General features: G+C 39.2%; 4 protein-coding genes and 2 long non-coding RNA genes across 6 annotated transcripts; 3 read left to right on the top strand and 3 right to left on the bottom strand.

The window, feature by feature from the left end:
- Positions 1-32,058: 32,058 nt before the first annotated feature.
- LOC103337799 (uncharacterized) lies at positions 32,059-36,482 on the bottom strand. Its single transcript, XM_089041830.1, has 7 exons — positions 36,048-36,482; positions 35,877-35,927; positions 35,716-35,798; positions 33,647-33,694; positions 33,115-33,159; positions 32,747-32,841; positions 32,059-32,517 (listed from the first exon to the last, which is right to left on the bottom strand). Exons 1-7 carry the CDS (start codon positions 36,400-36,402, stop codon positions 32,238-32,240), a joined length of 957 nt encoding a protein of 318 aa, XP_088897956.1. The 5' UTR covers positions 36,403-36,482; the 3' UTR covers positions 32,059-32,237.
- A 4,214-nt stretch (positions 36,483-40,696) lies between these two features.
- LOC148915283 (uncharacterized) lies at positions 40,697-41,410 on the bottom strand. The gene is made up of 2 exons (XM_089041870.1): positions 41,150-41,410; positions 40,697-41,062 (listed from the first exon to the last, which is right to left on the bottom strand). The coding sequence occupies exons 1-2, from the start codon at positions 41,408-41,410 to the stop codon at positions 40,697-40,699; spliced, it is 627 nt and encodes a 208-aa protein (XP_088897996.1).
- A 3,562-nt stretch (positions 41,411-44,972) lies between these two features.
- LOC148915282 (uncharacterized) lies at positions 44,973-46,619 on the top strand. The gene is made up of 2 exons (XR_016128475.1): positions 44,973-45,170; positions 45,279-46,619. It is a non-coding gene; the product is annotated as an uncharacterized LOC148915282 (long non-coding RNA).
- A 4,787-nt stretch (positions 46,620-51,406) lies between these two features.
- On the bottom strand, positions 51,407-55,662 carry LOC148915281 (uncharacterized). The gene is made up of 4 exons (XR_016128420.1): positions 52,425-55,662; positions 52,182-52,354; positions 51,951-52,094; positions 51,407-51,863 (listed from the first exon to the last, which is right to left on the bottom strand). It is a non-coding gene; the product is annotated as an uncharacterized LOC148915281 (long non-coding RNA).
- A 6,497-nt stretch (positions 55,663-62,159) lies between these two features.
- On the top strand, positions 62,160-64,594 carry LOC148915280 (uncharacterized). Its single transcript, XM_089041869.1, has 4 exons — positions 62,160-63,474; positions 63,550-63,699; positions 63,782-63,970; positions 64,088-64,594. Exons 1-4 carry the CDS (start codon positions 62,914-62,916, stop codon positions 64,592-64,594), a joined length of 1,407 nt encoding a protein of 468 aa, XP_088897995.1. The 5' UTR covers positions 62,160-62,913.
- A 207-nt stretch (positions 64,595-64,801) lies between these two features.
- Positions 64,802-67,004, top strand: LOC148915279 (uncharacterized). Its single transcript, XM_089041868.1, has 6 exons — positions 64,802-65,159; positions 65,336-65,420; positions 65,532-65,627; positions 65,748-66,193; positions 66,317-66,407; positions 66,837-67,004. Exons 1-6 carry the CDS (start codon positions 65,104-65,106, stop codon positions 67,002-67,004), a joined length of 942 nt encoding a protein of 313 aa, XP_088897994.1. The 5' UTR covers positions 64,802-65,103.
- Positions 67,005-71,873: the final 4,869 nt, after the last annotated feature.

The following is a 71,873-nucleotide window of genomic DNA, read 5'->3' as shown; positions in this document are numbered from 1 at the left end:
CGCACCTTAGCAAGATCCCAACCCCATCATTCATCGAATCCATTTAACTAATTAATTAACAGGTTCAAATTCGTTTAGTATAGTGGTGCTGGTGGTCTATTTGTTTGGGGGAATTGACAAAGCTTCAAGATGGAGCGAAAGCTTTGCAGAGACAAAGAGGAGAAGTAGTTGCGCACAGAGAGAGAGAGAGAGAGAGAGAGAGAGAGAGAGTTTTCGTCTAGGGGTTCCCAGTGATGAGAAATATGAGGTTATGAAAGAATTGGTGTTTGCCTGGAATTAGAGTAAGCCGATCAAAAATCGTTCATGAGCTTCATTGCTTTTAGCATAACAGACTCCGAAATAAGTGCTTGATCTGGGCGAGAATGAGGAAAGAGAGATATGGTGCAGGCGTAGGAGAGGAAGTGGTTAATTGTTTTTGGGTCTTGCTCTGTTTGACACATATGGGCATGAAAATCTAAGGTCGATCAGAAAGTGGGTTACAGTGAAGCTTATGACTTGTTGGAGCTAGATTTGGTTGCAGTAGGTTTCATTATAAGATTTGGTTGGGTTGGTTTTGTTTTTAGAGTGAGAAACACAGAGAGAAGAAAAAAAAAAGGGTATGGAGGATAGGGAAGAAGCATAGGAGGACGAAATCTAGACCTGACATTCGTGTCGTTTTTTCAGTGTTTGTGTCGTTTTCATGTCAACCCGCTTTTTTTAACGGATTGACACGACACGACACGATAAAAAACAGGTTGAAAATGTCAAACATGAACACGACCCATTACAATTCACGAATCACACGACATGACACAATAATATGTTAAGAATTAAAAATAATAATAAATAATTAAAAAAATAGAAATTTTAAACAATTAAAAAATCAACCAATGCCAACAAAAAAATAAAAAATAAAAAATCAACACAATCGATGGAGCTCAAAGGTGAGATTGGAGATGCCCTGTGAGTGGCCTTAAAGGTTTGGGCAGCGAAGATGGTGGGAATGGAGCAGGAAGAGTCATCGGAGAAGGTGAGGGAATAGGTGGGATCAATCGGTGAGGGAGGGAGATAGAAGGGGGAGGTGGCTGGGATGGCTCATGATGGTTGGGTGGCTGCTTAAGACTCTCAAGTTGAGAGAAGAAGAAAGCACAAAGTTGTTGGGTTTTGAAGAGAGAGAGAGAGAGAGAATCGGGGGAATTGGCAATTGGGGAGGAAGAGACAAAAGAGAAGAAAAAAGGAAAAAAAAAAAAGAAAAAAGAAAGAGATAAATTTACAAAAATGTCCCTGAGCTTAACGGGTTAATGGGTATTCGCGAATTCACACGGTACGACACGATAGCTTAATGGGTGGCTAACGAGCCAACACGATATCAACACGACATGATAACACAAACCCGAATACTGAATTTTTGGGGTGAATTTGTGTTGTGTTAACGGGTTGTATACAATATTGCCACCTCTAACGAAATCAAACAGTGGGGATGAAATTGGTGATATAAATTAATCGAGAAGTTAAATTGGCTGATTTTGTAGTTGGCGGTTAAGTTCAATTGGATCCTAATTCAGGGAGTGTACGGCAATTTCCTCAAATTAAAAAATAAATAAACCATAAAATATTGTACAATTCCACCAGGACAAGCACCATTTTTTTCTCAATTTCAAAACTGCAATTAGGGTCTAAAGAAGAACCAACCAAGTTGCATCAACCACAAAAAAGTATCCAATTGCGAATCATGTATGCACTGAGAAGCTGTCTGAACCACTCAAGGTCTTTGTGCATCAGTTCTCTATTATTCATATCCCAACCAAGGTTGCTGAAGCATGTAAAGATCATAAGTGGGTTCAAGCTATAAAGGAAGAGATGAAAGCTCTTGAGAAGAATCAGACTTAGACATTGGAAACTTTACCACGAGGAAAAAGATTGTCGAATGTATATGGGTGTTTACCATAAAACACAATGCTCTCGAGTGATACAAGAAGAGATTTGTGGCAAAATGGTACACACAAACTTATAGTGTATATTATGAAGAAACTTTTGCATCAGTTGCGAAATTGAACACGATCAGAGTCTTACTGTCCCTCGTAGCTAATTTGGAATGGCCACTACACCAGTTTGACGTAAAGAATGCTTTCCTACATGGAGAACTCATGCAGAATGTGTATATGGACCTTCCTCCTGTAAATAATACTACTCAGACTGGAATAGTATGCAAATTACGAAAGGCGTTGTATAGACTAAAATAGTCACTACGTGCATGGTTTGGGCAGTTCACTATGGCAATGAAGAACAATGGTTTCAGACAGAGTAACTCAGATCATACTCTGTTCTTGAAACATCAGAAAGGGAAGGTAACAACTTTATTAATCTATGTTGATGACATGACTGGGAATGATAAACATGAAATATCCCTGCTACAAGACTATTTGGCTACTGAATTTGAGATGAAGAATCTAGACAAACTCAAATATTTATTGGGAATTGAGGTGGCCCGATCACAACACAGTATATTTCTCTCTCAAAGGAAATATGTCTTGGACTTGTTGACATACACAAGAATGCTAGATTGCAAACCTATAGACACTTTTATTATTCAGAATCTTAGAGAATATCGTAATCAAATTCCAACTGATAGGACTCGCCCCAAGTTCCTCGAAATCCGGGACAAACCCTGTGGTAATTTCGACATCATACTGATGTCGGGCCCACTTACTAAAAGAGACGAGACTTTCTGCTAAAATTTCAGTAGAGTCTCCCCTGAAAAATGGACATTCCCAAATTTAATCCACCTGTTCAAACACATTTTAATAGCACCAACCAGCAGCATGCACAAGATAATATCATGCAATTTATATAATAGGCATTCGGCCTTACAATCAAACCTAACATGGGCAATATGAGAGCAGTCTAATGAGTTTCAATATACAAACAAAAATAAAGTTCAACAGAAGAGAAACGATTAAAATTTTATCCTATATAAGCTTGAGCTCGGAGTTCACAACTTGATACGACCGTCCGATTTCAAGCGATCTACTGTCTGGGGGCGCAAAACAGAAATGTGTGAATGGACAAAAAAAAAGTTTATTTCACATTTGAAAACAACATAATATAACCCTACCGTTTAGAAAATGATGCTGAAAAACCTCATGCATGCAAAACCAACGTAGCTATAAATATATATATATATATATATATATATATAAGTATGACTACTACCAAACATGTATAGGGAAACAATCCAACCGGGGGATTGTTTGACTAGTCCACATGGAAGAATCCTCAATTTGACCATGTGGCTGGGGAATGAGCCGTCCAACCAAGGACTAGGCTCACTAGCACGTACAACAGAATCCTCAATACTCGTACGCATGTGACAAGTCTTACGCATGCAGACTAACCTCGTTAAAGGTCTACCAAACACCCCGTCAAGGGTGCCTGGATTCCGACATATCCAAGTATCCCAAGAGTTTCCATGTATCCAAATCCATAACTTCCAAATCCTGGGAGGTACATAGGGTAGTGCTCATAACACTCAAATTGACTTAAACCACAACCCAATCCACATTTCATAAACTCTTTCTAACAACCCCATATACCCAACACATATCCAAGAATGAATATTCATTCTCAAAAATAGTTCATATCCATTCCAAAATAGTCACAGATTCGAATATACTTCATTTACTTTCATAAAATATTGCATTCATCATTTAAATAAATAATGAATCAATAATCAAGAAATCATTATGTATATTTTTCTCATCCTTGAAAATAATGATTATAGTTTAAAAAAAAGTCCACTCACAGGTAGTCCCACGCTGCTTGACCCCGAGAGGGTTACCTTTCTGCGTACACTAGGTCGGAGTACCTATTTAAAAATACTGAGGGCGAGATTAACATAAAATGCTTCGAAAGAGAACTTTAAAATAAAATCCTAATTTCCCGAGATTTAAGTGTGTGTACGACGGACGAGGAGTTCCTAAGATCCAACTACGTGTTTTGGATGATGAAATAGCCTCGGAAGACGCTCGGTCAATCTAGTGGTCAAACTAGTACATATGGGTTGAACAAGGTTTATTATACATGTCTTGTAAGTTTGGTCCGATTTTAAAAGAAGAAAATTCAGATTTTTAAAATAGTTTTTTAGTTAAATACCCAATTCTACACCTAGTCCTATTACAAAACCCTACACCATTTAATCTTTATAAATATACCCAAAATAAACCCAAAAATCAGCAATTTTTTATTTTTTATTTTAATTAATAAAATGAAATACCTTTATTACCTTTATTACCCTTTTTAGCATTAAATCAGTTTTGGATCTCGTTTAAAATCTATAGAATGCAGAAAACATAAAAATTCGACAGAACCGCTCCTTGAGGTTTGAAGCCTGAAGCCCCTCTCCTCCTTCAAACCCTCATCTCTCCCATGTTCTCTCCCTTCTTCCCTCTCTCTGCCTTCAAAGTAAACCAAACAGTCTCAGAGCCATGGACCAACACAAGACCAACGAAACTTTAACAGATCAACTGGTGAGGCAGCTCATCCTTTGGAATTTAGTACCCATCTATGCTCTTGTTCTTCAACAGATCTGGCCCGAAGGCTTCTAATGTCAGACCTCAATCTCTCTAGTGATTCGCATATGTTAATCCCACACGCCGCCTTCTTCTCAGCGATGTTTTTTATCTCCTCTTAGTTTCACTAGAAAGCTCTCTCATATGGTTGAGATTCTTCCTGATTGTAGCAAAACTTATTATATGGGAGTCCTTTCCGTGTTTCTCAAAGGTTTCGACCAAATATTTTGCTCTTCGAACAACGGATTTGGCTTGCTCAACCCATGCCGACTTGGTTTTATCCAGCCCTTCTATAGTTGCTCCAACAGAGTAGTGGTCAGATTCCCAGATTTGACAGGTTCTGGTGTTTATCTCTTCTATTAACTCCATTACTTTTGCTGCATCCTCTGAAATAGCATGCAGTAATCTCGATTCTCTTCTAATCCGCTTGATATCTTCCTCCAAGTGGAGAAATGGCTCATAGTTGATGTAGAAGTAGATAGAAAGTATTAGTGGGACGAGTGACGGGAAAAGCACATGATACAATGATATTTGAAACAAATAATGGCAAAGAAGAAATACAGCAAATAGGACATGAAACTGAGTGCTTTGGAGAATGGAATCAATAATCAATGTTGAGGGCTTGGTTGCTCCTTCCCTCTGGTATGCCAAACCGAGCATAAACACAAACATCTAGAAATATTGATGATAATCAGAAGCTGGATTTTCTGTTTTGCTACAATCCTTCATAATCATCAAAGGCTGAGCAACATGTATCTTCATATCTTTCCACTCCATCGTCCGTGTGGATTCAAATAGCTGAGCACCAACCGTTGCTGCATTGTTCTGTACAATGGTGGTTTCCATGTTTAGCTGTCTTGGCAGCCTTGGTTTGTTTGTTTCAATCTTGGCAGCTTTGAATGTTAGGTCCTATAACTATTGTTGAGATGGAGTCATTTTCTGTATTTTTATCATTGTTGGGTATTGATTTTGAGTGGTATGAACTTGTACACTTTTATTGTATTTATTATGCAAATGAAATGATGTAGTTGTTAACTTCTAGTATGTGGTATAAATAGTTGTTATACTATTCATACGCTGCAATTGAGTTGATTTCTATAACATGTATTAATAATGTACTTTGATGACATAGTATTAATAGATTGTAAGTAACAAGGCATGCTCTATATTTTTCTCTATATGTAGTTGTGCACTTGAAGTTTATGATATGCATAATGTATTTTTATTAGGAAGATAGTTCTATGATAGAGTATTAACAATGTGCTTTTTTTTATTTTTTTTTCTTGTAGAGGTACTTCCTTTTGCCTTTACGATTTTTTTTTGTGAAACTATGGACAATTGGAGTTGGTTTCTGCAAAGGATATCGAATGTCTTGCTGGGCTTTTATGAATTTTTTTGAAATTTTTGTATGAAATGGTATTAACGATGTACTTTTATGACATGGTATTAACAATGTACTTCTATGACATGGTATTAATAATATACTTCTATGATATGGTATTAACAATGTACTTCGGGCTTCCTGGGCTTTTTTTTTTTGTGTTGGGCTTGTTTTAAGTTTATCAATAGCAGTCATGTAATTTATAGGAACTTCAACACTTATTTTTTATGTAGTAAATGGATTTTGGGTGTGTTTCTGAAGTACATTTCATGTGGGGTTTTTTTTATAATTTTAGCTCATATTTTGGGTATATTAGTGAAGCTCCCTTTTTAAAACTGAAGTTTGAAATATTTACGATTGTACCACTGGGCTTCTATAGATCATAACTTCTTCGTTATAACTCCGATTTGAGTCCACTATGTGTCTACGAACTCATATCGACGTGATCTACATCATGGTGCTATTCAATTTTCCAAAGTCCAACCGAATTAAAAAGTGACCAAAACAACCTTACCCTCGAGGGAAAAATTGTAATTTCATAATTAAATAAATCCTAATAATTTAAATGGTAATTAAAATAAGGTTGGGGTGTCACAACCTACCCCCTTATAAAAATTTCATCCTCGAAATTTTCGTAGCGGTCATTCGAAGAAATACGGGTATTTGGCCAGTATCTACATCTTGGGTTCCCATGTAGCTTCTTCAATGGTTTGACTTCTCCATAATACCTTCACCACCAAGATGGATGTAGAGCGCAGTACCTGCTCATTTCTATCCAGAATTTGCACTGGTGGCTCTTAATACGTCAAGTCTTCTCTCAACTCCATGGGTTGATGTTCTAGGATATGAGAAGAATCGGGCATGTACTTCCATAACATAGATACCTAAAATACGGCATGAATCCGAGATAGTTCTGGAGGTAAAGCAAGTCTGTAGGCAACGGGTCCGATGCATTCCGTGATCTTATAAGGTCCGATATAACGAGGGCTTCACTTCTCATGTTTTCTAGAACATCATCACACCCTTCCAAGGAGATAGCTTCAAGAACACCCAATGCCCAACTGCAAATTCAAGATCTTTGGACCTGTTGTTGAAATAACTCTTCTGTCGGTCTTACGTAGTCTTTAACTTTTCTTGGATCATCTTTACCTTGTCGTTTGTTTCTTGGATACTTTCTACTTTCTCCAATTTCCTGTCACCCTCCTCATTCCAACATATAGGAGTTCTACACTGCCTCTCATACAGGATTCTTGAATGGGTAGTTAGGTCTCAACAAGGCATGCTAGTAGCCTTGTCAACTCACCATGAAGAAATTAGAATATGATTGCAGTCACCACAACGTGTCATCCTAGCTATTCTTTTCTTATCTATTGGTGACTTGGAGTGCAAGGCCATATTGATATATTACTCGGAGATTAAGTTCTTACATAAATGTTGATATTATCATGTACTGTAGCAACCGTCTTCACTACACTATATATAGACCATTCAATTCCTTTGTTTTTCATTCTCATTTCAGCCAAGTTGTGAAGCATTTGTAACTTTGCACGAAGAAAAAAAATAAAATACAGAGAGAGAGAGAAAGAAAGATGATGAAATACTTGAAAGAGATATAGGGCTTAACTTGTTGTTTTTTAACTTTGAGCAATGCTTTGGAATCAAGGTAGGGATTTCTTGGTGGCTTTTGCAGGGATTGATCTAATTAAATTTCGTGAGCTCTATATTATGTGTGATATTATAATGGATGTTCTTAATATTACAGTTTGATTGACGTTCCTTGTATTTGGTGTTTACGTATTTTTAACTATTTGAACAATGTTGGCATAATTGTATATACATTGGTGATGTTTTAAATAGTTACATTGTTGTGAGATACATGGGATATGTGAAAGAAATAATTATATCATGTCATGAAAATTGGTTGGAGTTCTTGGATTGAGAAAATAAAGATGGAAAATAGGGTAATGGAATAGTCTTTTGTGTAGTTGAGTCTAACTCTTGGCAGGTACCAGGTCTCAGGGACCCCACAGTGCACATGGTTTTTATTGGGTGATTCGGGACTGGTGAAAGAGAGTTAGATAAGATGACTAACAAAAGGAGAATTATGGGATGATTAAAATGGGTGTTAGTTCATATAAATGGGTATTCAAAACCAAGTGGTATAAGCATGGTATGGGATGTGCAGGTCTGCTTGTCCAGTTACATGAATTAACTGGATTAGATGAAGAGAATTCATATATTTTGGCTGTGTGATTGCATGTCATGTAATTTAGTTATATCAATCTACTGTGGTGTCTCATGTCCCTACTGAGCTGTGGTTGCTCACCCCTCATCCTGTTTAAGTTTTCGGATGAATTAGTGGGCAAGAAAAGGACTAAACCATTTGAGGCTGAATTAGATGAGAGTGATAAAGCTTTATTTATTGTAAAGTTGTAAGAGTTTATTTCAAACCCAATGTTTCGGCTTTTTATATATTTTATTTTACTTTTTATCTTCGCACGCACCAGAGCGGGGTTTTCCTCTACCCCCAAGTCCGGGGCGTGACACTTAGTTTCCATAGCTTCATGTAAACACTTCCAGAATCGAGATTTGAACCTTGCATCCTTGTCTGACACAATGGACACGAGTCGCCTGTGCGACCTTACTATCTCATCCACAAAAGTTTAGCAAGCTTCACTAAGGAGTAAGTTGCTTTGATAGGTAGGAAGTGAGAGGATTTGGTGAGTCAGTCAACTTGTTGGTCTGTCGCGAATCTTGCGGCCTGGTGCTCCGGGCTGAGGGGATGTGCATCAACACGTGACATCCTTCTTTTGGATGCGGTGCGGTTGTGCGCGGGCGTGCCAACACGGTCTACCGTGCGTCGAGATGATGATGAGGTTCGGGTAGAAGATGGTTTATATGTTGCGCCTGTTTTGCGTTTGACTCCTAATCAAACGATCGTGGCCGTGGCCGAGTGAGGAACGAATCTCGGCCGTCGAGGGCCAATTCCACGATTTCACGGTTTTGGGTCATGCCGTATAGGTCGATGGCCGAGTGATTCTTATGGAATTCCATGAGAAAGGATAAACCGTTGGCCGAAAAAGGCGGGTCCCTTCCGTGGTAGACATCGATGATGCCTTCATCTGCTCCCTCTAAGGCCGCGGCCTTTAGCTCGACCAAACGGCCACCATTCGCGGGGATCACTGTCTTGCCTAGGCGCCAAGCCCTTGGAGGCTTGGCGACCTTTGCTGCAAGGAGCGATTAGGCGTAGATGGTGTTTCGTCGCAATCGCCATCTTCTTTTGGCGTTTAACCCCTCGACTGGGCCGTCTGCCTGGCTCTTGAGCTTGCCTCTGCATCCTTCTTAGCTAGGTCTTTGTCGGAGGTTGGGGCTGCCCCAGTCGAGCATGATACCAGCGGTCATCCGTCGACCGGTGGTTTGAAAGTCTTCACCGGCCTAGGAGCGGCTCCGTCTTTGTGGCTGCGAGTCTGGGGCCTCGTGCCTGGTCGGTCAGCGGCACTTCTGGCGGCGGTCGTCTTGGCCGTTGAATTTCCTCATAGCGGTCGAGAGCGGCTCGATGGCCTTCCTCTTGTTTTACAGCGATCTGGTGGATCGATCTCGGACTTGCACCGATCGCACGGTTACGGTTCGACCAGCGGCTCCTTTCCTTTACGGGCCGACAAACTTCCCTTTATTGGCCCGGGTGGCGTTGACCATGTTGATGAGCGGAGGAATGGCTTAGAGTTGACTTGCATAGCCGCCTTTTTGGGGAATTGAAGCTTTTTCGTCTATCAACCGGATGGCGTCTCGCGAATAACGCAATTATTGGTGTTGTGAGACCAAGAACTGTGGCATTTGCAAAACATCTTTCCTTTGAGCTCTTCGGGTTTCAGAATTTTATGGCCGAAGGACAATTTGACCTTTTCTCGGTTATGAAGGTCAAAGATAGCTTCGCCCTGGTCAAATCAAAGTGTAGGCCTTCGTTTCTCGAGTCGCGAACTTGGCGTCGGGAATCTTTGTGCGGCTATTGTCGGCCTTGACAAGTCCTTTGCAGACAAACGGCTTGTCTATGCTGACTTCGGCTAAGCTCATCTCAACTTTGTCGCCCTCGGCCTCTGTGGGGTTATGCGCCGGCATAGCGACAACGGGATTCCGATAGTAAGTCCCTTTTGAAGCCGTCCTCTTCTGCACCTCTTCTTTCAACAAGGATGCGTATCGGTCCACCTTGTTGATAAAGTTATGCATGTCTTGGAATTCAATCCCCTGGAATTTCTTCTGGTATTCGAATTCCAACCCTTCTTCGGCCATCTTGACAAATTCCCTCTGTAGGTTAAATCGGCGCTGGCTCATCCTTGCCACTCCGCGACCATTATTTCCCGATTGGTCTGGTAGAAATGTTCGTGGAATATCCTTTCCATGTCAGACCAATCCCTCATCGAATTGGCGGAAGGTTTATGAACCACGGAAGGCGCGCCGTCGAGAGTGAGCGAATAAGCGGGCTTACAGGCGTCGAATCGGCCTCCTGCACTAGGCGAAGCGGCCTATGTGTTCGATGGAGGAGTTCGCCCATCCCGAGAATAGCATGAATCGGCAGCGAGTTTAGGGAAAGGGGTTCGGTCAATTTCGCGGTATGGTTTGGTATACCTTGGCGCTTCGGCGCCTCGAGCGAGTCGTCCTCGGTCATTCGCTGGCGTCTTCAAATCGAGCCCACGAGGCGCCTCTTCTTGAGCGCGACTAGCCGTGGAACTTGTTGCCCCTCGATCTGCGGCCTTACTGGGCCACTTGAGCGGGGTTGGCCGTTGCGACCGGTGGTACGGATATGCGCCGTAGGTTTGACCGGGTTCGATGGCTTGTAGTTGGAATGACCGAACCGTCGAAGATGGGAACGACAGCAATAACGACATGTGTAATGGTGAAGCGGTCGGATTGCTCGGCCGTATTCTTGTGAGCGGCGGTCGAGTTGCTTAGGTTGGATGGAGTGCAGGCGGCCACGTGGGTGGGCGAGTTCTTTGGGCTGCGGTGCGGGGCTGCTTTGCCCTAGTGACATGGCCAAAGCATGGAGTGGGTCGTACATCGTCTCTGCCGGGTAGGTCGGTCCGGGATTACCCATGTTGGCGGGATGCTCATTTGTCGTGTTTGTGAATCTTGGCCGTAATTTGGCGGCAGGTGCGGCGAGACGCCGAGGCTGCTTTCGCCGTAGGGCTCGAACCTCTCGCACTCTTGGCCTCTTTGTCCGGCTCTAGGAGGCGTTGCGGACGATGTCACCAGCATCCTCTCTGAAAAATCGTTCGTAGCTCAGGAGAATCTGTCCATTGCGGCCATGAAGGATGTTTTATCCTGTAGGCTGCCGCCATCAGATCTTCGACGACTGCTTGCTCTCCCATCGACTCGACCGTGCGATCCGTCGTTATTGGACCGCTGGCCGAGGTTCTACGGCGTGTTCGGTCTCGGTGACAGTGATTGGTGAGGTGGACTCAGGAGCCTCGGAAGTTATTTCAACTATTTTGTTTTTTAGTTTTGCCCGTGCCCTAGTTTCCACCATAAGTTTTAACAAGTCCCACCGCGTACCAAAAGTGTTGGTGCATCGCGAATCTCGCGGCACGGTGCTCGGTCGGGGATGTGCATCAACACGTGACTTCCTTCTTTTGGATGCGGTGCGGTTGTGCGGCGTGCGGCCAGATCTACCGTGCGTCGAGATGATGGTGAGGTTGAGTAGAAGATGGTTTAAATGTTGCACCTGTTTTGCGTTCGACTCCTAATCAAGCGATCGTGGCCGAGTAAGGAACGAATCTCGGCCGTCAGGTTCACGGCCTGAGCTACAAGGTGTTTAGTGATGGTGTTGGTGGTGGGTTTTAGGCGGTGCTCCGGCGCATTGCTCAGAGAGCGACGGTCGTATGATATATGGGGTGAGTGAGGCGATAACAGAGATGGTGCTCCGACGCCTTGAAAATCATGGGTCGTATGATATATTGATGAGTGGATTTTCCTTACAGTCTACCACTACTCCTAAGAAATCAAATAAAGGTATTAAAAGTGCATTACAGGAAAATATAATTTGCTCCGTGGGAGGCTTTTGGTTTTGGTGTTTGAACCCTTTGAATGTGGTCCTGAGCTTAGTTTTTATAGGAGTCCTAGAGGGACATTCGAGGCTGACAAGATCTGTGTGGTAGAGCCTGACCGGGGCAAGTGGGTAGTCAAATCGGCATTTGGGATCGTGAAGCATGGTGATCTGGGGTTGAGAAGCATGGTGGTGTGACCCTCATAAATCTCGGTAAATCTCGGCCACCGCCCGATCGTGGGTTACGCCTTGGCCGTGGGACGCATTTAATGCCCTGGTCGGTGGTTGGTGACTGACCCTAAGTCGTAAGATTACTTGTGAGAATGTCTGCGCCTAACCACCCTGATTCCCATCACCAAATCTTGACTTCAGTCACTTCCCTCGTGCATTGAATGTTTCTTGTGACTAGTGAGTTTTGCTGCGAAGTCAGAGGCATTACTTCATTAAGTGGAGCGTGGGGCCCTGAGGCCACGTGGCGATTCAACCATAGCTTTTCAGACCGTGTCTTTACGGCCTTCGGCCTCGGCCTTTAAAGCTGCGATCGCGAGGCCGAGGGGATTCTGCCTTTGCAGCTTTTCTTCTGCTCTTAGGAAGCGAAATGCCTGACGAAACGGTAGGCGCCAAGGCCGAAGGGAAATCCCTTCAATCAATTCATGACCGTGATTTATTAGGCACAAACACAACTATCACCCAGATTTCATCATGCCCTCTCGAAGTGCGTGGAAGTTTGAAAATGAAATTTGTAGTAATATGTTCCCACTTCCATTCAGGGATCGAAAGTGGTTGCATAAGTCCACATGGTCTCTGTTGCTCCGCCTTCACTTGTTGGCAAATCAGACAGCTGCTCATATATCTGGCTATGACACTTTTCATAAGCGGCCATGAGTAGTACTCCCGTAATGTTGATACATCTTGGTACTACCCAAGTGCATAGAATAGGTTGAACAGTGAGCCTCCTCCATGATTTCTCTCTTCAATTTGTCGTTCTTAGGTACATAGAGGCGAGTTCCAGTTACCAAGGCTTCGTCTTCTCTTATTGTATAATTCGTCCATGTACCATTCTCTACTTCCAATCCTATCATATAAAGTGCGGGATCTTACAATTGGGCTGCAATCATTCGCTCAATCAGAATAGGCCTCACATGCAAACTAGCAAGTAATCCACCCTGTTGATTCATTCCTGGTTCTACTCCATCTTTCCGCAATTCCACCACAACATTAGCTTAGCCAGGATGATACTCAATCATACAATCATAGTCTTTAATCAATTCTAGCCAATGCATTTGTGTCATGTTCAACTCTTTTTGAGTGAAAGTACTTGAGGCTTTTTTGATCAGTGAAGATTTGACATGTCTTACCATACAAGTTGTACCACCAAATTTTAAGGGCGAACACCATGCAGCAAGCTCCAAGTCATGGGTAGGATAATTTTGCTCGTGCTTCTTTAGTGGCCTCTAGGCATAAGCAATCACCCGATCATGTTGCATCAATACATATCCCAAGCCTTGTAATGATGCATCATTATAGGTCACAAAGTTTTCTGTGTTGTCCGGAAGAGCCAAAATTGGTGCAGTGGTTGATCGCCTCTTTAGCTTCTGAAAACTCTGCTCACACTCCTCCGTCCACACACACTTAACTCATTTCCTCGTTAACCGAGTGAGAGGTGTAGCTATCGTAGGGAATCCTTCCACGAAACAAGGATAGTAACTTGTCAGCACTAGAAAACTCCGTACCTCCGTCACACTAGTTGGTTGTGCCCAATTCACAACAGCTTCCACCTTCCAAGGGTCCACATAGATTCCATATGCCGAGATCACATGTCCAAGGTCTTGACTTCAAGGTTGCTTGGCTTATGCATGAAATGGCTGAGGAATAAGTTGGATGGGTGCACGTCAATTATGAATTATATTATGCTGTTGTTGACATTATGGTTTGGACTTGTGCGATGGTTTAAAATTTGGATCGATTACCTTATGTTGTACAATTACTTGGCTAATTGCAGTAGGTTTGACTGTTATTTGGATAATTGTCACATATTTACCGCCTTGGTTCCTATAGTTTTAATTTTGTCCATTTTATCTCCATGGTTTCAATTCGATCGGTGTTTTAACTTTTGTAAAATTCCTCCAAATGTTCTTAAGTTTTGACTGTGCCCCTCACACGGAGGGATATTCCAGTTCATTTGAGCCCATCAATCTATAAAACACAAGCAAAATACCCTGCCATGTGACATGGTAGGGCACGTGGTCATAACTTAACGGATTTGAAAAAATTTTGACTGAAACTGAAATTATTGAATTTTTTTTAATTTTGAATTGTTGAGGGATAAGGTTGGCTTCTAAATGTAATATGAAGTTAAGGATTAAAAATGCAGTGCATAAGTTGAAGGAAAACAATTGAACAAGATGTGACAATCATTAATCTAATGTTTACCCGTATGAGATCATTGAAATGTTGGATCAATGCATGTAAAAAGATTGTGTTGACAATTACATCTTCTTTTGTTTTTCTGGTAAATGTAAAGGCTTAATTGTTACAGTATCCTTTCGACCAAAAATAAATAAAAATGGTAACACTACTCTTGAAACTTTGCTCAAATTTTACATTACCATTTGGAAGTTAACGTGACTCACTTTGCCCCATTGACCAATGTTTGGTGTATCACTTCTCCCTTTCCGTCAACTTCATCCTAAAAGCGATGACGTGGCATAGTTATATTGGTAAATTTGTATACATTAGCCATTTACTCCAATTAGAGGGGATGATATGGCAAAATAGAGCTCACCTCCAGCAAGGACAAAAAAAAAATTACTTTTAAATAATTGGGTCAATTCCAGTTTGGGTACCATTTGGTTTCACTCGTAAGGCATGTTTGCCATTGTCCTCTCAATTTTAACAATGAAGTACCCCATCGTTGGAAATTTTTTGCCTTGTGGCTTTGTCGTTAGGTTGACATGGAGCCAAGTTGGGTCGGCTTGATCCTAAATTTTTGAGTTCGGGTCGGGCTCAGGTTGAGCCTTAGGTGTTTTTTTATTTTATAGGTCATACCGAAGGTTCGATTGTTAAAGCTCGAGACCACCCATTGGGTCGGGCCTCATGGAATTGATGGGCCGAGCTCGCATGGACCTAGGCGGCCTAGGCTCCCATGGGCCTTATTTTTCTTATTTTTACTAAGTTTTTTCACAACTTTTTTTAGAAAACATTACATTGAAAAAATTAACTAATTCATAACATGTGTAAAATAAAATTAAAAAAATTATTATTTCATAGACACATTATTTCATAAAACTCTGTACTTAAAAAAAGGGAGATTCACTATTATACCCAATATAGGAGCCCAAATTATAATATACAAAACTATATAAAATAGACTTTAGAAATACACCCAAAGTCCATTTACAACATAACAAAAAGGCTTTTAACTTCTTTTAAATTAAAAAATTGCTATTGATTTCTTAAAACAAGCCCAAACTCAAAACCTCATAAAAAAAAAAGCCCAAAACACTCAATAGGGCATCAAAGTAATTTAATAATCAAAATAAAATTCAATAGGGCCAGCTGTCATTTTTTGAGTTTTTTTTATTTGGGTTTGTTTATAGAAATTAAATGGTGTAGGGTTTATTTATAATTTTAGTGCCAAGAATGGGTATATGCCTAAATATCTCTTAATAATTATACCCTACTCATTATATTCAACCTAATCAAACGTAAGCGAAAAATCATACTTCCAAAAACCTTAGAATTAACTCTAACAATTTGTTTCATCTGTATTTAGTAAATACAATTTGTATCCTATATGAGGACCAAAGCACTAATCATGCAAATTTGTTACAGAATCAATTACATTCCCTGTACCACCTAATTTGTAGGTAATGATAGTTTGCATAATTTTTCATGCCAAGATATGAACACATGCTTATAAATTATAGTCTTTAGACACCCAAAGGAAAAATCTTCCCAAGTTACATAGCAGCCCATAAATACAAATCCTTACAAGAAGGCAGTTATTATTGGAAGTCATATTTCAGTTTCCAGTATATGCTTCTTAGCATCAACTACAAAAAATTGACCCACAATTTGCAGGAATTTTTCCTTGCGAATTTTGAAACATGCCAAAATTATAATATTCAACTATCCCAGACAATTCAATGCAAATCACCAACCATCCATAGAGCACCAATTGATTACACTCAACAGAATCATTTGGAATGGAAAGTGGTAAATTAAAGCTGAAATTTCATACCAACATCGACACACAGATTCAAAATTTATGAGACAAACAATCCATAATTTAACAAAAAAAACAAAATTTAGAATGAAAAATGATGAATGGGTTTGGTGTTGTGTGATAATGTATTAAGTTACCAGGAGTATTTTTAGTATTTAAATAGGGTGTACATAGTTAATTTTATATTTTGATTTAAATATTAGGGTGTACTTAGATTATATAGTGTACTCAGTTAATTTTAAGTTCATTTAGCAGCACTATTTTTTATATTGATTATTAGCTTCTTCTTTTTTAAGAGAAATTATTAGAGCATCTTCAACCGATATGTCAAATCGTCACATGTACATGAAGTTGCAAAAATTGAAGGTTAAAGTTGCTCCATAGTCAAATCCTACATGAATTGAAGGCTGGAAGAGATATATAAAAAATAACATATCAAAAAGCTTGATTTCAAAACTTTATGCATCATATGAACCCCATTTGCTTTTTAAAATATAATAAAATAATATATTTTAGGTGGAGTTAAATTTTTTCCAAAGTGTCAAATAGCCACGTAAACCATGAAATTCAAATTTAACATTTTGCATTTGATGTAATAACCTAATCCTAAATTAATATTTAATTATTAATCTATTCAAGTAAAAGACAATTTTACCCGGGAAATATTTTAATGGTTTAAAAGTTGACTTTTTGTTCAGGAAGAAATATGGGGATTTCAGTTACACTTGCGTAGAGCACGTTGAAATGCATCTGTAGACACATAGTGGGCTCAAATCGGAGTTATAACGAAGAAGTTACGACCAAAAGAAGTTCAGTGGCACAATTGTAATTTTTGCGAAGTCAGTTTTTTTCAAAAAACCAGAATTTCTATCTCTTCCTCCCGCTCCCTGTGCGCAGAAACAGCCCCCCCACACCCCCTTCCTCCTCCTCCTCCATGGTTACTATTCATCCGCGCCATCTTTCCTCCGCCATTTCCTCCACATGCCACCAAATTTCATGATATTAGTACCCCAAACGTCAAGCTCACTTCCCTCTTCCTATCCTGATCCTTCACCGCCGCTGGAACCACCGTTATTCGACGGAAATTACGAAAAATGGATCAATTTTACCCATAACTTCACAGAGCTAGTTATTCGGGTGATTCCGGCAACCATTTTCTTCGAATTTGGTATGCTTTTCTATCCTTTTAATGTGTTCTAGCTGCTGGTTGTGTTATTGAGGAGAAATTTCTGAGTTTTGGAGTGTATCTAAGCAATAGAATTTTGGCTCATTTTCGGCTTCCGATTCCAGCCACTTCCGTCGACCTTTTGGGGCAGGTCTAAAAACAAAAGTTGCTCCACTCTATGTGATGATCATGTAGGTATAAGTCTTGACCGAAGATTTGGAGATTTTTCGATTGCTGCAATCGCTTTGGACACTATTTGGGTGACCCTCTTGGTCCAAAAGTGATCCTCATGTTGTTCCGAGCACGATGGTATGCTCGAATTTCATTTTGGGTACCGTTTGACTGTTGATCGGATATTACATATTAGGCGATATCCGGATTTGATATGTTCGGACCGTTGGATCGTTTTGGTTTTCAAATATGTTGATCTAGGCACTTCTAGGATCTTATAGGGATTCGCGCGATCATGAGCAATCCGACCGTTCCATTTAGACCAAACTTGTACGGCAAATATAATAAACCTTGTTGAACCCGTAGGAACTCAAGGATTAGAAATTGGATGTTGTGGGCCTCCGGGCCCGATTGAACCAATTTAGAAAGTTTGACCCTCGGTTGACCGTGAGTCTTCTGAGGTAGTATCACCTTTCGAGTGGTACTGGAATGATCATGGAAACGAGGCTTGATTGGTTGTGAACTATTTTGTTTATGTTTGGATTATGAGTTTGTGTTATAGTGTTTTATGATATTCTTAGTGATTTGATATTCGAAGTGTATCTTGTTAGTTAATTATTTATTATTATTATGAGAAGTATATGAGCATACGTTTGGGTGATATTGGATTGTTCAAATGTTTATGAGATATTATGTAACCGTTTTTTCTTTCTAAGGATATTATATTAAGTTCGGTTGTGAAGAGTTGGGAATGGATTGTTAATCAGTTTTCGATGTGAATAATATATAAGTTAAGTAACTAAGAACAGATTTAACTACACGTACATATATATACTCAGTGGTTTGAGAATAATGAATTATAGACACTAGTTCTCAATAGTATGTGGTGTAAATTCAAAGGTAGTTGAGAACTGATTTTCTGGAACTTGAGAAAAAGGATTTGAAATATGGATTTGTGGAATATGATGTTCAAACCCACCACAGGAGTATCCCCCCAGTTGCCTTGAAACAGTTTTGTTATTTTTGATAATGCCCCACGAGTTTCGGGGACGCCTAAACCGTGTGGTGCGAGGATTGCGGCTCGGGTTGACTTGGTGTCTCCAAGGCCTGCAAGGATTGCAGCTCGGGTTGACTTTATGTTCTCGAGGCCTGCGAGAAATGTGGCTCGGTTAACTTTGTGTTTCCGAGGCCTGCGAAGATGCAACTGACAGGATACTTGGAATTGAAGGAATAATATTGGAATTGACGGTATTAATGGAATTGTGGATCATGAATGGAGGTATGCCTAGGTGGAGGAGAGTATTTAAGTTTTGAGATGTTTTAAACAAAAATTGAGGATTTTAATTTGGTACTTATGGGCAAAGGTTTTAATATCTATTTTTCTTATTTTATGAGATAAGGAATGAAGGTTTACAAGTTGTAAGGATTTTATACAATTCACGACTATTCTCTTAAGTAATAAGCTATTATATATATATATGTAATTATATATGTACATCTGTGATGGGTGAAAGATTGTTATGAGATCAATAGCTCTTGCTCGAATTTCAGCAGATTGATATAAAGTACTTACGAGGGTTTTTTGATTTATTTGATTAAGTACCTATACATACTTGTAATTCGTGTTGAAAATTGGAAGAATGATTGGTTTGTTCCTCATTTGCATACATGAGCCTTATGTGAGTATTGAAGGAAGAATTAAAAAGGGCTTTATGAATTTGGTTGTTTTTATATATAATTTATGCAAGTAAAATATAAATGGACTCATGAAATTGAGGAAAGAACTACGTGTGACTTGATCCTTTGGTAAGGATACGTAGGCAACCTAGAGTTACTAAGTGCAGCCGCGAGACCAAGTGATTGAAAAGCTATTCAGATAAGTTATATTGAAATCTATTAACATATTCATGTTCTTAGTTGGGATCAGTTTCTGTTGGAAGAATGATTTAGTTGTTTTAAAGAGGCCTGAGACCATAAAGATTTCAGATTTGGTTACATGGATTTTATTATTGTGCATGTTGAACAATTGTGGTTATAAATTGCTTTTCGTGCATGTGTAAAATTTCTGGGAAACAAGTATTTACAAGGGAGATTCTACCAAATTTTCGGCAGAAGTCAAACTTGGGGTTAATTTTGGTTTTCGGTTAGAAAGGCAATTTCGTCAAATGTGCCCGCCTACAGTGTTGGACACGCACAAGGTTCGGCTCAGATTCAAAGTGAAATTTGGGTCGGGTCTTGTCATTTGACATCTCCAAAGTGTCTGAGTGTCAAATTTTAATTTTTTTAATAGGAAAAATATAAATTGGTTATATTATCATCATTTAATTTTTAATTTTAATTTTTAATGTTTGCATTAATTAAGGGCAATTTCTGGCATTTTGAATGTTTCACCATTCTCTACCTTTCGCTTTATATAAATTAAAAAAATTAAAAACCTAAACAAATGCGTCGCCCCAAACCCAATAGAAATAACTCAAAAAAAAGACACTTCACAAAAAGCAAGGCATCGTCCGTCTTCCACAATCCATCTCCACGATCTCTAATCATCTTTTTTCTCAATGCATTTTACAGTAGTTTTTCGATTTTATTTGTTAAATTTTGCACTATTTCAAGGGCATTAACAGTAGATTTCAAGTGCATTAGAACTCCTTTTCAATGACATGAATAGTGTATTTCAAGTGCATTAACAGTACACTTCAAGGTCATTAGCAGTGTTTTTCAAGTCTCTTAGATAGCTTACTTAAAACACTTCAAGGGCATTAGCAGTACACTTCAAGTGCATTAACACTGCTTTTCAATACACACATTATCACTATTGTGAGCCTCATCAAACACCACAATAGACTCCTGCATTTCCTTAGAAATAATCCCAGCCACTTTAGGATCAAGCATATACTGATAACTGTAAACCACCTCATCGGAGAACTGCACCATATGCCTTGCCAAGAAGTAGGGACACCACCCTTTCTGCTTCCCATAAGCCCTCAAACCCTTTTTGATATTAAAAAAAAAGTACTCTTATTTCTGGTGATGACTAAAGTCTACCTAGTCTGCTTCTCATGCTATATTTTTCTGAAATTGAAAAGTATTAATCTATTCGATTTATTCTATGGCTGGACAAAATTTAGCGTGGGATTAATAGCAAATTTTACTAGCTAATTAATCAATTAATCAGAAATGGATGATCTTTGGACAAAGTAAAAGGTAGAATATACATTACTCGGATGTGTTTGTAGTGCCTGCCTTTCCCTTCTTCTCCAGTTTTTTTTTTTTTTTTTTAATAGGCTGGTATGAGCATCGAGCTTATTTGTGATTGTATTTTGTAGGGGTGGACATAAAAACCAATAAACTTATCAAACCGACCGAACCAAATCAAATCAAACGAAAAAAGTCAACTATGGACTGAACCGAACCGAAGGTCCACGGTTCGACCTTCGATTCCAAATTTTTGAACGGTGAACTGAACCGAATGGACAGTATTTAAATATATATATATATATACGTTACATGTGGCGTCGTTTGATTGGCCAAAAAATAGTTTCATGTGAGACTGGTTGCAGCGTATCTCTCGAAAAATAAAAATAAAAAAATTACGTAGCACACGGCTCCTCTTCTTTCACTCAGTCTCTTTCTTTTCTTCAGTTTTCATTTTTTCTTCTGCTTTTGACCTAAGCGGCTGTGGCTGCTGCGCCTACGCCTCTCTCTCCTGACCTCACCTCAAATCTTCAATCGAGCACTCAAAAATTTCGACGACAGAATCTGTGCCGCTTCTTCATCGATCTCATGACCTCTCATTTGCCAGGTATCATCCCTTCTTTGTCTCTCTCTTCTGGCTGTGTATTCCTCTCTCTCTCTCTCTCTCTCTCTCTCTCTCTCTCTCAAGTTGACCTCACCCTAACCCACATAACCCCTCTCTGTTTCAAGCACTGGCACAGCACAAACTGATCAAGAGCCACAACCACCTCCGTTGCCAAAGGTCAATTCTCTCCTCTGTGCATTCTAGGGTTTTTTTTTGCTTTGAAATATACACCTATATCAGAATGATATGCTCTGAAGTTGAGAATATATTACTGCATTTTTTTTAAAGCGATTATTCCATTCAATAATCATGCTGTGCTCAATATGTCTATGCTCTGTGTTTTTTGACTGAGTAAGGAAGAATAGATCAATAGAGAAAAACATAAAGAATTTATGAAAGGAATGAAGTTTGTTTGTAACCTAACCCTAGTTTTGTTTTCATTCACAATTGTTGACGTAGAAAAATGGTTCAGCACTTTCCCGCGCAACTTAGTGATTAAGTCTCTTCGGATATCGATGTCCTCGGTAGGGTGTGCGATCTGTAAGATAGCAAACACACGGTAAGTCCTAGGGCACCGGTGTGGTACCGGCCGAAGGCTCTCCGATGCTTAAGTAAGTACGGATTTAGTAAGTTTGAACTGCAAATCAATAGGCAGTATGCCGTAAGTTCTGATTGATTACATTCAAGCTGGGATGGATGTCCTCTTTTATAGGCCTTGGGAGGTGTGCAATTTGTTTAGAGTTTCGATGTGGGACTCTGGGCGTCGATTGTGAGGCTGCCACGCGTCAGAGGGGGCGAGGTTGCCCTAATGTTGCGATCGGTAGGTTTGTTACCGAAGAGGGTGTCGAAGGCACACCTGGCGGCCTAGTTTAGCCACGTGTTCGATATTCATTGGCTGTTCATTTTGGTATAAACAGGAGTCCCCCAAGTCCCCTTGCGAGAGTCCTCGGAAGGGGATTTGAAGTCGTCTTCGGGAGGAAACACGGCCTTACCGTTCGGTAACCCGCTGGGAAGGGCCAAACTTTGTTCCTTCCGCATCGTCGGTTCGGCCGACATTGGCGAAGTCGGAAGGTCGCGTCAAGGTGACGGGTGAAGGGACATCTAAGCGCCGACTTCGCCTCGCGTGCCGTCTACTCCCCATAGGATGAGCGACACGTGGCGAAAGTAATGATGGTGCGCGGCGCGTGTCGCCCTTTGGTTTCGAGGAGTACCATTGTCAAACTCCCCTATAAATAGGGATGACCCGGTGGCGAACTCACTTTGCATCTCGTGAAGTGAGAGCTCTATCTGAGGCAATTTTCGACGAGTGCTAACAGCAACAGGTGATTTTCGGCGAGATCTAACGCAACGAGCGATTTCGGTACCGCCAGCGGTAGGAAGGCGATTCGTGTCGAGCGATCGAAGCGTCTGCGTTCATTTCCGAAGCTAAACAAAGGTACCGTTCGGTAGCCCTATTTTTCCCTCTTTTCATACCTTAAGAGTTTACGTCCTTCCTTGGTTTGAACTAGAGTGGCCATAGGGTTCCATTCAGTAGTTTAGTCGCCATAGGTGGTGATGTAGGGATCGGTAGGATAGCATCCGGCATGAGCCTTAGTTTCCCTTTTGCCTGTTTTTGTAGATGTCTAATAGCGAGTCATTCTCCGGCGCGAGCCCAATGCGTTCGACGAGGAGTCATCATACGGTCTCTTTGACTCCGACGTTGAAGCGGCGGGCGATGCGAGGAGGAGTGATACCGATGTCGAGATACTCGGTGAAAGGCCCAGCCAGTCCCCATACATGGCATCGAAAATGGGCTTATGACCGCTCGTGTACCGTTGTCTATCGTATATAGCGGCGGTCGCCACGTGAGGCTTGCGCCCCTAGGGAGGCGGCGGTAGTCACCACGAAGCCTCCACTTCCGGCCGTGGTGAGGCGTGCGAACCATCCAGCCGAGGGCAATCCTAGGGTGTCGATGGGGTTCGAAGGAGCTCGTCTTGGTGTGGATTATCCGGAGCCCGTAATCAGAAAGGAGATTGCGAAATTTGGGCGGAGTACTTCATTCGATTCGGTAGGTATGAGGATTCCAAATCCTAGAATCTCGCGATCCGAAGGGCGGCGAAATCGTCTTTTCATGGGCGTGCTTCGCAAGGTGAGGCTCCCTCTGCGGCTGCCGTTCGAGAGGATCTGGCGCGAGATAGGCTCGCTCCGGCAGTTCAATCCCAACCACGGGTGGCGATGGGGTAGTCACGACCGGCATGGTGGGAGGAGAACCTTCGGCGGTTCTCCCACATGCATGTCACGAAGTCGAAGTGTGCCGATCACGGGTGGGCCGGGCCAATTGCTGAAGGCTACGGCGTGGTCACTTCATCAATGCCGTCCCGACCTCACGAAGGCGTGGAGAAGCGGCGGTGCTTTGTCCGGTGGTCGAGTCGCCCTCGGGACATCCGTCCGTTTCCACATTCCTACTACGTTCCAAATCGCCGGTAGGCTATCCTACCGTTCGGTAGGACTTGCAGTCTTGCTTTCCTTCTTTTAATGCTTATTCCGTTTGGTTTTGTGCGGACAAGTTGAAGCAGCCGAGCGCCACACAGCGGGATCCGGCAGATTGAAAGGGTTAGGTGAAGGTTCCTGCCGTTGAGAGGTGTGTACCCGAAGTTTCTCTTCACCGCCAATCTCATCAAGGCCCAGCTTGTCAGCCTGCCGAGAGTAAGTATACTTCCCCATTTGTGATTCAAAATGTATATCGGCGAATCGGACCGACTCCTTCTTGCGGTGGCCGAAGAGAGGAAGGCTGCCGAGGTAAAGAGGATGAGCGAGTCCTCGAAGAGGCGCCTCATGCTCGGCATGCGGGGAAGAAGAAGGTGCGGCGAGCGAAGCGGCCGGCGCCTTCGGGAGGTGTGGACCACGATGATCGACACTCAGCGGCGCCGTCGCGGATGCATGCCGAAGTCGGCGCATGCTGGCTGGTTCGTCCCACCGAGTTCCGCCTCACGAGGTACCTCCTCCAAAGCTGCGAGCAAGAGGCCATTCACGGTGGACCTTGATGCGACCCACTCCAAAGCGGCGACAAATTGAGCTGCTCGGGCCATCTTCTGCCGAGGACAATGAGGCGCCTTCCAAATTACTCGCTGTCGCCTTCAAGGGTGCAGTTTGTGAACCATATGATCCTCGGTTCACAAATGGAGCTGTCGAGATCGAGGACTCGCCGAAGAAGCCGGGAGGAGGGCGCGCCTTCCGTCTACAAGCCTCGGCAAGTGTCTCTGTTTTTAGCGTTTCCACGCCGTTCATTTCTCTTTCCATCTAACGTTTTTCGTTTCTTTGTGCGAGCATCAATGGACATGTGGCTGCGTTAAGTGAGCCATTAATGCCGCCGAGAAAGCGAAGAAGGCATCTGAAGGCAGAGCGAAGGTTGCGGTGGCAAGGCCATCAAGCCCGAGCAAACTTGGCCAGGACATGCGGTGCCGAGCGGTAAAGGTTTATCGGCCAAGCTTGGCGAGATGTCGGCGACTTTGGGCGGCGGTGGCGAAGGAGGCTCTAGAGTCGAAGGCGGTCGGGTGGCTTCGAGAGTCAAGCGGGCGGGCTTCCGAGATCGAGGCTGCCGTTCGGGAGGCGATTCGGGGCTACAGTCGGTCTACGAGTTTTCTACCTTTGGACAAGGAGGTAGGCTCGGAAATGGCGGACCTACTCTACCGTTTCAAGCGGTACAACCCGGGAAGAAGCTCAACCTCAACTTCATTCTGATCCCCCTTCACGAAGGCATAACCGAAGAAATGGTCGAGAGTGCGAGGGAGGACATGAGAGGAGGTCGGTGATCCGAAGTGCCGAAGCCGATAGTGCTGCCCCAGTCTTGATGAGGCTGCCGCTGATGGAGGGCCTGTCAAAAGCGCCTTTTGTTTCCAACTTTTAACCTTCTAAACTTAATGCCGAGGGCATTTTTTATGTATTTTTAATTTAATTTTGATGCAGTAGGCATTTTTGTAATTTCGTTGCAACTCTAATGCCGTTGGCATCTTTTGTTTGGATAATTAATGTCGTGGGCATGTTTTTCTCATTTTAAGTTAATTGCATCTTACTTATGAATCGGTAACGTACTTAGGAAAATTTTTCATTTTTCTGTTTAATGCCGAAGGCTCTTAAACAAAGGTCATTGGCCGTTGGCCAGTAACGTTTCCTTTCAAGCAAAAGTTCCAAGTGTTAGGGATTTGAAACCATTAGGCGTGCTTGCCGATGGCAAAGCAACGGCCCGTAATTACCGAAAGCCAATAAAGGTCAATAAAGTCCACGTTGTCCCTTAATCGGTACGATAATGGCGATGCCAAAGTGTGTAGTTTACTGCGACCGGTGGTCCCTACCGTATCCTTTTTTGAACAAAAATGGAGAGATTGAAAGGTACAACAAAGGTTCGAATACATGAGCCGAAGGCCCTTTCATTGATATACTGCCGAAGGCAAAAGTACAATTTTGAGTGCGCTTTACAATTTAGAACCCGCCGTTGGCTAGGAAACGCTATAATGCGAAGGTGTGCTTGTAGAGATGCCGGAGGCTCTTGGGACCCCTCCGTGACCCTGCCGTAGGCCAGGTGACTTCATTTGAAATAATACTTCAAATGCTCTACATTCCAAGGATGACCGAGGGTCTTTCCGTTGGAGTCTCTGAGTCGATAAGTCCGATCGTTGGATACCGATGATTTCGTAGGGTCCCTCCGGGAAGGTCAGAGGTTCCTTCCGTAGGATTCTTGGTTGCCAAAGAGACTTTCCGCATGACCCAATCTCCGATTTTGAAAGAGCGGGATCGACCACAGGTCATAGTAGAGACGCGCGTTGCTTGTAAGCCGTTCGAATGTTGGCTTGTGCTCGGCGCTCTTGGCGGTCGAGGCTCAAGCAAGCGCTTCCTCATTCGCCGGTCACGAAGGTTTCCGTTGGTAGGAAGGCTCTCCAATTTCCAGGGACTCGCCTCTGAACCAAAGCCATAGAGAATGGTGTTTCCCGATTGCCGTTGGTAGGATGTCGGATGGCCTATAAGCGCCTCGAAGCTTTTCCGGGCTCCTTTTGATTTGTCAAGTCGTTTCAGCCTTCTTGACAATTTGTTCATAGCTTTGACTGTCCGTTCCATTGGGGTGTCTTTGGCGAAGCAAACACGAGTTGATCTTAGTCGGTGCAAATTCGAAAGACTTCCGAGTCAAAGCGCTGCCGTTATTCGTGCGATGGCGTGGGGATGCGAATCGGCGGCAAATATTCGTCAAACGAAATCTTTGACTCGGCCGCCCGTTATTGTCGCTAGGGCTTTGGCTTCTACCCATTTGGTGAAGTAATCCACGGCAACAACAGCGTATTTGACGACCCTTGCCTTCCGGCATCGGACCAATTAGATCTAGTCCCCACCGAGCGGCCACGGCTTACGATCGGTGGCGGTTCGGCGAGGATATGAGGATACTACCGAACCGGCATTTGTCACATTTCGACTAGTGTGTTCGCATCACAGTGCAGTCGGCCGAAATAACCTGCGGAAAACCTTGTGTGCGAGCGTCGATCCGAATGGTCACCGCAAATTCTGTGGACCTCCGAAGGATGTAGTCCCCCTGCTCCTTGGTCGGGCATTTTAAATACGGCGTCGTGTAGCCCCATTTGTACAGAACATCGTTGATGACCGTGTACCTTGCCGATCGGTAGCGAAGTTTCCGAGCTTGGGACTTATCGGTAGGAAGGGTTCCGGCTGTCGGTAGGCATAGATTGGAGACATACATGTGTCCTCGTCGAACGGTACATACCTCAGTGGCGGTTGTACTCGGTCGGGATAATATCTCCACCGTACCTTCCTTCCGATCTTGTCATTTATTGCCGAGGCCAATCGTGAGAGTGCGTCGGCATGGCTGTTCTCCGATCCGGGATGCCGTATCTCGTGGAATTTTTGTAGTAGTTGGTGAGTGCCGATAGGTAGGTGACATGAGGCGTCCTTTGCTGCGAAGTGCGCGTTATCGATTTACTATGGTGAGAGTCATTGTGAATGCTGATCGCCTTGCGCTCATGCTTTGGGCTAGCCGAAGGCCGCCCGGGAGGGCCTCATATTCGCCTCGTTATTGGAGTCCGGAAGTTGAATCGGAGGGCGTACTCAATTTTGCTACCATCGGAGTGGTTAACACTAAGCCGGCACCACGCCTTGCTGGTTTGCCGAGCCGCCCACGTGCGAGATCAAGGCGGGAGAAGAAGTGTCGAGGCGTTCGGTATCCATTTTCTCGTGCGGCGGTGTACGGCGCTCGGTGATGATGGTTCCGATAGGCGGGAGGTGTGAGCTCGGAGATGAAGTCGGCACGGCTGGCCTTTTCTGCAGCATTGGCAGGCGTATGTCAAACTCTCCCAACTCGATTGCCCATTTGACCAATCGGCCAAATGTTTTCGGCTTTGGAGCACTGGGAGAGGCTGGTTCGTCGAACTGTGATCCGTGAGCACGGAAGTAAGGCGAAGTCTTGGCGCCGAGGCGACAGGGCGTGCTAGCTCAAGGGTGGGTACGAAGCTCTGCGCTCTGGGCGCCTTGCGATATAAAGATCGGTAGCTCCGCCTTCTCCGGCTTCCTTATCAACAGAGCTACGGCGGTAATGGATACGAAAGGTATAGGAGTAGTACCTACTGGGAGCGGTTTTGATAACATGGTGCCTGGCTCATGTAGTTCTTCAAGTTTTGAAATGCCTAGTCGCATTCGGGAGTCCATGTTATATGATGTTTGCCGCCTTTCAAAGCTTTGAAGAACGGCACGCATTTATCGATAGCCTTGGAGATGAAGCGTGTCGGCGCGACACGTCGGTAAGGCTCTGAATGTCCTTTTGCGTTTTCGGCGTCTCCATGTCGACTATGGCTTTGATTTTCTCGGGATTGGCCTCGATTCCCCTTTGCTGATCATGAACCCTAGAAATTTACCGGAAGATACACCGAAAGCGCGCCGCGGGTTTAGCCTCATTCGATAATCCTTTAGAATACCGAACATGAGGGCCAAGTTTTCCAGTGATCCCCTGCCGTTCGGCTTTTCACCAACATATCATCAACATACACCTCTATGATGACGCCGATGTATTTGGCAAAAATCCGGTTGACGAGCCGTTGGTAAGTTGCCCCTGCGTTCTTCAGGCCGAAGGGCATGACATTGTAACAGTACAAACCGCGGTCCGTGATGAATGTCGTATGTTCTCTATCGGCAAGGTTCATGAAAATCTGGTTGTATCCGAATACGCGTCCATGGGTAGCTCATGCCGCGGTGGCATCGGCGAGGTTGATCCTCGGGAAAGCATCGCCGGGCACGCCTTATTGGTCGGTATAGTCGACACATTCGCCACCCTCCCGGTCTTTCGGACCATGGCCGAGTTGGCAAGCCAAGCGAGTGCGTAGCTTCCTAATAAAGCCGATGGCTTTGAGCTTATCAACCGGCGCGCCGCCTCATACCGTTCGGCATCGTGCGATCGGCGCTTTGCTGACCGGTTTGTGGCGGGGAGATCTTGAGCTTGTGGTGATGACATCGGGTGATATGCCGGGCATATCGTCATAAGACCAGCGAAGACTTCCGCATCTTTGTCATAAGAAGTCGACGAAGCTGTCTTGGTCGGGTCGATTAGTGCGATCTTCACCCACCGATCGGGAATTCCTCGTTTAGGATTATGGTCTCGAGCTCCTCGGGTGTGCCATCGGCATTGGGTTTTCCTCCCAGGGTCGTCAATAAGTTCGTTACCGTTCGGTAGTCCCTGCAAGGTCATGGCTTCCATTGGCGGTTTGCTGGCTCTTGACTTAAGGTCGTGGCATAGCACGTCCGTCTGTTGGTGATCGCCAGGATGGCTCCGATCGCGTTGCGTGTCGGGAACTTCATCAGCAACATGTGTGGAGATAAGTGGACTTTGACCTTGGTGAGTGCCGTTCGCCCTATGATAACGTTGTATGCCGTTGGGCAGTCAACAATAAGGAATTGATCATAGGTCATGGTTTTCTGGGCGACGCCAAAGCGATGGGCGATCGATGCTACCGATTGGTTGGACCGATCTCGTAAAAGCGAGGAGAGGGTGATTTGCGGTTGACCATGCTGTCGGCAATCCCATCCCTTGAACGCATCAGCAAAGATCACGTTCACCTAGCTTCCGGTGTCAATCAGCACCCAACCCACATCGTAGTCGGTGATCTCTGCCCGAATGATCATTGGGTCGTCGTGGGGGTAGATGATCCCCTCCTCCTCTTCTTTACAAAATGTGATGGGCTCCCATCCCACCTTCGGCAGCTTTCGGCACCGATCCTCCTCTATGCCGAAGACCTGAGGGCAGTGGGCGGCGCGCACATACTGCTTCATCGACCGATTCTTTCTACTTAATGTACTTCAAGGAAGAGGAAGGAGATGATGAGAGAATTGAAGGCATTGAAGGAAGTGGGAAAGGGAAGGGAAAGTCTAAGACTAATAAGAGGGTGGGTCCACCTAGTGATGAAGATTAGGAAAAAACCGTGACATTTGTGATGTTTTTGAAGACCTTCTATGATGTTACTTTGAAAATTTCAGCTTCTTTGCATCCAACATCACACTCAACCTTCCATGACTTGCTTGCCATAGATAGGGAGATTCAGGAGTTGTATAGATATGAAGTTACAATTCCTATTGAAGAACGGACAGCCATGGATACTCTTTTAAATGATATGGCAACATCAATGAAGAAGAAATATGATAAATATTGGGGTGAACTTCATAAAGTGAACCCATTCTTGATGATAGGAGTTGTGATTGACCCACGATTCAAGCTTCATAATTTGAAGCACATCTTTGATGAAATATTTGAAAATAATCCTACTTGTGGTAGATTGGTGGCTCAAAAGATAAATGAGGTGAAACAACTTCTTTTGAATATGTATGAAGTGTATAAGTCAAGTAGTAACAATATGGGTGCTACTACCAATGAGAGTGGTGGTAGTACTAACAATGAAACCGACTCTTCTTTGGTTTTTGGAGGTTGTAAATGAAAAACCATGATGGAAAAGTGGAAAAAAAATTCAACAAGAGAGTGAGAATGTGGTTATAACACATGAAGTGGATAGGTACTTGTTGGATCCACTTGAATCCATTGATGAGGAGTTTGATATACTAGGGTGGTGGAGAATAAATGGGCTCAAGTATCCTACTTTGGCATCAATTGCAAAGGATGTGCTTGCAATCCCTAGTTCCACAATAGCTTCAGAGTCTTGTTTTAGCACAAGTGGGAGAGTGATTGACTCGTTTCAAAGCTTATTGTCTCCTAGAATGGTTGATGCTTTGATTTGCACTCAAAATTGGATAAGGTCCGAAGATATATCTTCATTGTAATATGTGCCAAGCATTGAGGAGATGGAGTTCTCTGAATCAATTGAAATGGGTAATATTTTAATTTCTATAAGTATATTTGAATCCGATTATTTTCTTATTTTTATGTGTTCTGACTCAAATTGGTTTGATTATATATTTTGTAGAAATGGGGAGTAAAACATCCACGACAAATTTGAATAAGACTCTCCCTTCTTAGTGTGATGAAGATATGTTGGAAGGTATTTTTCATGCATCTTATTTTAATTATGATTTTTTGATGGTGAAACTTTGTGTTAATTCTTTTAAGTGTTGTGTAGGTTGCTTTGTTGAGGCTTTTGGAAGAATGGATGCAACAGATTTTTTGCAAGAATGTTATCTTTATGTGTATTTTTGTGATGGGTTGTAATCTTTAATTTCATAAGTTTAATTTGGATTGCTTGCTATATTTGTGTATTATTTTTTGTAATGGTTTGTAAGATATTATATTTCCTTTCCTTGGTTGGTTGGTTGAATGTGTGAATGTGAGATTCATTTAGTTGTTTAGAAATTTAGATTGGAATGATGGATTTTTATAGTTTGAATTTGCATAATTTCAGGTTTTGAAAGAAAAGTCAAAAGTGATTTGGGCTTGTTCATAAGAACTTATTAGGTTTGGGCAATTTGACAACAAAAAAAGGGGTTTTGGCTGAAAGTAAATTTGATTTGGGCTATTTTTTGCTGAAAGTAAATATGATTTGGGCTTCTGAAAATAGTAAAATTGGGCTCAAGCCCAAACCGATCACAATACAAAACCAACCCGAGAATCGAGGCCCATTTGCGGTTTGGCTCAATTTCGGGTTTTACCCTAAACTTGATCCAACTTGAGAATCGAGCTCTCCATCGGTTTGGCCCGCGAATCGGCCAAAATTAGACCCGACCCAAACCGTGCCCAGGGCTAGTATTTTGTTATTTCGGTTGCTTACTTCTGTTTGTGTTTTGGTGCATTTTCTAGCGTTGTAATGAAATTCTCACTTGATAAAAAAAAAATTATAATAAATAAATAATAAATTTTTTAATGAACTGTGCAAGTGCAGTAGATGAGCTCGACTGGGTTAGGAGAACAATACCGTAATTTTAAAATCCTATATAAGCTGGTGAGTTTTGGGCTTGTTTCTCAAAATTTGATGTAAAAGGGCATAACCGGAATGTAAAATATGTATAATAGGATAGTTGTAAATTTTTGGGGTTTTTTTTTTTTTTTTTTTTTTTTTTGTGCGTTTATAAGAATCCAATGGTTTTGAGTTATGTAACGAAGAGATCAATTTGTAGGGTTTCTGGGAGTTAGTATGGAATTGTAAATGTCTTACAAAATGAGTATGAAATTAAAATTGACACCATACTCTAGGGGTTTTGTAGTCTGTCCCAAAATTTGATACTTCTGCTAAGAAGAGTTTCCCAGAACTGTTCAAACAATAGGAAGACAAAAAAAGCCAAACATATCATAATTATACCACAGCAGTCAACATACAACAATTACCTAAATGACAGTCAAGCATAAGGTAATTATCCAAATTCCAAATTCAGCACCACACAAGTCTAAACTAAACCATATATAAAATAATATCAGGCAACTTAACATACAAGTGCCTCTAACTCATTTCTCATCCATTTCATGCTTTAACCATTCCAACTTGGATTCACGACCTTCCAATTTAGAAAATCTCTCTCTGTTCTCTTGACATAAAAGCATCCCCTTTACAAAAGCCCACATCCCAAAACGGCATGTTGCTGCATTAGTCGATCCCTGAAGATTCGACAACACTCCAGGCAGTGATGTTTCAGGAAACCTACTTGGAAGTACCTGAACAAGTCCTCCATCATTCTCATCTTTCTTACCTTGTCTTCTCCTTTTCCTTTTCTTCATCCCAGACGGGCTTTACATACATTGAGTAGGAAGTACACCATATGAGAAAAATTCAACAATAGGGTCAGTTTAGTAACTTACTATATCATTCATCCATATATCAGAAAGAATTAAAAAAACACATAGAAAGATCACATTTATTGAAACCTCAGACTTCAACAATCATGAACCTTAATATATGACTCCACTCACAAATACACAAAATCCCGAAAAAGTAGATTAACAGGGAGAAGAATTACTTGTAGACATTTTCAAGTCTTTTTTTCCAGTGTCTGGCTGAAGCACCGGCAAGCTCATCTACCCGTTCCCCCTTTAGATAGCAATGGAACGTTGGCTGCAGCAAAACACACACATCAGCAGAGTAATCTTCCATTTAAGATTAAATCAGGGCTGAAATATATTCCCTCAGCTTGAACAAACCGCTTAGCCCATTTTCCAGGATAAGAATAGCTTGTTTATAATTTTCTAAATTATTAATGAGAATATGATAAGAAATACAAGCCAAATTTGGAACTAGTCTGAAAACGTGAAACACATGTGAAATTACATCACTGAACTAAGTGCAGATATTTACATTCAAACAAAATAGAAGGATCAAATCATTTACCGTCTTGTGAATTTCCAACTTGTCCAATGAGGATTCAGGGGCTTTCTATAGATAGAATAAACAACATCAGGTCTACTAATTCAGAAGCATAACAAAAAATAATACTGTGATTCATCTATGAGCTACTGCACGGCGGATCATAATTAGAATAGGGAAAACAAATTACTGCATCAGCGAGCGATGAATGCATAGCTAATGAAAAATATATTTGTTTTATCGTGTAGATGATTAAGTTATCATTCACCCACTATGCCTTGTTGCACATTTCATTTCAACTGTTCAGTATTCGAAAAATATAATTTTGATTACTTCACAGTATCATGGACTGTCGAATATGAAAAGTGAAGTGTAGGCAAATCTTCCCTGGAATCCCAACAATATTTCTATTGTTATTACAAAAGTATAGGCAACATCTTCCCTGGAATCCCAACCAATTTAAGATGAAAAGTGAAGTGTAGTGATGTATTGACCTTATCTGTTTGACTAAAGTAACCTTCTAATAAAAACAAAATAGAAGGATCGGATCATTTACCCTTTTGTGAGAAATTCCAAATATGTCCAATGGGCATTTAGGGCCATTCTGTAGATACAATAAACAACATTAGGTCATTAATTTAGAGACACAACAAAATATAATATCATGATTCTTCTATAAGCAACTGCATGAAGGATCTTAATTAGAGTATGGAAAATAATAATAATAATGCATGACATGGGCAAGGGAATAATGCATAGCTAATGGAAAAGACATATGTGTTATCATGTACCCAAACTTGAACTTGAACTTTCCTCCTGCATCATTCTCCCTGGTTGCAGTATGCTCGACTTCAGTTTGACATGTTGAAGTAGAATGATCTTAAGTTGGTTGCCAAGTTGACCATCTGTGCCTAGTACACAGGATCTCCCAACACATAAGAACATGGTGGAGGATGCTCTGATACCAAACTAATGTAGAACAGTAAGGGAAGATAGGAAGAAATGAAAGATCCTGACTAACTCCGGCCTTTGGCATCACACCAAAGGTTTTAAGTTGAGAAATTAGATAAATTCCAGCATCACACGAAGGTGCCTTGGAATCACTCCAAGACAACCTGTGCCTCACACAAGTGGAAATTCACAAGGACTTTTTTTTCCTTTCACCAACTCTGATTTTATGCTTACAAAATAGCCCCTTTTTATAGGGTAATTGGTACATGAATCTGGAAAGATCCACGTTAACACACTAGGTAATTCTAAAGACATTTATTACACCTAATACATTAATCATGTGACATAGGGAGACTCAAAGACAGTAAACCTTAGAAAATTGCATTTATTACATAGGAAAGAAACTAGAAAGAATTCCATTTATTAAACTTGAACTTTGGTCCTGCATCATTCTCCCTCGAGTTTGACATTGAGGTCGTTGATGCAGAATACGTAGGACCTAAATTGATTAGTTTCCTAGTTTATTTGTTAGTTTCCTAGATTCTCTAGTTTTCCAGTTTCCTAGTTTAGGATTTCTGTTTTAGCAAGGGATTTTTATCCTATTATCTCTAGGTTCTAGTTTGCTATAAATACCCTCATGTAGTTCTTTAAAATTCAGATTTGGATGTTGAATAAACCCTCTCTTAAAACTCCCTGATTTCTGTCCTTTCTTCTTGGTTCTCTGATTTCTGTCCTTTCTGTCGTCTATTGAATCTATCTTTTCTTCTCCTCCACCTCTATATTCTTCTCGGTCTTACTGTTTCAAGTGTTTAATCATACTCCTAGGGCCTGTGCTACATCAGTAGCAGAGTGATCTTAAGTTGGTTGCCAAGTTGACCATCTGCCCCTAGTTCCCAGGATCTCCCACCATGTAAGAACATGGTGGAGGATGCTCTGAAACCAAACTGATGTAGAACAGTAAGGGAAGATAGGATTTGTGGGTCTATATTTGTATTCTTGTCTATAGTGATGTATTCATGCTATCAATTTTATTTCAGAAACTTCCTCTATATCCAATCAATCAAAGAAAAATATATTTTTTCTCAAAGACAATGAAATGGTTCATAAAACCAAACATCCCACAAGAAAAACAAAACAAGATGTAATTGTCAACAAAATCTTTTCACATGCATTGTTCCAACATTTCAATGATCTCATACGAGTAAACAGTATACCAAGATTAGATTAATGATTTTCGCATCTTGTTCAAATGCTTCCTTCAACTTATGCAGTGCTTTTTTAATCATTAAATCCATATTACAGGTTCCAAGCCAAACTTATCCCTCAGCCCAAACAATCTGAGTTTGGTTGTGGTACTTTCAAAGGAGAGAACAACGTTTTATATCAAACAGTATACCATGCTGCACAAGAAGTACACGCCTGGGAGTAAGAAAATTACCAAACTACTGTTTCCAATAAACCATAAACCAATTCAAAATTTAAAAAATTACAGTAATTTATTAAACTTCAGACCCATAACTGGATTACACGACTGAGAACACTTGCGTTTGTTTTGACCTAATCTTAAAGATGGGATTCATAAAATTCACAATAAAACTACATGCACACTGTCTAAATTTTTTTAAAAAATAAAATTAATCCAAGTTGAAGGAAGACCATATTAAAATTACACACCTTATCCATGTAAACCTTATACATTGTTATATGTCGGAATTGCTCACACAACTCATCAAAGATTGGAGTTATCCACTTACGGGCTGCACAAGAAGAGAGCAATTTATTGCAAATGACTTGATTGATGAAAGTAAATTCATTGATTAGAAGTCAGAACTTACTAGCCGGGCACCCGGGTGCAGTGTAGTAGAAAACCGCAGACAAACTATCATCTATGACAAGGAATTAAAAATAAATTAAATTAAATTAAAAATCCACAACAAAACTTAATTTCCTATTTTGAATATTTGTAAAATTAAGAGGGGATGAGGTTGGTGGAGAAATTGGCATACTTTTAACTTTTTCAAGTGCTTCATAATGCATGCTGAGAGTCTCAATGACGAATAGGTTTGAGGGACGTGAAAGTAAATTTTTTGAATCTGAATCTGAATCTGACTCTGACTCTGAGAGTGAGAATGAGGATGAGGAGAGGCATCGTCGCTGTCGCTGAAATTGAAGGTTTGGGGTGTGAATGGAATCATGGGAGAAGGGTTTGGAAGCGGAACGAACATCGATTGTCTGTGGGGAAGATGGTCTGGTATTTCGTACTGAAGTTAGGTTTTGGATGGATTTTTGGTGAAGATGATGAAGAAGACCTGCTGCACACGGGTTGTTGCGATTGCCAAAAACCCCCAAATTCCTCGCCATTTTCGTCTGTCTCACTTCGCTTCTCTTCTTTTGGGTCCTCTCTCCCGCTTGGCTTCTTTTCGGTTGTTTTATGTACGATTACACCTTTAGACTATCTCCAGTGTTAGGGTTAAACTCAAATTTCTACCTTACAAAATACAACTATTTATGTATTTTCATGACTCAAAATTTTTTCCTACAACTTTCAGACTCATAATTGAGTCTGCAACTTTATTAAATTATTTAAGAATGATTAACCCCTAATTTTTTTTTTGGTTAATTTTTCTTGACATTATTTTTTATTTAATACTCGTGATTTAATTTTCTAAATATTTTAACCTAAAAAAATTAAAATTCCAAAACATAATAGAATTTTACTTTAAAATAAAAACAAGTACAATACCATACGTATGCCCGGAATAATTCGAACCCTTCATTGAAGCCATTGCCATAATTTTCTTCCATGTTTACTTTTACTTTTACTTTATTGGATTCATTTATCCTCATTCAATAATGTTCTGAACTTTTGCCCACCTCCACTTGTGTTCTTCAATTATTTTCTGAACTCTTTCTCATCCCATATTGTCATGTTTCAATTATGTTTTGAATCATTGCTCAACTTTGTCCATCTCACTTTATTGGATACCCTTATCTTTCCTTATCTTTTCCTATCTTCTTCGACCAAAAAAATCTTTTCCTATCTTGTCTTGTTTCAATCACGTTATGAACCATTGCTCATCTTTGTTCATCTCACTTTATTGGATTCTCTTATCTTTCCCTATCTTTTCCCATCTTCATTCAATTATTTTCAAACGTGTAGGTCATCTCATTCTCTTGTCTATTTAATAAGCGTTATTCTACTAAATTGACCACACAATCTCCTTTAATTCTCCTTCTTGCAATGAATTCACATGGGAAGGCTATACAAAATTTCTTCAATGATGATTTTGATGATGATGACCTTCATTAACAGAAGGTTGCAATGGCTGTTCAACACCATACATTTTTGCTGGAGCAATATGCTCAACAATCCAAACATGGTGGTTTTGTTGCAGGCCGTGAATACAAGAATCGGAAGAGAGAAAAACATCATAAGAGTCTCATGGAGGACTACTTCATGAAAGACCACTTTATCCCTAGTGGACTTTCGCAGGCGGTTCCACATGAGGAGAGCTTTTCTATCGCATCTTGAATGATGTTGTTGCACATGAGCCATACTTACCTAGAAGATAGACGCTTGTGGACGACAAAGTCTATCTCCAGAGCAAAAGCTGACAGCCGTTTTTCGAATGCTTTCATATGGATGCTTGGTAAACTCCACCGACATGTATTGTAGATTGGGTGAATATACAGCCCTTGAATGTTTGCGAAAGTTTTGTTTTGTTATTGAAGCCATGTATGGTCAGTGGTACCTCTGTTCCCCAAATCCCGCAGACTTCTGAGCTCTTGCACAAGGCTAGTCGTAGAGGATTCCCATGCATGTTAGGCAGTCTTGACTGCATGTGATGAGTCGATTTTATATTATATATTTAACCTCATTTTCAGTATATTTTGGTTAATATTTTGGAAGAATTTTGATACTTTGAATTATATTTCCAATATAGGACTTTCGACTCTCTCTGGAGCAAAACATAAACAAATGGACGAATTTTAGAGTAATTCCAGTTGGAGAACGTACGTGAGTCACTTAGCTTGATCGTATCAAAATATCAGACTTTTCCACTAAGCGATGATTTCCTGGTGAATAAATGAAGGAGCGATGTGCAGTGCTAGAATAGTGACGTTTTGGGCTTGTATTGCGTTTTTGGAGCCTAAGATGACCTCAGATGGGTTCGTGGTCTTCTGGAGAAGTATTTGGAATATTTTTATCTTTAAAATGAGCTATCTTGGGCCAGATTTGGAGTAGATTTGAGACCAAAACATGGCTGGGCAGATTGTGGGCAGATTCTCCTAATCCAATTTGGACTTTATTTCCTAGTCTTATTTTATTTTAACTTAGTTTCCTTGTGGGGATTGGGTAGCTAGGTTTTATGGGGTATTTAAGCTCCTTTTCACAGCAATTTAGGGGACTCCCTTTTGACTTCTTTTTGGTTTTTGGAGCAAGTGCTAGGGTTTTGGATTTTCGCGACTTTCAGGTGTTTTCATTCTTATTCTTCTTAATGATATTTTCTTGGATTTCAATTATGAGTATGCGTAACTAAATCTCTTTTGCTAGGGCGGCGCCTTAGCATGAATATGTAGTTTTATTAATTTGCTTATGAATGGATGCATGTTTGCTTTGAATTATTAATCACTGTGTTTAAAACTATCTATCTATTTTAATGACTGATCACCATTAGGATTTGTACACAAGTAATTTGATGCAATTTCTGTTGGAACATCACCCTGAAATTGAGGAGGGCTTCTTGTGATTAGTAATTGTAAGTTCACTTAAGGCGAACATCACGCTCTTAAGGGTTGCATGGTTTTTCAAAGGGTTTTCACAAAGCTTAATGAGTCTTGCATGTTTATATTTGATCTAAACATCACAGACGGATTGCATGTTAGATATACGTTTTCGCTTGAACATCACAAGGAAAATATGCATTAGGAAAACCTAACCTTTAAAGCATATATGTGGAAATTCATAAGTAATTGATAGAATTGCATAGGATTGCGACGGTGTTGGCTAAACCCTAGTTTTCTCTAAATTGTTAGTCTTTAAAAAGAAATCGTTTTTCTTCTTTGCTGTTATTATTTCCCAACTTTCAGATTTCTTTTACTGTTAGTTTAATCTTTTCAAATTCATAAACTTCAAATCTTTGATAAAATCTGTTTTAGTTATTAATTAAGAGTTAGTTTAATTACAGATTAGTCAAACAATCTTTGGGGACAACGACCTTGCATGAGCATCTATACTACAATAGCCTTGTATTCTTACAAGTATTTTACGTGGTTTTAACCCTGTTTGCACAGGTACTAAAATTCCTATCAGCATGCATTGGGAATGGAAGAACTGCCCCACTGCTTGGGCAGGCTAGTTTACCGGCTACAAGCATAAGCCAACTTTCGTTCTAGAGGTAGTAGTCTCGTATGACACTTGGATATGGCATGCCTTTTTTGGAGTTGCCGGATCGAACAACGATATCAACATTCTAGCTCGTTCCCCATTGTTCAATGATGTAGTGAATGAAGTGCCTTCCCATATGCAATATGTTGTCAATGGAAATGAATATAATTTGGATTATTACTTGGCTAATGGTATCCATTGGTTAAGACGAATTCCCAACCGGATACTCCAAAAAAAAGACTATTTCCCCAAAAACAATAGGCTTATAGGAAGGATGTCGAAAGAGCCTTCGAATACTTCAGGCTCAATGGGAAATTGTTAGGGGACCTGCACGTATGTGGCGCAAAGAACAACATCATTCAATCATGATGATATGCATAATATTGCACAACATGATTGTTGAGGATGAGTATGAGGATCTAGATATAGAATTTGATGATGAAGACAATTGTCCACGAACATCTACAAGAGCAAGAGCAAGAGCAAGAGCAAGACTTGCTTATGAGCTTGAGCCAACTATCACATACGATATAAACCGAGACAGACAAACTATCTCAGACTACATGGTCCGTCATAATAGAGCTCGTACTTCACAAGTGCATCGCAATCTAAGAAATGATTTGATCAACCACATTTGGAGATGCGAATGAGAGGGGCAATGAGCTATGTTGTGTATTTAAATTATGTTGTGTGTTTAAATTATGTAAGTGTGTTTAAATTATGTAAGTGTGTTTAAATGATGTTGTGTGTTTAAATTATGTAAGTGTGTTTAAATTATCTATGCATGTTTAAATTATGTTGTGTGTTTAAATTATAAAAGTGGTTGTGTGATTTTAATGAATTATATGGTTTGTCATTGAATTTAAAAAAAAACTAATCATGGAAAAAAAAAACGACAATCATAAAAAAAAAAAGATAAACGATAATTATAAATAAAAATAAACAACAATTACAAATAAAGATAAACGATAATTAAAAATAATGATAAGCAACAATTAGAAATAAAGATAAACGACAATTATAAATAAAGATAAAAAACAATTACAAATAAACGTAAATTAATAACCACTACGTGGAGGGCTTGGATAATAGTCTCCAGATTTGTTTTCGGGATTGTAGGGGGAACTTGTATTCATTTGGGCCTCAATAATTTCGTCTTGCTTATTCCCCCAATATTTTTTTCTTTCTTGGAGTAAATTTGGATAGGTCCATGGACATTATCCTCTATTCATTGGCCCTCTTATCTTGTTGGATTTGATATGCATGTTACTCTTGTAGGAGCTCTAACTTTCGCTTCTTATCCTCGTTTGCCTCATTTCCTTGATGAACCAATTCAGACAAGAACTTACCACTTTGGTTGAGATAACTTTCAACACATTTCCCTTTATTTTTTTCATCCTTCTGTTTATCTCTTCCTAACAGCCTTGGAGTGGGCATGACCACATCATCTTCATCTTCCTCCAAATTGACTGTATTGCCACTATGAGAAGAATCTTTGAATGTTTGTGTGAGAGATTCACATAGGTCGTTCCATTTTGGGCAATTTTTTAAGATTTGCCAAGCATGATACAACTTGAAAGGCCTATTCAGAGGTTTATTATCATTCAAGAAAAGTGTTTTTCCATTCATATCCTACCCATGAAATAAAATAAAAATCAAGTTAATAATTGAAAACAATTAAAATTATAAATTTAAGCATTGAAAAAAATGGGTACTCACCACATCTTCAAGATTGGAGCCACTCACATGCCTTGCATTGGCCTTTGTTATACATGTCTTCCAAAGCGAACATTGTTGGTTGATGATCTTGAACCGAGAAACAATAGCTTGCGGTGATCGTACCCCGGCTCCGCTCATGCCCGGATCATTTTCCAAAAAAATTTCATACACACGCAACCAAAATGAGTCGTTTGATTGATTCATGCCAATAGCCCCATCTTCAAAGACAGAAACCCACCTTCTTTGGGGTTTTGGGGCCATTCTCAACAAGAATAAATGTAGAATGAAAAATTATAACAAAGGGAGAAAGGAAAAAAAATATTTTTTGGTGGATTATTTACCAAATGAATGGCTATTTATAGAGTTTGGAATTGAGGTTGGATCTGACTTAGATTAATTATAAATATTAATTTGACCGTTGGATTTAAATTTAAGCCGTTGGATGTGAAATTTTACCGTTGATATTGCCTAAAATGAATTAGAATCGTTAATTTTATAGCTGTTGGAATATATTTAAAAAAACAGCATAACATATTATTTGAAAAAGTAGCTGTTGGCAATCAATAAAGGAATGGGAATCTGCTTTTCCCACTTGTCAGTGGGCCCAGCATCAATTGGCCATCACGTGGGCTTCCAGATTCAATAAAAAAATTAAAGCAGATTTTGGGCCCACGAATTTATCAGTCAAGATAAATCGATCGAATTCCAGTCCAGTTTTGAGATTTCTCAAATTTTCAACCCCAAAAGTACATGAGTTGGAGAAGCTTTTTGGAGGCTAAACTCAAAATTTGAGTTTCCAGCCCTTGGGTTGGAGATGGTCTTAGTCACTCTTTTTTTAAGCTTTTACAATTACTTACACACTTTTAAATTTGTTAGTTCTACCATTACCCTCCGTTTAGATGAATAAATTGAAAATTACATAGAATTCTAAAATGACGGAATTTATATTTCCATCATTTCAATTTCCGGCAATTAAAGATTTCAGTGTTTAGATTTATATATGTCAAATTGTAAATGACACTATAGAAATTGTGAAATGACACATATTTTGATGAAAATTAAACTTGGAAATTTGATGCTCCAATTTCCACAATTTTTTTTCTGCGTCATTTAATAAATTCCGCTATTAAGTTACCAAATGAGGGAATTGTTAATTTCTCCTCTTAAATTCCTGACTTTTAGCCAAATTCTGAGTGATTTTCCATTATCCAAACGGAGGGTTCAGGTTTTCGTCGGATCTCTCTATAGTTTCCTAGGCACTAATATTTTTTTTTAACTAACTTCTCCGCACGCGCTTCCACACCTATGAGATGCTTTTTTTTAAAAAAAAAAATTTATTTTATTTTAGAATTAGAAAAGATAATGGGTAATTGTGTTTCATAAAAATAGGATCCATTATCTTTTTTTTCTTTTAATTTTAATTTTTTTAATATGAAAAAGTGTGAATTTACCATATTATCATTATTTAATTAATAATTTTAATTCTTAATGTTTGTATTAACCAATGACATTTTCTGATATTTTAAATGTTTTACTATTCTTTGTAGTTTGCTCTATATATAGATAGATTAATGAAAATATAAATAAAATGTTTTAAAAATCAAAATGTAAATTAAAAATAAATCTCTCCTTGTCTCCCTCTATCACGATTTCTTCTCCCCACACTCAAATATCTTCCCAGCGAAGATGCTTGTGGGAGTAGTAATATCTTATCCGAATATTTTATCAGAAAATCTCATCCGAAAATATTGTCCAAATTAATTGTTTAGGTAAACAAATTTGTTAAAAAAACAAAAAAATTGAATAGTACCCCCGTTTGTCATGGCAACTGCTGGAACTTAAACTTATTATTTGCAAAGGCAGACACTATTCCGTGAATAGTGTCAGCCTTAGCCCCCCCTCTTGCCATGGCAACATTCTCACTGCTGGAAGTGCCCTAAGTGTTCATCTTAAGAATACATAATATATTATGTGTGGAATCATTTGATATCTGTTTACTTTTATGTATGTGTTCTTGTTCACTCTTGGTTTATCGGATTATATCTTTCTGAGGTTCCCCCGGTCTCCTTTAGTTAGTATACACACCTTTACTTGTGGTTCAGATTGTTTTAGGTGTTAACAAAATCATTAGTAATAAGCGTATAGTGATTTTCGTGGCCTCTCTCTCTCTCTCTCTATATATATATATCTTTTCTGCTTTTTTCTGGCAAAAGACGAAAGTAGCTACTCTGTTCCGCGTATGAAGACTCATAAATGGAAGATTTTTGTAATTTATGAAATGAAATCACACTACAAAAAAAAGGTTCATTACCACCAAATTTTTCCGAGGGCTCCCAAATTCCCTCAAAAAGTGTTTTTTCCGAAAAAATGTTATCCGTTGGAAATATGTCATGGAACTGAATTTATTTCCGACAAAGGAACGACTCGAAAAAGTCTCTATGGTCGTCGGAAATGTAATTTATTTGGCGGGAAAACTTGGCGCCAACTTTATTAACGACAAAAATTATGTTTGTCGGAAATAAGATGATTATTTTCGAGGGAATTCTCATCTCGTCGTCATTGTTTGACTATTTCCGAGAAGAAATATGTCCGCTCGGTGATGCTGTTATATTTACGACCAAACACATCCTCATCAGTAATAGTTGTGCTTGTTTCTGAGGGCATATTCGCTTTTGTCGGAATAATATAACTATTTTCGAGGGCAACATAGGGTTGTCGGTAATAATATTTCTATTTTACAAGGGGAATTAGCAGCCGTGAAAATTATTATCTTAAAAAATTTATAACAAATTAAATAAAAAATAAGAAAATACACCGAAAAAAGCTATGCATTCCTTACAACAAATCCTTCGATTTTAAAGGTCTAAAATCATGATTCTACATAATTGAGGGATCAAAGAAGCAAGAGTGTTAGCTTATCAAACGTTAATTAGCGTTTGGTGTGTTTACAAACTAATTAAAGTTTTTGTTGTCACTTTGAAATTTTATAAGTAAAAGTAATATTTTCAAAGCTTTAGGACGAAAAGAATGTCACTAGGAGTTCATATGAATTTTCAATGGATTTTTCAAATTTTTAATGTATTTATTATGATTTATAGGTGTGAAATCATATAAAATCCATATTAAACTGAATTGAGTGACAAGTCGCAACTTCTTACAGTGTGCTTTTTCTGGTGATGTGTGTCATCATACCACAGCTCCACACGTCATTTTTCTTACTTTTTTGTTGTTTATCTTAAAAAATTCATAGATTAAATAAAAATTTGAAAAATACAACGAACAAAGATACACACTCCTTATGACAAATCCTTTAATTTTAGAAGTCTAAAATTATGATTCCACATAATTGAGTTCAAAGTAATTGGATCAAAGAAGCAAGAGCATTAGGTTATCAAATATTAACTAGTGTTTGGTTTGCTTACAATCTAATTTGAGTTTTGGTTGTCATTTTGAATTTTTATAAGTAAAAATAATATTTTCCAAGCTTTAGGATGAGGAGAATGTCACTAGAACTTCGTAGGAATTTTTGGTGAATTTTTTGGATTTTTAATGTATTTATTATGATTTTTAGGAGTGAAATCATATAAAATTTACATTAAACCAAATTTATGGACACGTGGCAGCTTCTCACAGGCGCCACCTATCCTTTTTCTTCCTTTTTTATTTGTTGCCAATTTCTGCCCAATTTTGTTTTCCTATGGCGCTTTTTTTTTTCCACGAAAATTCTAATTTAGCGCTTTACCCAAACCCTAAAATTCCCACACCCACTCTCAATCGCCTCTCGCACTGCCTCCCTATGTCTCTCTGTCTCGTTCTATCTCTTTCGGCCTCTCTTCCTCTTTCGCTCAAGATTAGCCAGCAATCTCAACACTCCCTCTCGTCATCTCTCTCTCTCTCTCTCTCTCTCTTAGTCTCTCTGTCTTTGATTCTATCTCTTTTTACCCAAACCCTCACTTCCTTTCTCTCATCTACAAACTCTCCAACTCTCACAAATATCTGAGTCCAACCCCAAAATAGCAAGGTTGTATATGCACCCTCCCTATCTTTCGTCTATCAATGAGCATGACTTGGAGAAGTGATTTTTTTTCCTTTCTATATATATCTGAATTTGGTTTTTTCTGAGTTTCAGGTTTCGATTTTTCCTTGATTTTGGTATAAATTCGTCCGTTTGAGTCTTGGAAAAAGGTAAATTAAATTTTGTAATTCAGTTCGCTGCTTCATTTGCTTTAATTTTGTTAATTGTTAATTGGTTTTTTTTTAATGTGTTGTTCTGTTTTTCATTTGAGAGACTCTTTCTATTGCTATAGGCCACAAAAGATGTCAAGAACAGGTACTGATAAATATTGTGTTGGTGAAAGAATGTTGGATTGTCAATAATTTTGGTTGTCCTAACTTTTTTTCGATGCCATTGTTTTCTTTAATTGAATACGAAAGATGAAGCTGTAGAACTCTAGTAGATAATGGTAAATTGGTGTATGAACGACTGACAAATGAAGCACGTGAGATAGTTGGGATATCTCTTTATAGGCTTTGTTTTATGATTTGAGTGCTGCTGTATTTTAGTTTTCATTTTGGCTGCTGTCATGTTATATTATAATGTTTAGCCCTGTTTTGCAGTCTTAGTTGATATGCTGGTTAGACTAGTAAACAACTTTTTTCTCTTTGTCAAAAGGTTTGCAAGGATCTCTCAATATGGGAGGATATATATTATTCTCTTTTCTTTTTATCTTACACAGTAGTGCACTTAAAAGACTTTTGTAGACTTGTCTCTCTTACACTAGCACATGTTCTCTTACACTAACAGTGTGTTTCTGGAATGCTATAATATTGTTGTTTTGTTGATCGATACAGGTTAGTGACATGAGGAGCACTCTGTGATTACCATGTTATTTCTTCAACGGTTCTTCTATTCTATGTGTACTCTTTTATTATTATTTAACTAGTTTTGTTGCCTCAGTTCTTTATTTGATCCATTTTGTCATGTTTTAGGTATGTTATTAAACTCTTAATCATTTTTTTAACCTCATAAAGATCAATTTGTGATTATCATGATTAAAATCTTGAGTTTAAGTTTGAAATAACATTGAAATAAGAAGCCACTTTCTGTTATGTGTAAAATTTTGTTCAATCACTTGTGTCTTTATTTCAGTTAAGGCATGTGTTATGTTTTTTGATTCCTCATAATATTTTTTTTCATCCAAAAGAATATTTATATGTTTTCAATTCAGGATCATAACTATTTGTATGTAGGTGTGCTTGAATCATGGGATAAGGTTTTGCATTTCTAGGAAGCCATATTTACATACAAGTCACAGGAAGACCTGAAAGCTGCATTCAAACACCTTATTCGGTTGGAAGTGGGCTTCGAGGACCATTGATATAGGATATATCTTAGGATTGTAATGAGTTTTTGGAATTTGTTACATTGGTCTTTTACTAATAATAATATATATTATTTTTCGTGCAACAATTTCTCATTGGAAATCTTTTATATATTTCTTTTACAAAATATTTGTACATTCCGACGACTTTTTACTCTTGATAATTGCTATAAATGTCGTCAGAAAAACATTTTTTTCGACGCACTTCCATGTTGGAAATGCACAATTCCGAGAAATTATATTCATCACAAATAATAATTTAGGGTCGGAAATATTATTTACGGCAAATAGTCATTGGTCGAAAAACAAAAGATCTCGATAAATAATTATTTCCGACAGTTGCATAATTATTTGTGACCAGAGTTATGGTTGGAAATGAATTTGTATCATTGTTTTGAAAATGCATTTTCGACAGAAATTTAAGCAATATCGATGAAATATGGGCGTCGAAAATACATTATTTCCGACGGAGTGGTTGGAAAAAAACTATTTGCAACCAACGTTTTTTCGACGACTTCCGACGGCAATTTGCCGTCAAAAAAGGGTATTTTCGACTACAAAACACCTTTTCCGACCATAAATCACCCTCGCTAAAGGCATTCTTTTTTGTAGTGTCAGTAACTGATAGACCTGTTTAATACAACATTAATTAAGTTTATCCTCACCCTATTGAGGTTGTGGTATTTTGTCGGAAGTACATGTTTTTTTAAATTGATTAATTTTATAATTCTTGATGTTTATCTTATGATTTGCCCCCTTTGGATTCTCCATAGAGAACATCTTTGGAGAGGAATGACAGAAGGGATGACGACGAGTTTCCACTGACTTGTCCATGTTGTATAGACTTGGATTTTCTGGCATATGCCATTGTTGGTGGAAGGATACTTGTAGCTTCAGAAGGTAGAGATGATAATATTGTTGGATATGCATGGTGTTTTTGTTGTGCAGTGGGGATGATAAGTGAAGGATTTGAAGTTGAAGTTGCAAAATGTTTGGTGGGGCACTTTATCCATGGGAGAAGAAATCTGGGTGGGGAATGAAATCGGGTAGGGGAAGAAATCTGGGTGGGGGAAGAAATCGGGATAGAGGGAGAGGAGAGAGAAAGAGAGAGAGAGGGAAATCTTTTAGAGTAATGCTATTTAGACACATAAAATTGACCACATTAGCTGACCACCTTACGTGGCAGCTGATGTGGTCATACCATGTCAATTAATGAATATTATTATGCGAATTTTTTATTTATTTCTTTTTTAATCATTATTAAAAACAAAAAATAAAAGTGAAAAAGGCGAAGACGGCAACAACAACAACGTTGATGGGTAAGGTGGAGACGTAGTGCAAGAAGGCGAAGACGTCGGTGTAGTGGGACGTAGAGAACTTCCAGATCCCCAAGGTCTGCAATACCCATACCATCGCCCAGAACAGTAGTTCTGCACTCATCAAGATGAAGAAGAAATGAGTGCTAGAGACGAAGAGTCCAAGGATGCTGGGGTTTTTTATTTTTTATTTTTAATAATTATTTTTTATAAAAGAAAGAAATAAAAATAAAATCCACATGACAATTTTATTAATTGACATGGCATGACCACATCAGATGGTGTAGCAAATAATCATAAAGTTGTTTGTAGTATGGTGGATAAGGTGTTGGAGAGAAATGAAAGTGGAAAGGGTTCAAAAATCCCTTTGTGTGTGTGTGCTGAGTCTCCATTTCCTTATATTTTTTAGTGGGTTGGCAGGTATTACATGGTTGACATGAGCCATTTCCTTAAATGATTTAAGTATGATTTTGGCTATATTTGATACTTTTTATAAAAACTGAGGTTTATGAATTTTGTCTATAAACGATAAAAGAGTCAAGTTCCTCCAAAATCAGGAGTTGAATTCTTGATTTTGTGTGGTCCCACTCGCATTTTAATTCCTCAATGTGATGTAAACACATGAATATATTCAACTACTTAATTTGATTCCGATTGCGAATTAATAAACATGCCATTAACGCATTAAACTACATCGGCTAACTCTTCTAAATACATGGATTAAATTGGCCAAATTGAAAAACAAGGACTAAATTGGAGACACATGATAACCTAAGAGACTCTTTTGAGTGTCACTGAAACCAAATGAAAATAAGGGTATTAAATACGTGGCATACCTCACAGCCATTGGCGGATCTACATAGACGCAAGGAGGTGCAACTGTATCTCCTCAAAAATCACTTGGAGAAGCTGGAAATGCCCTCTGCACATCGCCCACCATTGCTCGATTAAGTGCTCCAAAGAAGCTCTTTTGCTGCAAGCAAGGTTACTTGGGTTTATTTTATTTTTTAAATTAAAAAAAGAAGTGATATGTCAAAAATGCATAGTTTTGTCCAAGTGAAAACAAAAATAATAATAATAATAAAATAAAAAGAAAGGGCTAACCTCAAATGAGTTTCAATTGAAATTAGATATCCCAAATAAACCATATCATCCCCAACTCTTAACCTTACCCCTCCACACCTGAACCACCATTACCCACACCGCCCAACTCCCCAACCACATTCTTTTTTTCTCAATCCTCCTTTGCCTCCATCATCCATTAGCTTTTCTCTGTGCTTTTTTCATTATCATTGACTATCTCTCACTCTCTCAAATTGGTACAAGTAAATTCCATTACATTCATTCAGCAACGAAACCCTGAAAGGATCTCTCTCCCTCTTTGTATTCTTTGATTCATTTGGTAGAAACCCATTTGTTTTTAGAGGCAAAAGAAGGGTTGTGAAGTGGGCATAAGCCATGGCAGCTCCTAAACCAGAAAAGATAAGCCATCCACCAATGGACCAACCCTCCACAATTTGTTTGGAAAATTAATTTCTCTCTCAAATTTCAAAGTAATTTCTCTTTATGCTTTAATTAATTAAGATGGATTGTTGGGTTTTGGTTAATTGATTGAGCTTTTGTTTTGGTTTATGTATAGATTTTTTTGAATTTATTTATTTGTATATATTTTTAGTTTTTAATTAATTAATAAAGATTGTTGTGGTTTGATTAAATGATTAATATGGTGAATTGGTTAATATCTTAATGTTGTGTTTATTTGTATCAATTAACATGGTGAATTGGTTAATATGATTAATATAGTGTTTTTAGCCTTTTAAATATCGTTTAAATTATCAGGTTATTTGGTTGTTTTTGTTTTGTTAAGCTTTTAGCCTTTGAAATATTGCCCCTTCCTTGAAAAATTTATAGGTCCGCCGCTGCTCTCAGCCATTAGATTGTCTTCGATGGTGTTGATAAAGTCTAATATAATATGGCAGACAATATCCCCAGTAGAGCATCAAAATCCTACATCGGTTAATTGGTGGGTGGATAAGGCATCCACATAGTAGAATTCTTTGTAGGGTTAGAGAAATTATAGAATGGTACCATAGCACCACGTCAGCTGGTGATACTTCCATTCAAAATTATCATTAACACCCACCTCTCCCCTCAAGCTTTCATATTTGATGACAATCTGAAAAATAGTAGTAAACAAATGAGTGAGACCTTCAAAAAGGGAAAATATAATTGGGTCTTGGGGTAGCCATCGAAAGGGTGAGAATGAAGGATTCATATATGATTAAGCTGTTGAAGTGCATCAGAAGGGGTAGAGAGTGTGGGAGGGGGCGGCGACCAAGGGAGGCAGGGCGAGGTAGGACACAAGGTCAAGGTAGGTGGTTCTTTTTATGATCTGTTATTTTTTTTAATTGGGTAAATTACTCAATGGGTCCTCAAACTTATACGCGATTTACATTGTGGTCCCTCAATTAAATTATTCATTCAAATGGTCCATAAACTCTATATTAATCACCCCATTGATCCTACCGTTACATTCTGTCAATGTTGCCTTCAAATTTAAGGATAAAACCGTCCAAATTTGCAAAATAGCCAGCTCTTTAAGCGACAAAGACGCCATTTTGGGATCCACCTTCTTCATGGGTTCCCCAAATTGAAACCTAAAGTACACAAAATCAACAACGGTTGCAATGTTTGAAAGTTCAGCAGATTCAACTCGATCCAATCGGTGTTGCTTTTGTGGGATGAAGAGTAAACGGTGCATTTCATGGACAGATCTGAACCCAGGAAGAAGGTTTAAGGCATGCAACCAAAATCGAGTAAGATAGAGTAAGGGTTTTGTTATGTTTAAGTGAAGAATTGAATGGTGTTCTGGGGCTTTGATCGTGTGTAACAAATGATGTGCAGAATAACCAAACAAGACGTCATTTCTTTGAATGGATGGATAATGAAACATGTCCAATAAGAAAGGAAGTGCTTCCTAGATTGCTTAGAAGACTCAGAGGTATGGAGGAAGAAATTAGAGCAAGAGATGAGCAAGTGAGATTAATGGAAGAAGAGAAGAAAAAATTGGAAGAGAAAGTGGGTGTTCTTATTGAAGGAAAAAAGGAATTGGAATGGAGTAGACAGAGACAATTGAAACTAGGGTTTGCTTTGATCCTTTCATAGTGTTTGTTTGTAATTGTGGTGATGAGTAGGAAGATTTAGCTATGAATGTTAGGTTTGTAATGCCCTTTTAGGTTTGTAGTGTGGTGTTTGTTAGCTATGAATGTAATGTGGTTTTTGTTAGCTATGAAAGTAATGTGGTGTATTTTAGGCATGACCCAAAACCAATTTCATAACCAAAAATCACTCCAATTCCATAAACGAAAACCAAGTCCATAACCAAAACCAAATCCATAACCAAAACCAATCCCATAACCAAAAACCAATTCCATAACCAAATTGCACAGCGTAAACCAATTCCATTACCGAAAAAGCAGAGTTTAACTCTAATACACAAGTTGTGATTCCACAAAATTACATCCTAAATTACTAAACCTAAACCAAAATGCAAAGTTTAACTATAATCCACAAGCTGTGATTCCACAAAATTACATCCCAAATTACAGAACCAAAACCAAAAGGCAGAGTGTAACTCTAATCCAAAAGATGTGAATCCACAAAATAACATCCCAAAAGCTGTGATCCTATTGTTTGTACTGTAAGCCAAAATGCAGTGCCTTTACATAACCAAAATGCATATTCTAAACAAAATCCACATCCCAAATTACACAAAATATATATGATTCCCCTGCCTTGTGAATGATTATGGTTGTGATAGAACTTGTGTAGGCCTTTTGAATGTTCCTCCTCTAATAGCAGCCCTTTTGAATGTGCCCCCTCTAATAGTTGGAATTTTGAATATGGAACCAAGTTTGGTATGACACAGGTTGAAGATGGATTTGAGTTCTCTTATGTAGGTGTAGCTGACTGTGACAATAGTATATTTGCCCTTCCTCTTCCCATACCTCTTGTCACCTAAAGAAAGATGACGAATATAAGTTCGCAACTACATTGCAAATATGTGAGTCAGCATATTTTAAAAATAAACCTTAAACAACATACACTTTATTGTGAAGAAGTAGAAACTTCAGTTGCAACAGCTGGAGCCTCATTGGCTCTTCCTCTTCCTCTTCCTCTTCCTATGGCCAACCCTCTTCCCATATATCTTACCATACTTCTTGGCCAACCTTTTATACATCTTGCCATCTAAACAAAGAGGACCAAATAAGTTTGCAACTAAATTGCAGATTTGTGAGATAGCATATTTGAAGAAAAATACCCCAAAAAACGTACACTTGTTGTGAAGAAGTAGCAAATTCAGTTGCAACTTCTTGAGCCTCATTGGCTATTCCTCATCCTCATCCTCTGCCCCTTCCTCTAACTGTTCCTCTCCCACTTACTGATGCAATTGCTGTTAATGTGCTTGGCTCAATTTGGACCTCTTTTTGGGCAGAAGATGCATTTGCCTACAAAAGCATAAGGAATTATTAGTTCCAAAACATGTAATAACTCTAAAATTGCAGAATAAATAATTACCTGTTGATTTTCAGAGTTCTGTCTGTCACAAGTTGCCTTATTATGGTCACTTTGACCACATCTCGTACATGTGATCTGAATAAAAATTCTTATGAGCTTGGCTCGCGGTTGAACATTATCTGGAGTCATTGGATGTGGTGGGGGGTGGTGGTGGTATCAGAATTTCAGCAGGTTCTTTGGTCCTACTTTTTTTTGGCCTTCTTGAATGTACCCTAACACTTGGGGGATGTATTGGAAGATGCCCAGATTTAGCCCACTGATCCATTGAAGGGATAGGGTGAATCATTGGTTCATATGACTTCATATAAGTTGCAGGCTTGTAACATTGATCCACATAATCAATGGGGCTTTCATCCCTTTGAAAAGTTGCAGAAATTGCATATCTGCACGGTATCCCATATAAATCCCACCTCCTACAAGAACATGTCCTTGCCCTAAAATTCACAACAAATTCTCCACCATACATGTGCGTCACTTGATATGTTTGCAAGCCAGCCAGTCGAGGAATGCATGTGGAGGCATCTAACTTGTTCTTCTCAATTATCTTGAAGATTCTTGGTCCAACTGGATGTTTCCATTTTGGACATGCAACCATTCTATTTGCCATCCTAAGCATCACAAAGACTCTTATCCTATCCAAGCAAATCAAAATGGACTGATCTCTTGCATCTACAATTGCTGAATTGAAACTTTCACAAATATTGTTCAACAACATATCACACTTAAACCGTGTATGAAAGTGAGATTTGCTCCAATTCTTTACAGGTCTCTTACTGAGCCATTTCCACACTTCCTCATCCTCTTGTTTCATATTATCCATTTATGCTTCCCACCAAGGGATAGTTGTGGCTCTTGCTGTAGCAAACAATATGTGTTTTAGAGCAAAACCAGAGTGTGAAGATCTAAATTTATTATATAAGTGTCTAACACATATCGTGTGCTCTACAGTTGGAAGTACAGTCTCAATTGCAGGTATGAGTCCCTTTTGATTGTCACTAATGAACACATATGACAAACCATTTGTAATATTTAGATCTTCAATCAACAGCCTAAGAAACCAGATCCATGATTGTTTGCTCTCGATCTCAACAATTGTATAAGCAATTGGGAAACTGCCATGCCATCCACCCCAACTGCTGTCAAAATATGACTAGGATAAGGACCTTTTACGTGGTACCCATCAACACCAATAACTAGTCTGCATCCATCTAAAAACCATTGCCTACAACCAGCCAAGCAAACATACATCCTTAGAAAGATAGCTTGGCCCCCTACTTGTTCAGTTTTAATTACAATTGTCCTTCCTTTATTTGCCTTATTCAATTCCTCTGTACAATCCCTTAACCTAGCATATTGTTCTATGTAACTCCCTTCAAAACATCCTCTTGCAATGATTTCACATCCAAGTCTGCGTCTCTCTTCAGCTTCTTAGAATACTTGTTGCAAAGCCACTTGGATGAGGCATACTTCAACTTGTCGACCCTCCCACAAGTGTGTTCTAGGCTCATAGTTTTGATTACAAATGTCGATTCACTCTTATCAATCTTTGAAGCATATAAATAAAATGGACATTTCAATCCTCCCATGCATATTGCCTAGAGCCTCCTTTTGTCGTTTATTTTCAATTTTATCAACTTACCATGTATAATTGCATACTCCTCCACAGCTTCTTTCAATACCATTTTGTTTGCAAATCGCATTCCCATCCTAAACTCTGGATTCCATAAATCCACCTCTCTTCTATACTCCTTCAACTTTGGCAATTCTTTTTTTCTTTCTTTTGCCAAATCTGATGTGTTAGCACCATCTGATGATACGTCTCCTGGAGCTTCATAAGTAGGCCCAACATTCTCATGTCCATTGGGCTGAATAGTAAGTCCAACATTCTCATGTGCATTGGGGTCAATAGTAGGCTGAACATTCTCACCTGCATTGGGCTGAGCATTCTCACCTGCATTGGGCTCAATAGTAGGCCCAACGTTCTCACATGCATTGGGCTCACCACTTGGCCCCCTAACTACCACGTTCTTAGCTACAAGCACCTCATCTTCTTATTCACTAAATTCATAATCACTAACCACAAATTCTTCATCATTTTCCTCATTTTCCCCTTCATTTCCAACTTGTACATCTGCATCTGCATCGTCTTGTTCACTAAATGTAGGCCACGTCACACTCTTACCATAATTTTCTACATCTGCATCATAGTTATATTCTGCACCATCCAAACAAGGCCACACAGCATATGCTTGACTCCCAAGCCCATTACCATTTGAATTTTCCAAATCTATATAGTACAACACAAGTACCCTATTACATGGCATGCATCCAACAATTTCAACTATTTTAGCATTAGAGGTAATAGCCTTTCTATACCAAATATCCATAGTTTGCTCATTTTTCGAAACATCTATTGTATACCTTTACTTTTTCCATATCTTCCTTAAATTCAACAATGAAAGAAAGTTATCAACATTATTATCTAAATAACAGACCTCACCACCCGTATAAACCCCATTTTCAAACATACCCTCATGGTGTAGTTCAAGAGTGACTCTGTCAGAGATAGCTGCAAAAAATACACATGAAATTCAGAGTTAGCTGCACACACATCTCCTTTATCTAATGCTACAGGTTTAGGGTTTTCATTTATTTACAGTTTCACTCAATGCACAATAGTGACTTTGGTGTGAAGCTGACAACGAAGGGACCACACTAAACAGAAAAACCTATACTTTGCAGTCAATGCCAGCATAAAGGAAACAAAATGCCAAAGAATCTTTTAAACATAAAGAAACTGACATTAGACCACACACTTGCGAACAAAAAGCATCAACTTGCAAAACACGATGAATATAAAATGCAGACAGAGAATCCTTTACCGTATTTGGGATTCTCTCCACCCCAACGGAACTCAAACTCCATCAATGACGTGCGTCCACAATCCCAGAAATCCAGAAAATCTAGAAGATCCCCAAATAGGAACCCTAACCCAAAATCTCTGCTATTGGCTTCGCACCTACTTTTCCACAAACTGAAGATGACGGTTTTGGAGAATCAGAGAAGACAATCATAGCCTTTTGAGGTTTAAAAAGATGAATATACCCTTTTAGGTTTAAAAGACGCATATACCCATCCTAGACCCTGCCACTAGCGTTGACTTGACAAAAACTCACAAAAAATGTAACAGTAGGATCAATGGAGTGATTAATATAGAATTTATAGATAATTTAAACGAATAATTTAATTGAGTGACCAAAATGTAAATCACATATAAGTTTGAAGACCATTTCAGTAATTTACCCTTTTTAGTTTTATTTCAAAAGGTTATAATTGAGTTTTATGTCAAGCTGTAAAATAAAGTTTTAATTGTTTTTAAAAATGACACATGGTAAATTTTAAATGGAAGTATCATTGGCTGATGTGGTAATACAGTACCATTCTATAATCTCCCGTAGTGTTGTGGGCAATTCAGAAAAAAAAAGGGGGGAAAAAAGCGAGAGACTGAGAACCAGAAAATAAAAAGGAAGAAGAAAAAGGGAATCGAGTGAGACAAAAATGGCGAGGAAGTCAGGGGTTTTGATACGACATTTGTTTGGCAATTGGAGCAACCCCTGTGCAGGTCTTCTTCATCATCGTCGCAAGCTTCTTCCTATTTCCATCCAAACCCTAACCCTATCTTCAATCCATAGTCTAACACCACGTTTACCTTCCCCTTGCAAATTACCTTTGTCCTCCCCAAACCTTCATTTTATGCGACGCTCCGATGAAGGTATCCCCTTTTTCTCTTCCACTTTATGCTTCTGCTTCAAATTTTGTTGTTGCACTGACTCACCTGTTTTTACAGGTCTTGTATTTTCAAGCCCCGCAAATATGGTAATCATTTCGAACAAGGACGACTATGACAGGGCAATTAAACAAGTTACAGGTAATATTTTTCTATTTTGATGATGCCGATTACATTTTATGTTGGTTTATACTAGATTGAAGTGGTGTTTGTTTGGATTGGGAAAGAAAAGTTGGGACAAACAGCACTTTTCTGTAATTTAATAAGGGCCTCGCCTACTCAATGGCCTCCTGCTTTACACGCAGACGTAGTGAAGGGATGGAAATGGCAAATCCAAAATCCAACTTGGCGGCCATAATTAAACTTGAACCGAACCGATTAAATAGTACTAATTTCGATTCTGTTTTGAGATGAAAACCAAATCGAACCAGATCCCGCCCACCCTTAGTAGCCACAATGGCTATAAAGTTACTAACAGTTGGGTTTTAATTCAATCAACTCACATTGAATATTCACAAGTGGGCCATGTTAAAGAAAAAAAAAAGTACGGTTACAATACAAGCTACAGACATAGAGCATGAAATACGGTTACAATACAAGTACAGAGTTTTATGAAATAATGTGATATGTTTTATGAAATAATATTTTATTTTATTTTATTTTACATATGTTATGGATTAGTTAATTTTTTCAACATCGATACATGCAAAATTTGTACCAAATCCCACATGCTTAGCTCTTGAGTTATACAAAACAAAATAGTCTAGATATCAATAATGGAAACAAAAACAAAAACTGTAAATAAAAACAGAAATTGCAAACAAAAACAAAAAATGAAAACCAAAAAATTCATACCAACAGCTAGTAAAAATAGCCAAAACCAATAAAATCATATCATTGTTACAAAAAAATAATAGTTTTCCTCTTTCCGTAAAGCCATATACAAATATATTTATAATGCATTAAACCACATAAAGATAGTGCATACAAATCCAACGTTAAAACAGTAATTTCAAACAATAAACTTTAGTGCCAAGAATATATTATAATTGCTTCTCACGTTGGTATGAAGGACTTCCAAAAGTAAGAACAATAAAACAATATGAAGTCCAACCAAAAAAGATATAAAGGACCGTTATATAAAGGAAGATTGATGGCAACCAAAGTGAATGAAGGCAAATGTACAAAGGCCCAACACAATAAAATCAAATACATATACTTGTTCTAAATATATATATATATATATATATATACATATCTGATAAACAAGAGGGAACTGAACCAAAAAACTACTAGGAAGAACAGGGATGAAGAAGTAGCAGAATAGGAAGCAGATGGGAAGCGACTTAAACAAACAGAATATAAAAGAACAAATAATAAATGCATGTATGAAATTAATGCATGTATGAAATTAAATTACTCAAAATATTGATAACTTTTTTATAAATTTAAGGCTTAAAACAACTGATAGATACTCGAGGAGGATACATAGAAGCTCTCAAGTTTCGCACAGTACTGAAAGTTCTAACTGAGGGAATCTCAGAGAGAACTCTAAAACTGAAAACTAAAATGTATTCTGCTTACCGAAGCCAACTTACATCGACTTAGGACTTACTATGATTAAATTAAAAGTAACTAGGGTACAACAAAAGTAACTTAGGTAAATGAAAAGTAACTCAAGTAACTTTGACTAGAGAAACAACTTTCACTAACTTTCGGCTACTTTAACTTCGGCTTTAACTTGGAAAAAAGACGGCAATTATGGCATGTGCTTTTACTTGGAATCTTCATAATGACATAACGACTGTTGGCAACTTTAGTCTGATCTTAGGCCATAGGCATCATAAGGATTCTGGGCGAACTGTTGGAGCGGCTCAATGGGCTCATCATCATCATAATCTGCCCATCGCTTGGATTTGGCAGGACTCTGCTGACAAGAAGGAGGCTGAGGCTGACTTGGAGATGACTGGGGCTTAGGAGAAGCATCTTCATCATCATCCATTTGGGATGCTTGACTAATCAACTGTCGGGCGATTTCTTGCAACTCTACTTTAGATTTTCCCTGGGTAGAGGGAAGTGATAGATTCTTCAGAGGGGGAACGTCTGGGCTTTGGAACCGAAGGGGCAGCAACCTTTGGATAATCATTATAAACATATACTGCAATTCTATTAATTCAAATTTATCCCACCACTTCACGAGAAATTGGCGGGTCATAACTCTGGCTTCTTGATCAATCTTATAAGACCACTTGAGAATCCACGGAATCTTATACTTGGGAATAAAAAGTAACTTCTTGGGAAAAAATAACTCTTGCTCAGTGCATTTGTGCTTCTGGGTGAAGTAGCAGATTAACTCATGAACTTGTTCTGGCAAAATTGCTTCAACTGGACCATGAATATCCCACCAATGGAGGAACCAATAGGGGAATGGACTTTTGAACTTATTATCAAAATTAATAAACCATGAGTGACTGAATTCAACTGTTTGATGTAGGAAAATAGAATACCGGGCTTCAATATAATCAGAATAATTATATTGCAACTTAGACAACTGAAGGGTTTTCAATTCATAGGGGTGACTTCCAAATTCTTGTTGGCTTAGAATCTTGTTAATATAAAGGGAATGGTAGAGAATGATACTAGGGTTCTCACGATCCCGGATAGGCTTAATATCAACTGACTGGGTGTCTTGCAGGATTTCTCTATAAAACTTAAGAGACTTGTAAGGACTCTGGGGCATGTAGTGGAAACCAGGGGGAAAATAGTGTTTAATGATGGCAACTGGGTCGGCAAGGGGGCGCTAACAGGGCTTAATTACAAATAAAAGGGAGCTACCTTTAGGCAAATATGGGGACGTTTTTCTGAGATGACTCGAGGAAGGGGCTGTAGGTGCAACTGGAGGACCTATATGGAAGGGATCATAAGCGCAACTAAGGGTGACTGTAATTAGGGCGGACTTGACCAAGCTGTGGTACCAGGCTAGAGTACCGATTACTTATCTGGATAGGGATTGGCCTGCAAAGGGACAATCGAGGAAGGCTGGGCAACTGGATTGACTCATTGATCTTTGGGAGGATTCAGGCAAGCTCGAGATTGGCTTTCTGGGCCTTTTGCTTATCTTTTCTCTGGCCATTGCTTATCCTGAAGAAATTCTCGAGTGAGGAAATCAGGAACAGAATTCTCACTACCTCTTAAATACTCAATATGAAAGTCAAAAATACTTAAAATAGCTTGCCAACGTGCAATATTTGTTTGGATGCAATGTTTTGAACGTCTTTTTCGAGTACATGCTTAGCAGACCTACAATCAACTCGGATTAAAAACTTTTGATTTAATAAATCATCTTGAAACTTAGTAATGCATAATACAATAGCTAATATTTCTTTTTTAATAGTACTATAATTAGACTGCAACTGATTCCAAATACCAGAATGAAAACGGACAATTTGTTCAACTGGATTGGACTTGGTTGTCTGTTTGAGAATGCCACCATAACCTGTGTCAGAGGCATCAGTTTCAACTATTTTAAAAGAATCAACTGAAGGAATACCAAGACAAGGAAGTGTCTTGACATGGGACTTAATTTGTTTGACAACTTCTATATGGATAGATGACCATGGAAGAGGATTAGCTTGCAATCTGTCAAATAAAGGCTTACACTGTTTTCTCAGATTCTGATAGAAATCAGAAACATAATTTAAAGATCCTAAAAATCGCTGCAACTGATACTTATCAAGGATTTGATCAGGAAACTTATTAGCAAATTGAATAACTTGATCTATAGGACTTATCTGAGCTTGATAAATATTGAAACCAAGGAAACGGATATTAGTTTGAAACAACTTGATTTTCTTTTCAGAAACAACTAGACCATTGTGTTTGACAACTCGGAGGAATTGATGCAAGTGTTTCCAGTGCTGTTTTATAGACTCAGAGAAGATGAGAACATCATCAACATAAACTATAGAGAAATGGCTATAAGGGTTAAATATTTCATTCATTATATTTTGGAACTCACTAGGCGCATTTTTTAATCCAAAAGGCATAACATTCCACTCATAATGACCAAAGGGGGTGACGAATGATCTCTTATATCTATCTGACTCTTCTATTTGGATTTGCCAGAAACCACTTTTCATATCAAACTTAGAGAAGACAACTGCATATTGTAATCGATTAATCAAATCACGCTTATTAGGAATTGGGTATCTAATCCATTCTAAAACAGTATTTAAAGGCTTATAATTAATAACTAATTTGGGTGCACCACGTTCTAACTCAGCATTTTTCTGAACATAGAAAGCAGGGCACAACCAAGGTGACTTAGACTTACGAATTATTCCTTTCTTAAGCAACTCCGTTATTTCATTCTTACAAAATTCCATTATTTCTTGACTCATTTGAATTGGACGAGCTTTTGTAGGAATTTGTTTCTCATTAAAACTTTTGATATAGGGAAGGCTAACAATCTGTTGTTTCTTGTGCTAGAAAGCATTAGCCAAATCAGAACCAATCTCATTTTTCAACTTATCTTCAAACAATTGAATTTGTAATTGTAAGGGCCAATTTTCTAACTGTTGTTCTACTCTTTTGAACTTGACTTCTTCTTTAAGATGACTTAAATGTTTGCTTTTGTTTTGAATTATCTTAATTGTCTTAGAGACGGCAGATTTCTGTAAAGCTGTTAAATTATGAAACTCGGGTTTAGACAAAAAATCAAACTTAACAGGTTCTCCTAACTGGGTAGGTATGACACCATCATATTCAACTTGGAAAGGATACAACAGGCTTATAAAAGGTAATCCTAAAATGACTCCATCAGTTATATTTTGAACTAGGACAAATGACATTTTAAAACAAATTTTGTTTTGGCAAACATGGGCTTTAAGTAATTCATAATTCAACTGAAGCATCTTTCCTAAAGCAGTACTTAAAGATTCTCTAGTTTTCTTATAATACTTAGTGGGAATTAGACCTTCTTGAATGCAATTTTGATCGGCTCCTGAATCAAAGAGGGCTACAGTTTTTAGGGAAATAAGCTGGTATAATCACAAATCAGAAATAGTGTGCTCAAATAATCAGGCTACAAATTGTATTCTAATATAATCACTTGGGGACGTGAAATGACCGAAGTGCCCTCCATATAAAAACATATCTATTGGGGAGTTATTGGCCATGGATTGGCGACCTAACACTCCCTTAAACGATTTCTCAGTTCCCTCTCTTTTCATGTCTTGAATCGAAGTCTTTCTCTTCTCCTCTGCTCCTTCGGGGCCTCAAAACCCTAAATCCTGGTTTCGGTTCAGACTTAGTTCACATACTTCCTCCTCCGCTCAATCTCAGAGACAAAAATCGTGATTTTTTGTAGGTGTTGCTCGGATTTCCAATTCGGTTCTGTGCACAAAACGAGTGATTCTAAGGTTGGTTATGTATTTGTTATTGACTAGTTTGTGCATTTGTATGGTTTTCATTTGAGAAGGATAATTTCAGTAACCTGTGACTGATGTTGTGAAGTTTAGTAATTACAGAGATTGCAATAATAATGTATTTTAACTGTGAATTATTTCATGCTTGGATGAAACTTGTATTGGTGTATTGATTTTGCTCTGTGGACGATGAAGTGCCTTAAGTTGGTATTTGTCATCTGGGATTGGTTCGTTTGTGATGCGTGTTTTCACTTCCATTTGATGATGCATAATTAGTGTGGGAATTTATTCTGGTGGCAATGGCTATTCCATTATAACACAGGTTTACCTCACTAGGCCCTAAATTAGCTGTTGAGTAATAATGCATGAGTAAATTTGTTGGTATCATTGCTGTTTCAGCACCTAGTAGCATAGTTTTGCACCCTTCCAGTCTTAATGGTTAATTATGTGAATTTGAAATACTAATGTAAGTTGGCGTGGGATGTTTCTTTTCCCTGTGCTATAAAACCTGCTAAATTTTGTTCTTAGTCCTTGCTTGCAGCTTGTCATATATGTCTGAAAATGGTATTTTCTTGGGCTTTAGTATCTGTTTAGAAATTTCATGTTCATCTAGCTATGTTTAGCAGTTGCAGCTGCAGTAACATTTTGACGTGTCTAGTTTGTACACAGAGTCCATAACTGCCAATACTGATGTTCCATGAGTAGACATGTATATGACTATGGTAATGAGTAGATTTTAGTACGCATTGATGCATTTGGAGTAATTGTTGTAGCCATTTCGCCAAAACCCTGTATGAAGTGGATCCGTGGTTCATGAACTTGTTTTCACACTTGGGTGGTATTTGGTTTTTGGATGGAATTGAATATAGATTTTGTAGAAGGGAATGTAGATAACAGCAGAGTGTGGAGAGAGTTGGAGAGTAGAAAAGAGGCTTCAAAACAATTCTGGTTTTGTCATATGTATATACATATATTAAATGACTTGAAAGTATTAGTTTGAGTAATGTACGTATGAAATATGGGTAACCAATGATCCATATGTATGATGTTGTTGTGCAAGGAACTCTAGAATGGCTTGTAAAGCAAAGCTTATGATTCCTGAGGATGAGAAGTACGAAGGAAAGCCATTTGCCCTTTCACACGCAAGGACCGCCATTACAACAATAAAGGCGAAGTTCAATACGCAGCAGTTACAGAGGTTCGAGGGGAGTTGTTTTGGTCATCTATTACGATAGATGACCTGAAGTGGAATTCACAAGTTGTCCACGGGCTGTTGATGAGGAAAGCTGATCCTAAGACAGTTACACAGGTGAACGGGATAAAATTCATTGTGGGTAACAAGTTGATACAATTCACAGCCCAACACTTTTGCCTCATCACGGGCCTAAGGTTCGGAAAGCTCCCTTTCATTCCGAAGGCGACAAATGAAAACTGCTCCTTGAAGCGAAAATACTTCAGTAGCAATAAACCTCCCACCCTTTTGGACCTACACACTGCCTTCATTGAGTGCACAGATGATGACGATGCGTTAAAGCTTGGAATGGTCTATTTTGCCATTTTTGTGCTATTGGGTACTGAAAAGCATGTGCTTATTGACATGCGCTATTTGAAGTTGGCCGAAGACTTAGAAGAGTTTGACAAGTATCCATGGGGTGCCGTGTCATATGCGATGACAAATGCTTCACTTTTGAGGGCAGTTTCTCCTGATTACCAACGAGTGAAGGTGCCCCAAAACAGAAAAAAGCCCAACAAACGTGGGAAGAAGAGAGCGCAGACAAGAATGGAATGCAGTAGAGCCAGAGAGTACATCATAAGGGGGTTTGGCTTCGCTCTTCAGGTGAACACATATCCAACAATGTTTTAGTTCATTTAAATACATGTACAGATTTTGATGTTTGATTGTTGTCAACAGATTTGGGCTTTTGAAGTCTTCCCAGCATTGGAAGCATTGCATTTCACGGTCCATGAAGATAATAGGCACATCCCTCGAATATTACATTGGAGGAGCAACACGGTGGCCCGTTTTCGGGAGGTTATGAGTCAAGTTTATGAAAACTTTGAGGTTAGTTCAGTTTGTATTACTCAGGTTATGATTAGGAACAAGTAAAAAGTTCACTGATTGATTAGATGTGTTTCAAATCGAGGTTGATGTGCAACTTATCCGGCCGACTGATATTGAGAAGCAACAACCTTACTGGAGTTGGGGTGATGATGAGAACAATGAAGAAATTGTTCAATTGTTTGGGGATGAGGGCGAAGACAAAACTAGCACTTCTAGTGAAGAAAAAGAGGCGGATGTTGAGGAAACAACTACCCTTCCCTCCTCTTCTAAGGTGAGCATGACCTTTTTCCAATGTTGTGAACATGTAGAGAATACGATACGAAAGAAGTGGAAATAGTTTTCTTAGCTTTTGTAAGATTTCTAACTGTTGCATTATAACTTTATGCAGGGCAAAGGATCTTTTAATGACTTTGGCAGGTTGAAGCATCAATTAGAAAGCACTAAGGATGAGTTAGCAAAGCTACGTAGTTCAAATCGGGGCCTTAGGAACAGAGTTCGTGACTTGGAAGCTATTGTAGACAAGAACTGTTTGAAGCATGAGAAGGAGTGTGACAGAAATAAAAAGGCTATTGGGGATTTGACCCTAACAATTGCTTCAGTGGAACATTATTTTAAATTGGAGATGGAGGAGTTAAAAAAATTATATGGTGGACAAGGGCATGAGGAAGTGTGGACTGCTCAGATGAATGAAGGAGGGCAGAATGAAATGTCACCCTTGAATGAACTTACTACTCCGACAACAGCAGGGCCTAAAATGGACGCACAAGTTGCAGGTGATGGAGTGGAAGCCTTCCCACCATGCATACAGAACGGGCTGAAATGGAAACAGTCTATGGTGGAGTGGAAGGGGCAAAGGGAAGCGAAGTCCTCGCTGATGGAGTGGAAGCTTTTGTAGCCATGCATATACAAGGGGCTAAAAGGGAAGCCGAAGTCCCTGCTGATATTGTGGAAGGCTTCAGCCATGGAAGTCGAAGCTGCTGAAATTGACACTTCAGTTTGTAACAAACAAGTGCACCAACAACCTCACAAGGTTCCTACTTCGGAAGATGTGAAGGTTCCTAGTCTTGAAGAACCCCTCATTCCTAGTCCTGAAGATAGGGAAGGGTACAGAGTTATTTGTAAAACAATGTTAAATTTGTTAGAGGATTGGAATAAGAAAGAAATTCAGGGGGTGGGACGGAAGGCGAGGCCTCCCATGGAAACTAGTGTAAATCTGGTTGGTGATGAAGGGGACAAGGAGGCTAATGCCACGGTTCAGAAACCAGATGCGGAAGGCAAAGGACTGAAGCGGCCCGCGAAAACATTGTTGAGTCCATTCACTGATCCCTCCGGAAAAAGAGGCCGACTACTGGTTTTCATGCACAGACACCTGAGGCCCGTTTTGATCCAACACAACCCGTGGCCATGGACGATGTGAAGGCTATGATACAAGTTTGCAAGGCTTGGAAAAGTGACATCAGGTTAGGAATTGTAACTTGGCAAAACCAATATACATGTTTTTTGATGTATGCAGTCATGTACAATAACAATATCTACGTAGCTAATTGTTCGTGTGTGTGTCATTGTCATATTATGCAAGGTGTCCATTAGTTTTTTTTATGGTTGAATTTACCTTTGCAAGTTTATTTTTTTGTAGTGCGGAGCTGGAGCTCGAACCATTTGTAGTTGGGGCAGATTTTTTTTACAAACTTGTAGATGAAACTGCATGGATGAGCTCGAGGGTAATACTTTTGAACCGTGCTTTATTTCGAATAATTTCTGAATTGATCACTTTGAGTATGTGGCCATTATTTTTTTAATATTGAGGTCGTTGTTGTGTTGTGAAATGTCAGCACCTTGACATGGCCATGTTTCTAATACGCAAAAGACAACTCTCTCATCCTCAAGTATTTGGAACGGAGTGGACAACTGCCGAGTTTTGTCTGCAGGTATTATTGTATTCATATTATGTGTCATTCAATTTGTTGCATTGGTAGGAGTAATGTTGTTGGCTGTGTTTGCTGCATTGGATCCTGTTCATGTAACGTGTCTTTCACACTTGTTTGCAGCAATTTTTACAGCCATTTACACCGCCAAGTGCGAAACGAGTTACGAGGAAACAAATTGCTTCAATGACTGTTGACCCTCCCCCTAACTACCTCAGAAATATACACCACTTTGTCTGGGGTTCATGGCAACATGGGTATGCACAAGCATGGACGAAAGTCCGCAAGGTCTATCTCCCGTATAATGTTCGACAGTCCCATTGGGTGGCTGTAGAAATTGACTTTGTCGGACATATCGCCATCTCGACTCAGATATCTGTTTTTACCTCCAACACAATGCTTGTCCGACAGATGGAGCCTATTACCCAGACGCTTGCAAAGGTGTTGTATGACATGAGGTTTTATGAGAAATCGGAGGTTGAAGCGGTGAAGAAAAAGGGGATTGACATGCCAACGTTTAACCCATTCACAATTTGCAGAATTTCCGATGTTCCTCAGCAAAGTGATGGGTAAGCTGTGTTCATTTAAAGCACTTTGTGCATGTTGTCGTATGTGCACTTCTAACTTATGTACTTCTCGGGTGGACAGTACTCATGTGGCATTATGACCGTCAAATTTATTGAGTATCTCAGTGTTGGCATTCCTTTTAATACCATTGACCCAGCCAAGTTTGGCTACTACCGATTGAAGCTTGCAATCAAGGCTCTCAGGGGAGAGGCCTATGTATGAGGTAAAAGTCCATATCTGACCTCATATGAATTCACCGTTAAGGACGCCTTGAATTGCCTAGTTATTTACCTACTTTGAATTATGTCGTACGCAGAGTTGTGCTTTCAGTCTTCATTTCGGACAACTTACAGTATGTTGGCATATTTTCCAAGTTTTATGAATGCGAATGGCGACTATTGTTAATCAAAGTTTAGGGTATTGGGGATTTCAACACCGTAGATGGTAATGTACATGTTTTGCAACTGGCATCTGATTTAAGTATGGCATATGTTCTGAACTCGACTGTGTATCATCCAAAACTTGTATCATGTTGTTTATGAAATCTCAATAGAATTACTTCTTAAAATTGCTCCAATTATTAAGACGTTCAAGTTTCCCTTTCTATGAATGCTAACTCTCGGCACATTTGGCCTTCTTATGCAGTGTGGTCCTTTCAGGTTCATACCCATATTGACAAATGAGATTCTGCACATGTATGTCACGAAGTTGCAGCTGTTTCGTCGTTTTGTCAATCCTGAAAATGAATGCGATGTTTTGCCTTACATGGCACCATTTTTGACTTTGTGTACAGATGGCCATAAAGGGCGCTGATTTTGTACTATGTTGCAGGGTGTTAATTTGTGTAACGTAATTCGCCAGATACTTGTATTCCATAGTAGAAGGGCTGTACTCACGTTTCCTTTCTGACAATGCGGTTATTGACCTTCTGTACTTGACATGTTTTGTACAGGCATATAACAAAATATCCTTCATTTGGCCGAAGTTGCAGCCATATCAATTTCTTTTCCCCCACCCACATTGTAGCCGTTTTGTTTTGTGTGGTTCGGTGTAATACTTACTTTCGTATATTAATTATTTTCATCAAATCTGACATAAATGTTTGGGGTTGTTAGCCGAAACAATATCCCTAACCCTCTGCTGGGGCATTTACAAAGCATTATACGATTTGATCAGGACATTTGGTCAATGATTTGATCAGGGAATTTGTCAAGCAAATTGGATGACTCAGTCAATTTGATGAATTTGGGAGTGGCTTATGTTAAAACCAAGAAATCTAACATTGGTTTCAAACAACTGTTTGGGCAAAAATTGACACACCCCAAAGTGAAAATTAGGCCCAGAATAAAGCCGCAAAAAAATCAAAGAAAGATGGAAGCCCAAAAACGAAGAGACCACTTGTAGCAGAACCTTCCATCTCGACGTGAAATGGAGTTCCAACTGTATCTTCATCTCTAGCATGAGTATTTATTGTTATAGTTTTGTAAAAGGAAGTTCAAAAAAGTTTAAATTCCATCAACCATTCGCCAGAACAACCTCTTTATACCTGAGATAAATTGTTAAAGTCCTCACCCGAGGCAAGAAAAGAACTTACTTGGGAGATATTCCTCACCCAAATTCACAATCGTGTCTCTAGCCCATGAAGCCCTCAACAAGTCACTCCCTGCCGTGCAGATTGAGAAAATTGCGAGTTACGCCCACTCAAAAGCCTCACAAAAGCTGAAGGTACATTGAAGCTGCAATCAACCTTTGGTATCGATTTATAATTGAAACCACGGCAGCCAAGGTTGTCAACGGGATCACACCAAGCCTCAGCCTCCAGCCCGGCATTTCAGCCCAGTAAGAACCTTCCATCTCGACGAAATGGAGTTCCAACTGTATCTTCATCTCTAGCATGAGTATTTATTGTTATAGTTTTGTAAAAGGCGTTCTGCTTAAAAACAGTTTAAATTCCATCAACCATTACGGCCTAACAACCTCTTTTATCTTGAGATAAATTGTTAAAGTCCTCACGAGTGCGAGGCAAGAAAAGAACTTACTTGGGAGATATTCCTCACCCAAATTCACAATCGTGTCTCTAGCCCATCAAGCCCTCAACAATCACTCCGCCCGTGCAGATTGAGAAAATTGCAGTTACGCCACTCAAAAGCCTCACAAAAGCTGAAGGTACATTGAAGCTCTGCCAGAATCAACCTTTGGTATCGATTTATAATTGAAACCTGGCAGCCAAGGTTGTCAGCGGTCCATCCAGCGTCTCCAAATCCGGCCGGCATTTCCATTGAAGAACCTTCCATCTCGATGAAATGGAGTTCCAATCAGTATCTTCATCTCTCTAGCATGAGTATTTATTGTTATAGTTTTGTAAAAGGCAGCTTACGCCTAAAACATTTAAATTCCATCAACCATTACGGCCGAACAACCTCTTTATCTTGAGATAAATTGTTAAAGTCCTCACCGATGCGAGGCAAGAAAAGAACTTACTTGGAGATATTCCTCACCCAAATTCACATTCGTTTGTTTGCGAAAGCATAACTTGGGGCGCAAGTTATCCATTCCAAACTAAGTCGCTAGAATTTTTATTACTAGCACGCACACCAAAGAAAGCTGACTTGTTGACACTCTATGGTTCTCAAGGCAGTGGGAACTTTGCCCTTCCATCATAGGAGTAAACGCAAAACGGGCAAACAACAACTTCATTTTCTTGGCAGAGACAACTACACCATTTTGGCTAACTTTCTGAAGCAACTTATGCATATGTTTCCATTCATGTTCTATGGACTCAGAGAAGATAACAACAGCATCAATGTAGACTATAGAGAAATGACTATGCCAAAAAGCATTAGAAAGGCCATGTTTCAAATATCAAACTTCATTTGTTCTTCAAATGTTCGAATTTATTTTATTTTAAACTTAACTTATTCTTGAAGAGATTTCAACTATCGAGCTTTGTTTTGAATTATACTAACTGTTTTTGCAACAATATTATTTCCAAGGATTCTGCAGTTAGGTAACTCAAGCTTAGTTCAAAAAATCAAATTTGAGTCTTTCTCCTACATAAATAGAACTAACACCATCATGTTCAACCTAGAGCGGATATACTAAACCTATAAAGGGTAATCCTAATATTACTTCATCGGTGATGTTTTTTACTAAAACAAAGGCAGTATTAAAACAGATTTTATTTTCAAGTTTAGCTTTTGGAATCTCATAATTCAATTGTAAGGCTTTTCCCGACGCAGTACTTAAAGACTGTGGATTTCTTATAATACTTTGTCGGGAACAGGCCTTCTTCAATCATTAAGGTCGCCTCCTGAATCAAAAGTGCGACTCTGTGAAACGTATAAATGTGGACAACTCTTTTCACTGTACAATACCACTTTCTAAACTTCACTTGTTTTACTAATTTGAAGGGCTTGCTCTCATTAATTTCATGCCTCATCTTCAAAATTGGTTGGACTTTCATATTGACTATTAGACGCAGACTCATCCTTTGCTAGACGAGTTATGAAATTCTGTTTTATTTCATAATTCTTAGTTTCAACTGTATGACTCATTTGCTTGAACTCAATGATTTCCTTGTTGACTATTTTTATCTCAGATTGTAGGTGTTGAAGGGTGACTTTTTCTCTTCCTAGCCTTTTCTACTGTTGTATTTAGACTTATTTCATTAGGGATAGTTGATGGACTAGGACTTTCTTGGCTAATGAGTTTTCTTGGTTTCTTTAGGTACTCCGATTTGAGCTCAGGATTTGATACGTTACTTATTAATTCTATGAATAACTCTTCTTGCTCTTCTTGCTTAGTAAGGACTCTAAGTGATTTTGAATTACAATAGTTATCTTGCCAACAAAATTGGACTCCAGCTGAACTAGACTGGGAATCGAGAGGACTGGTAGGGTTCTGACTCTGGAATTGTTTACTACTTGTTTCTATCTCACTTGTTTCAGAGGAGGTAGAAAGGGATCTTATAGGGGCACAAGGAGCTTATTTTTTTATCAAACATACCAATATTTAACTTTATCAACTGGAAACATTTAAATTTTTATGAATTTGATTTTTGATTGTCATTACATGTTTATTGATGGTGACTTGTAGTTATAAAAAAATTGTTTATGACATTAAGTTATGGCAAATTGTATTTATAGTATTTTCGTATTAAATTATGTGAGGCCCCAATTTAAGTTTCGCACAGGGCCCTCACAAAGTTAGGGACGGCCCTGACTGAGGGCCTAATCGAATTGGAATGTTATTCGAACCCTTATTTTGGAATCCACATACGGCATGGTATACACTTGGAAATAGAGTACATGTTAATTCTTCGTTGCGTGTATATTGGTTTTTTACTGACGTATTGGTGTTATTGTGCAACTTATTGGGTTGCTATTGCCTCTTTATTGAGTTTGTAATGCTCTTTATTGGTTTTCTAATGCTCTTTATTGCACGTATATTGGCATTGCAATGTAACCTGTGCATTATTTTCGGTTGGTACTGCTATTCAAAATTGTTTGTTTTATACTGTCTTCAGTATTGGTTTTGCAATGTCATTTGACAAGTGTACAAAGTTGAACTATGTGGAAGGTAATTACGTTATAATTTGGATCTGAAATGAATGCATCCACATGACATCAACTGCTGTTTTAAAACTTCCAGCATACTTAATATAAAGAAGGCAACAGGAAAAATCAGAATACGAAGGCCTCCTCAAACTGGCAGAATACAAAATAAAATAACATCCCAGCGTGAACTTACAGAAAACAACATATTAAACAAACAAAAGAACACAAAAGATGACCACAAACTTACTAAATACAATGTTAACAAAGATGGCACTCTGAAGATTACATTATACATATGAAAAAAAGAGGCCCCCTCAAACTTACCTAATACAAAATAAATACATAAACAGGGCACCTCAGCCGCACATAATTAAAAAAGAGGCCAAGTCATACTTCCATTCCACTGTACAAAGTTTGTCCTAAACCGTTGACATGGTCATATTACAAGTCATACCTTCCGTCTGTGGATACATTTCGAGTTGCATACCCTTCACATGCGGCGACCGCGACCCATTAAATTCATGACCCCTCCCACAGTGATGTCCCACTTTCCTTCTGCATCCACAATTTTTGCAAACTTCCTAAATAGTTCGAAACCAGATTGCGAGTTGTTTTTGCTTCAGCTCAGCCATTTTTCGTCAGATTCCTTGAATACAAGAACTCATGGCAAGGGCATTTTCAATTTTAGCTCTGAGCAGCCTTTATATGTAGGAGATGCATCCGGGCTTCATAACGCGCCCGGGAATTGTGCAGTTTTTTATGATACCCACCTAGCAGCCCTCTTTAATTTTTAACACTATATCGGCATGGAGATTTTTCGAACATGGTATTGGCTCGACATTGCTGCGGTCCTTGGACCAGTCTTCAGTGTCTTCTGTTGCTGATTTGGCAGGTGTGTCATTGTCCCCTCCTTCAGTAATGGCAAGGGTTGGGTTTGGTGTGGGGTTTCGGTCCATGGGTGTTGGGTATTTACTGCGGGTTGGTGTGGGCATTAGTTTGCCCAAAGTGGAAGTAATTGTGATATTGTTGAAATTGTTGCATAGCAGGGCGGGTTTTGACGGAGTAAATGTGATGGAAATGTTGGGTGGATGCAGCTGGGTTACAATTAAATAGTGGGAGGTAATAA

The sequence above is a fragment of the Prunus mume genome, linkage group LG7 (assembly GCF_029339155.1).
Source record: "Prunus mume cultivar Tortuosa linkage group LG7, ASM2933915v1, whole genome shotgun sequence".
NCBI lineage: Eukaryota > Viridiplantae > Streptophyta > Magnoliopsida > Rosales > Rosaceae > Prunus > Prunus mume.
The sequence above is the reverse complement of the archived record's forward strand: the minus strand, read 5'-3'. Positions and strand labels throughout refer to the sequence as shown.

Bases quoted from the DNA above. Each gene is read 5' to 3' on its own strand.
- LOC103337799 (XM_089041830.1), bottom strand. From the start codon at position 36,402: ATGGCGAGGAATTTGGGGGTTTTTGGCAATCGCAACAACCCGTGTGCA. The intron at 35,928-36,047 runs GTATGCCAATTT...TCCTTGTCATAG, and splicing joins AGCACTTGAAAAAGTTAAAA to ATGATAGTTTGTCTGCGGTT. The intron at 33,695-35,715 runs GTGTGTAATTTT...TTGTATCTACAG, and splicing joins ATAAGGTTTACATGGATAAG to AATGGCCCTAAATGCCCATT.
- LOC148915283 (XM_089041870.1), bottom strand. From the start codon at position 41,410: ATGGCCCCAAAACCCCAAAGAAGGTGGGTTTCTGTCTTTGAAGATGGG. The intron at 41,063-41,149 runs GTGAGTACCCAT...TTTCATGGGTAG, and splicing joins GCTCCAATCTTGAAGATGTG to GATATGAATGGAAAAACACT.
- LOC148915280 (XM_089041869.1), top strand. From the start codon at position 62,914: ATGAGGAAAGCTGATCCTAAGACAGTTACACAGGTGAACGGGATAAAA. The intron at 63,475-63,549 runs GTGAACACATAT...TGTTGTCAACAG, and splicing joins GGTTTGGCTTCGCTCTTCAG to ATTTGGGCTTTTGAAGTCTT. The intron at 63,700-63,781 runs GTTAGTTCAGTT...TTTCAAATCGAG, and splicing joins AAGTTTATGAAAACTTTGAG to GTTGATGTGCAACTTATCCG.
- LOC148915279 (XM_089041868.1), top strand. From the start codon at position 65,104: ATGGACGATGTGAAGGCTATGATACAAGTTTGCAAGGCTTGGAAAAGT. The intron at 65,160-65,335 runs GTTAGGAATTGT...ATTTTTTTGTAG, and splicing joins GCTTGGAAAAGTGACATCAG to TGCGGAGCTGGAGCTCGAAC. The intron at 65,421-65,531 runs GTAATACTTTTG...GTGAAATGTCAG, and splicing joins CTGCATGGATGAGCTCGAGG to CACCTTGACATGGCCATGTT.